Source organism: Ruditapes philippinarum, unplaced genomic scaffold (genome assembly GCF_026571515.1).
Source record: "Ruditapes philippinarum isolate M1 unplaced genomic scaffold, ASM2657151v2 ctg2888_1_1_1_1, whole genome shotgun sequence".
Lineage (NCBI taxonomy): Eukaryota > Metazoa > Mollusca > Bivalvia > Venerida > Veneridae > Ruditapes > Ruditapes philippinarum.
In genome coordinates this window covers 64,190-136,278 of record NW_026867149.1, presented here as the reverse complement: position 1 = coordinate 136,278, position 72,089 = coordinate 64,190, and the positions used below count along the sequence as shown (strand labels likewise).

General features: G+C 31.3%; 2 protein-coding genes and 1 pseudogene across 2 annotated transcripts in view; 2 read left to right on the top strand and 1 right to left on the bottom strand.

Annotated features, from left to right (window-relative positions):
- LOC132735016 (uncharacterized) overlaps positions 1-7,582 on the top strand; it is a 12,239-nt gene extending 4,657 nt beyond the window's left edge. Inside the window, exons 2-5 of the mRNA XM_060721914.1 lie at positions 4,594-5,425; positions 5,680-5,869; positions 6,196-6,593; positions 6,842-7,582. Coding sequence (XP_060577897.1) covers positions 4,610-5,425; positions 5,680-5,869; positions 6,196-6,593; positions 6,842-7,075 — 1,638 coding nt within the window. The 5' untranslated portion in view covers positions 4,594-4,609 and the 3' untranslated portion in view covers positions 7,076-7,582. The remainder of the gene's footprint in view (positions 1-4,593; positions 5,426-5,679; positions 5,870-6,195; positions 6,594-6,841) is intronic.
- A 5,699-nt stretch (positions 7,583-13,281) lies between these two features.
- On the top strand, positions 13,282-22,901 carry LOC132735012 (serine/threonine-protein kinase par-1-like; annotated as a pseudogene).
- Positions 22,902-53,498: 30,597 nt separating this feature from the next.
- LOC132735014 (uncharacterized) lies at positions 53,499-57,813 on the bottom strand. Its single transcript, XM_060721913.1, has 5 exons — positions 57,496-57,813; positions 56,942-57,018; positions 55,222-55,409; positions 54,815-54,947; positions 53,499-54,547 (listed from the first exon to the last, which is right to left on the bottom strand). Exons 1-5 carry the CDS (start codon positions 57,695-57,697, stop codon positions 54,401-54,403), a joined length of 747 nt encoding a protein of 248 aa, XP_060577896.1. The 5' UTR covers positions 57,698-57,813; the 3' UTR covers positions 53,499-54,400.
- Between the last annotated feature and the right edge of the window lie 14,276 nt (positions 57,814-72,089).

Below are 72,089 nucleotides of genomic sequence, written 5' to 3'. Positions count from 1 at the left end.
ATACATGTATTGATTGAAAATGTCCTGAAACTTGGATCAAGCAATATAATTGATAAAGCCTCAAAAAATCATGTTCTGAATAGTTATTCTAATTTTTTTCTAACATGTGCATAGTTTGAAAAGGACAACTTCTGCCTTATCTATTTGTAATGGAGGGACACCGGTCTCAATCTCCAGGTCTCCTGAGTCAACCCGACAACAGACTTTTCATAGAGTAGATTGATACTTGTCCTTAAATAAATTTGTACACTAAATTTTATAGTGGGTGATTTGTGCCACATGAAAACCAACAAAGTACAAAAAGTAACCGGGCGCCAGATGAAAACATGAAAATACAATCTACTACAAAGTGGTTCGTTTGTTGCATTTTCATGTTTTCGCCCGGTGCCCTTGATGTAAAATACAAATCAGCCTTCATAAAATTTCTTATCATAGATATTGTACATGTATTAGCACAGTTATATTCTCTTTCAAATTGACCTGTTATAAATAATGGCACAACCAATAACTGTCTAAGCCCTTTTTAGTAAAAATAATTATACAATAATAATTATATAAATTGTTATTTTAATTAAGACTATGAGTATGTAAGGTTTTTTTTCTTATTTATTAATTAAGAATTTATTATCTGTTAATTTAAAAATCTAAATATCTGTCACGGTTTAGAACTGTTCACTATTTAGGGGAGAAAATGTGTAAGCGGCCAGATAGCTCAATCGCTACAGCCGCGGTACATTATTCTGTGGGTCACAGGTTTGAGTTCTGGACAAGCTGAAAGTTTTTCTCATCCTGTTACTGCAAATAACCATGAGTTTAATTCACTATGCTCTGTAAACATCAGAAATTCAAGTACATGAATCAATATAGTGGGGAAAAAGGTTTAGGTTTAGAACTGTTTCATTATTAAAGAGAAAATGTGTAGCCGGCCGGATATAGCTCAGTTGGTCTTCTGAAAGTCATGGGTTCGAGTCATGGTCAGGCAGTTTCAGTCAGGGTTTAGAAGTGGTTTTTCAACTGACACATGTTTGATTCATTTAATAGATTGCATTTAATTTGAAATGGACAAAGGCAGTATTGCGTGATACTTTTAAATCTACAAAAAGCATTTGGTACAGTTGATCACACTAAACTGCACATGAAGAAGTTCTTTTTTCTTCTTCTTCATGTCTTCAAGCATCTGCCATATGTAATGACATTCTTGCATGGTTCAAGTCTTATCTCTGATAGCAGCTGGTGAATGTGGCTGGTACTCCTTCTCTCTGAATACCTATGGTGTCCCCCTGATGTTCATTTTAGGTCCTCTTTTATGTATGACATGTCTGCAACCCTAAGCAATAAGCTTTTATTATATGCACAGGCACAAGCATCAGACCTGGGAAGAAAAAAATATTACCAGATTGATAAAAAAACCTGTGTTCATCTTAAAAGTGTCACAAACCAAAAAAAAAATGTAAATGATGACCCCCTTTAAAAATATACTTTAAGTTAATAGTATATTTTTAAAGGGGGTCATTATTTACATTTTTTTTTGGTTTTTGACACTTTTAAGATGAACACAGATTTTTTATTAATCTGGTCATATTTTTTCTTCCCAGGTGTGATACTTGTGCCTGTCATTATATGATGATGACTCAGGTATCCTTGTATCTGGTAAAGTAAATCTTAAGATTGGTTTATTGACTATAAATTGTCTTTGCATCTTGGCAAGACAGAGTCTATTCTTTTTGGTTTAAGTTTCAACATAAACTGGGCCAAGCCTCCAGGTCACATGAAATGGTACTGCTATAACAGTGCACATCTTTTGTTAAGTATTTAGGTGCAAACCTGGATCAAATTCTTTTGGCGTCGCCCTTTGATGCTTTGCATCAATGCTTTTCTTGTTTAACCATTTGGATAATATATAAGTTCACTTCGATTATATATGAATTTAAACCACCTTCTTATTTAACCGGAATCCATTATATTAATCCACAGTTACACTATATGAAACCATACCGTCAGTGTATGAAACCGAGATAGCAATATATAAGTTGATTTTCTCAATATATGATACCAATTCTTCAATATATTGTACCACAGTAGCCATGTATGGAACCAGATGTCCTTATATGAAACCGAATTATCAATATATCAATTCATTTTTCAATAAATGAAACCAATTTATCAATTTATGAAACCAAAGTAGAAATATATATAAGTCGGTTATCACATTATATGATACCAATCAATTTTTCAATATATGGTACCAAAGCAGCCATATATGGAACCAGATATCCATATATTGAACCGAATAATCAATATATTAATTCATTTCACAATGTATGGAACCGAAGCAGCAACATATAAGTTGATTATGAAATTGTATGATACCAATTCTTCAATATATTGTACCAAAGTAGCAAAATATGGAACCAGATGTCCTGGTATGAAACCGAATTATCAATATATCAATTCATTTTTACAATTTATGACACCAATTTATCAATGTACGGAACCGAAGTATCAATATATGACTTGATTACCACATTATATGATACCAGTTCTTCAATATATGGTACCAAAGTAGCCATATATGGAACCAGATGCCCTTATATGAAACCGAATTATCAATATATTATTTAATTTTTACAATATATGAAACCATTTTATTAATGTATGGAACCAAAGTAGCAGTATATAAGTTGATGTTACATTCTATGATAGCAATTTTCATTATATGGAACCAAAATAGCCTATTTTCCAGTCAAAGGCCAAGGCCACTGGGTTCTGTAATTACAATGCATACGCTTTTTATGAAATCAATAATTATTTGACTTTTGTAGGTAGATTAATCTTAATGTGTCCTACTGGCCATGCTCATTTTTTATCAAAGGTAAAGGTCGAGATGAACTTATCTTTTAAATATGTTTTTCTTAATGGTCAGTAAGACCCAGTAGCTTAAACTTTACATACATATATAATGATAAGTTTTGCCTGCACAGCCTATTTTTGGGCCAAAGTGAATGTGACGTTAAATTCAAAATTTCCTTATTTAGAGAATGTGCAGTATGCCAACAGTAAAGCACGCTTCTACAAGGAATATTGGCGCGAAACTGTACTACCGGTGCAAGGACAGAATATAGCCTTTAAAAAAAGTCCCGTCAATATAATGACATTTTGGTTCAACGCAATGCTCATTTGCTTCCATATATTGGGAAAGTGGATTCGTATACTAGCAACCTATGTTAATATATTGAGGAATTGGTGTCATATAATGTAAAAATCAACATACACATTGATCAAATGGTTTCATATATTGTAAAAACGATTAAATATATTGATTATTCGGTTTTATATAAGGTTATCTGGTTCCATATATTGCTAATTTGGTATCATATATTGATGAACTTGTATCATATAATGTGATAATCAACTTACATATTGCTACTTCGGTTACATACATTGATAAACTGGTTTCATATATTGTAAAAATGAATTAATTATTGATACATCGGATTCATATAAGGATATTTGGTTCCATATATTGCTACTTTGGTACCATACTAGTATATCGAAGAACAGGTACCACATCAGGGCCGGCTCAACTTATAAATTGATATTTTGGATCAATACACCGATGAAATGGTTTCATATTTTGTAAAATTGAATAAATATATTGATAATTCGGCTTCATTTAAGTGCATCTGGTTCCATACATGACTTACTTGGATCCATATATTGAAGATCTGGTATCATATAATGTGATAATCAACTTATATATTGATACTTTGGTTCAACACATTGATGAAATATAATCATATATTGTAAAAAATGAATCAATATATTGATATTTCGGTTTCATAATATAAAGATATCTGGTTCCATACATGGCTACTTTGGTTCCATATAGTGAAAATTGCTATCATATAACGTGATAATCAACTGATATATTGCTACTCTGGTTCCATATATTGATTAAATGGTTTCATATATTGTAAAAAAGAATTAATATATTGATAATTCAGTTTCATATAAGGATATCTGGTTCCAAACATTGCTACTGTGGTACCATATATTGAAGATCTGGTACCATATAATGTGATAATCAACTTATATATTGATACTTCTGCTCCATACATGATAAAATGGTTTCATATATTGTAAAAATGAATTAATATATTGTTAATTCGGTTTCATATAAGGATATCTGGTTCCATACATGGCTACTTTGGTACAATATATTGAAGAATTGGTATCATATATTGATAAAATCAACTTATATATAGCTACCTTGGTTTCATACACTGACGGCATGGTTTCATATATTGTAACTGTGGATTGATATTATGGATTCCGGTTAAATAAGAAGGTGTTTTCAAATCATATATAGTCGAAGTGAACTTATATATTATCCAAATGGTTAAATAAATTGAAAAAGAACAATATCAGACAGACATGGCTTTCCATATACATTAGTTTAGTCATGTAGTTTGTTTTGTCCACACTTAAAAGGTACACGAGATTTAAACAACCTGTATCATTAAATAGTGTATCATAAATTATCGACCAGCCAGTTTGCTTTGTCGTTGATAAAGAAAAAACATGTAATTTCAGACAGTGAGTCACGATCATGTACAAGTGCAATGTATGCCATGAATCGTTTCCAACTCGCAACAGAGGAAAATCACATAGAAAACAAAGACACGGGACTTTAAGATGTAGGTGTAGGCGCATGTTTGTTTATGAAAAAGAGATGGAGCAACATAGAGCAGACATGATTAAAAATGCTAAATTCTATCGATGCCCTGATTGTTGCTTGTCTTTCCATTCTGAACTGGAAAAACAGCATCATTTACGATCGTTTAAGCATGGTTGTCCTGAAAATTACAGTTTTGAAGAACCTGCTGAGCGGACGAAACCAAAAAGGCACAGACTAAGAAGAAACAAGCCAGGTAGTGGCGACCATGCGTGCCATACTTGTGCCAGAAAATTTGCAAAATCAAATAGCTTACTGCAACATCAGAAGAGTTTGGGTCACCTCGCACAGAATAGTGGAGCAAGAGAACAAGTCAGTGTTGATTCCAACAAGGGATATATAGCAGTAAATCAAAGGGACATGACTGTTTCAAGAGATAGAGTAGACACTACAGCAAGAAAACGATACTTTGATGATTTCTATGAGAGAAATGTAAAAGTAGATAAAAGTGACATGACTATGTCAAGAAATATAGTAGATACTACACTGAACAAGTTAATGTCCAATGTAAGAGATCAACGAGGAGGCACAATGTTTAACCCGAATGTGATCAAAGCTGGTAGCGTTCCCATTAATGCTAAAATTGGTAAAGCCGATGAATTTGATACAAATATTGAGCTAAACGTTATTCCTACAGACATACGACAACACGGAACGGTGAACTTTGGCTATGTTACCAATGACGACACAGTAACATCATTTTTACTCCTTTTCAATCTAAGTAATATGCATATATTTAAGAAATTATCCGTATGTTGATACATGTATAGATAAATATACAAAAACAGCTTGTTCTGTTCTTAAATTTTTGTAAGTGAAATTTTAGATTCTTATTAAATGCATTCGTTCATCTAATCTAGATCATTCTTTTACTAAACTTTAATTGAACAACACTGAATATAATATTTGTTACTCAAGGCAAATGTCCTTCTATCTTTATTTAGGCAAGTTTGAAAGTGAAACGTGACTTATGTTCGGAAACCAAAACCATTCCAAAGGGATATGCAGCTGTAAAGGTAGAAAAAGGAAGCGTTCCAAACACTCTCCTCCATGATAATTTTATCATTCCATGGAAAGTCAAGCAAGACCTTTTCAATAAAATTGAAACTGCAAAGAAAGATCTATCATTATCAAGTAAGTGTTGGAAACTAAATAATAATAATATCTAAGTTGTTGATAAGCATAAATCCTGTTAACCGTTAATACAGTTAATTTAATAAATTGCTATTCTTTGCATTTAAAATACTAAAATATCAAATAAGTATGTTTATGACATTAATATATGCTAAAGTCCATTTGTCGACAATTGTCATCAAATTTGCAAAGTAAGTGACCGGAATTTTAAATATCAGTAAGTGGCTTTGTTCAGCAAATATCAAACGAAAAAAACCCAAAACACACTGGATTATGCATATGCTGTCATTTGTAAATTATTCATAAAATAATTGCCAAAATTTTAGATGTAGATATAAGCAGCAAAGCACATGGTCCAGCTTTGACACTGACAATTCACCCAGATAGATATAGCGGCGTAAAACATGATATAAACGTAGATATCACACTATCTATAAAATCGGATATCTCCGTCACAGACCACGGATGGCCTCGACCAGCGACTAAAAGAGCTATGGATAAAGAATTAATTGATGAGGTTATCAAAACTGGAACACACTTGGTACCGAAGAAGGATCAAATGTGGTCAATTTCTAACTCTAAAGCCGAGAGGACATTACTGTCGTCCATTGATGCCGGCAATGGTTGTAGGAAAAAAATATACAAAGTAATGAAAAAACATGTCCAAACTTGCAAATCACAGTCGTTAGGCGGACTTCCGGAAATATCTTCTCATATTTTGAAGGTATAGTATGAAAAAGTATACAATACGTGAAATGAATTAATTTATTGTCCATAAACCAGTGCACTATATCTTTTAAAAACTATTTAATATTTCTTTTCAACAGGAAACAGTTTACGATTTTCATATGGTAGAATTAGAGAATAAATGATAAACGGCCTGAATAAGGATTTTTTTAACCTTTGATACACATTGTTTAAGCTTTTAATAAATCTGAAATGTTTAAAATATTTAAATACATTAAATTTTAGACGCAAGTACTTTGGTCCAGTGAGAAACATTCGAGCAAGGAATACTGGCACGAGAATAATCGTGACACATGTCTTGTGGACACAATGAAAGAAATGGAGTTAGCACTTCTTCAAGGTCATCTTCAGGACTACTTTAATCCGGATTTGAACATTCTAGAAGGGAAAAGTATGAGCCAACTAAGAAGCGTGGCAAGTCATTTAAGAGCTGAATACGAAACATTTCTTAGAAAATAAACATATGACTTTTTTTCAAATGAGTTCTGATAGGAATGGGAGTTTCTCACAACTATAGATAAAGTTTGCATTCACCTTTAATTTTTGCAAGTGTTGTCCCATTGATTTCTTTATTTGCCGTAATCTGTTGTTAATTTAACATTATTGGTTTATTTACCTGTATGTGTTGTATATGTTTTTATCATATGTAGTTTCAGAGCTTGTGTTATCATGTGTTGTATACCTGACCTTATTATATAAGTATAGTTCTAAAACGTTTCACATTATTCTCATGTTAAAGAGATAGGACAGTCGAGTTTCATAATAGCCAATTTATTTTATGCTTTTCAGTGGATTACTGATTTATCCGTGAAAATTATGAGACTACTTTTTTAAGATTTTCCCCATGCGGTACCTCAGTTTTATTATTGTTGACAATTCTGACATTGTTAGGACTGTTTAGAGAAAAGCAAAGCTGAAATTGATAAATAACTGAAATTTCAAAAGTAATAAAAAGAAGAAAACTTACTTCAATTCATTCAAATTACCGATCACCAAATATCGTCTCTAAATTTTTGTTTCATGTTTACAGCCAGAAAAATAAAATACCTTCCACATGCAGAACTGCTCTTGATGACATTTGGGCATATTTAAGTATCCTACGAGCAATAACTTGAAAAGCAATGACAGACATCAGCCCGAAGAATAAGTAAATAACCCAGCGTTCGTAAGTTTGTAAGAGTCCATGTGTTCCAATTTCGTAGTCGCTTTTTGAATGTTTACACATCTGTCAACACTTATTAATTTTCTGTAACAATCCCCAAATAAGTTTTCTTTCTTCTTAAAAGTTGTATGACTAACAAATCCAAATGATATCCCTCTGAATCTAACACAACTATTTTCCTCCCATGAAATACACAACTTTTAAAAATGTCTGCCGCTTACATTTCACAGAGCCAAGTCTAATATAAATTCGCCGTAAGTAACAGAAATATAGATGGATGGTTTGACTTTTTCTCCTACTAAAATTGTTTGTTTTTATTACTCACTCTATTCACTCGTGTGAATACTGTTTTTAAAGCTCACGAGATGAAATAAAATTTCATCTTACACTCAAACAAACAAATATCCTCTATATATGCACTGATTACGTGTCGTATGCCGTACGTGTCGTATTCAAATCGTTTCTAATTAATCACTTAGGCCTACCGGCCTTCGTGATTATATTCCTGCGCATTTGAACTCGAACTGTGCATTATTCTACACAATGCACTCAAAATTGACATCTTTTTTCTAACGTTATACATGCCACTAATCAATAGTCATTTACATGTGTAATACTGTTACTTATATTAGATGTTATGCTTTATTATAAGGATGTTACACTGGCTGTCGGTACAGACCGGAATATTTAACTCGAGGGTAACTGTTTACTAGTACGGCGGTAAGGAGGCTCTGCACAGTTACCCGAGAGTTAGATATATTCCGTCTGTGCCGACAGTCGGTGTTTAATTAATTCTTTTTTCTTGCGTATTACATGCGAGTCATTTTTCGAAAAGAAATTATGAAAACTGATATTTTCGTTTAGCTCTTATTTTCTTATAGTAGTGTATGACTTTTTAATACACTTGTTACTATATATAGTAACAAAATTGCCTATGATTTCAACTGATTATGAGTGTCACATGACCTATTATGAGTTTGCGGCCCGGGGCCGAGAACTAGTTATCAGCCCGCAGAACATGTGCACGTGTACAAACTGAAACAATGACGTCATATTTTACGTCATGAAACAGTTAACTGTAAAAGTGAAAGTAGGTTGTCAGCACGAATCGCTTTATTTTTATTATGAGAGCTTAAAAGCGTATTTAGTACAAACACATTTTTGTTACTATTGAAATTTGAAGAAATAATACGACAAATTCATTCCAAAAAAAAAAAAATGAAAATAAAACTTGCTTCTAGATTCTACTGCTTTGAACACACAAACAGTAAACATCTCTGTACAGAACAGTAGAAGAGTAGACAAGAATTTTGAAACGAAAGAACTTTGTTGTTGTTTTTTATTTATTTTATTTTTTTTAAATGCTACTGTTAGATCTACCAAGTGTATTAAAGACATTAATACACGTCAGAGTAGGGCCGGAAGCTGATAATCGGCCCTGAATGAATATTGGCCCTCGGGCTAAAGCCCTCGGGTCCATTATTCATTTTGCGGGCCGATTATCACCTTCTGGCCCTTTCCTGCCGTGTATTAACCTCTTAATAACTTCATTTATAAAGACAAAATGGCGTCGCAATTAATTAAATAAAGGCGCGCATGGATGACATTATTTAAGGTAAGCGAATTGTCTTAAACAGAAGATAACCCTGTCTGATATGCAAGGGAATACATCTAACACGCGGCACATTATTCCCCTATAGGGAAACACGTGCATTATTGCACTATATGTATGCACAGCTGAAAAAAAACGAATGCTTACACGTCATATGACGTCAGACAGATTACGACAGGAAAATTACTTTTATGCACAATGTACGAGGGGTGTTCAAATATGAATGCAACTAGGCCAATATCTATATTAACCATGTTTTGAACGTATCGCTTAGATGGTTGTGTAAGCTCTCAATTGATACAATACATGTAAAAATCAGTTCAGTCTAGCTTTGACAATAGCTCAATCAACACTGTCTACTCGTGTATACTAAAGCTAAAATGGTTGGGAAAAGGTCTCCTTTCACTGACAAAATACGGTCCTATACCAAGAGCCGCTGTATTCTTGGTATACAGGCGAACAACATATTAATCGCATGGTTTCGAACGTTTTCTTTGTTCTTTCTAACCCATTATACTCAGTGCATTTGAAAACTGTATTGATATATAACAGTGCAGTTTTTTCATTGACTCATATAGAGAAAAAACTCAACTGCTATATAGCAGTTGAGTTTTTTTTTTTTTTTCGCACTCTGTATATATCAGTGTAGTTTTTTTTCAGAGAGGCTCCAATGGGACAGGTGTAACGAACATTCCTAGTAGCAAGTAATAAAGAATTAATAATAATAATAATAATAATATTAATAAAACGGATATAAACAAAGATAATTGATGAAATGAAATTTAAAATCAAAAGGTACATCCGCTGAATGAATTATTTTCACTGAAAAAAGCCCTTTAATCTTGAATCAAAATTACTCCTTACAATCCGTCTCTAACATTGGATGTCTTTTAAGTTTTCAAGGGTTGTATATATAGTTGTATATTTGGTTTTCTATTTTTCTTGTTGTTTTTTTTTTCGTTTTTTTTTCGCGGCAGCCGCCTTATTATAAATAATATCGGGATATTTCAGCAAAAATTGTCTCGGCCTAACGGCCTCGCCGTTTTTTATCAGAAACATCCCTTGATGTCGCCCCAGCCAGTGTTATGTCCTCGTAGCTAACTCGTTTCATATACTATAACTATTGCTTAATGAAATATGTCGTGTTTATGGGGAAAATGAACTTTCTTCTTCATCTGTCACTCAGTAAAAGACGCACCTCATGCACGCCGTCCGAAAACTGCAACTTTGCCAAAAATAGTTGAAAAAGTATAGGATTTAATTGCTCCTGATGCAAGATTAACAACTAGGTATAAAGCTAAATGTGTTGTAAGTGCCGCTCATACAATTCTCAGACGTGATTTAAAAATGAGATGGATAAGTACCAGATGGATACCCGATCTCCTTACAAAAGAGTACAAACTTGCTTGCGTTAGAATCTCCAAACAAATGTGGAAACATTTCCCTAGATAAAAGAATCGATCTTTCGCAAATATCATCACTTGCGATGAGACTTGTGTTCACTTTTATGAGACTAAGCGAAAGATACATACACATAACAAAATATGGGCAACCAAAAAAAGTCAAAGACCTTGCGTAGCAAAACGCACCATGAGCGTCAAAAAGGTCATGCATATAATTTTCTTTACCAATCAAGGTCCTGCTTATCTGTAAATGCCAAGTTTTACAAAGGCAATGTCTTTCATGAATTGAAGAAATATTAAAAAAAGCAATTAAAAAAAACAACGTCGACCGGCAACTGGTACCCGTGGTGTCGGGTTGTTGCATGACAAAGCTTCGTCACACAAAGCGGCCATTATACGAGAATAATACTGAAACAGGAAAAGGTTGTCGAGCTTCCTCACTTTCCTTATTCGCAAGATCTTGCCCCTTGTGACTTTTTCCTTTTTGCGAGACTCAAAAAACACCTTGATGAAAAAAAAAACATAAAACCCGAAATAATCTCGGTTCGGCTATTTTCCAGTGTCTGAGCAGTATACCTCGAAAAGATTATGAATACGCATTTAAAAGGTGGATTAAAACACTTAAACTTTGTATATCACATGGTGGTGAGAATTTTGAAGGATTGAGATTATTATTTTGGCACTGTTAGTTAAGTACCCAGTTGCATTAATATTTGAACACCCCTCGTAGTTGAATATAAATTTTTAATAGCATAATAGAATTGGAATAGATATTAACTTTTTTACATTACAATATAATAATGCACTGTTTATCGTTCAAATGTTTGCTAAGTGATTATATTCCTACGCAATTAAACTCGAACCGTGCATTTTTCTACAACAATGTACTCAAAATTGATATATATTTCCTAAATATGTACACTTTCTTATGTGTATGCACTTTACCGGAATTTGACAGTCAGGTCGCGAGGCATTGCCTTATATAGATCTATCATAAAGGTCGCGTAAATCAGTTTCAGTAGCGACATCTGTATGTATATATATATATGTATATATACCGATTTATCAGGTTATACAGGATAAAATACAGACGATGTTTACCGACATTAAATATATCATGTTACTGTTTAAAAAAAATCCAGTTTAAAACTAATAATACATGTGTGAAGCGTTGTATGCATCGTGTTTAAGCTTAAGAAATAAACGAAATAAACAAGTTTACTATCAAGAGATTTAGATCAAAACATTTAGGGAACACATTCATAAGCACGATTTTATGTTTTGTCCATTTAGAGAAAGTCACAAAAGGTCACACTTGTATGGATGAAGTGAAAACACAACTCTAGTATTTGAATGAAAATAGGGCATTTATTAAATGCCATAAAATATATAGCAACTAAAAAACGTTTTCACAAAAACATAACTGGGTGGAAAAAACCGCCTTAACATATAATACTGTAACATATAATGTTCATTGTTAACATATAATACTGTAACATATGTTTGAAACAAAGGCGAAATAATTCAGTAATATAAAACGTTGAACAATGCGAATGTAACAAAGGTGAAAACAATAAATTGAAAATAAACATGACAAAGTTTAGAGGAGGAGGCGATGGGAGGAGGTGGTTTTCCAAAATTATGAGACAAATTTTAGCGAGCGTTTCACGCACGCAAAGTAAACAAAGATTAATGGCTTGTTAATTTTGATTGGTTAATCAGACCAACGTGATAAAACCTGGTTTGTTGATTGGCTAAAAAGAATTCCTTAAAAAGTCTGTTCCTTAAGTCGTACTACATTCCGTAAAACAATATAGAATGAATGCACAAAGACATAAAAAACTTTATGTCACCATAAACTTCTATTTATGTTTTGTCCATTTAGAGAAAGTCACAAAAGGTCACACTTGTATGGATGAAGTGAAAACACAACTCTAGTATTTGAATGAAAATAGGGCATTTATTAAATGCCATAAAATATATAGCAACTAAAAAACGTTTTCACAAAAACATAACTGGGTGGAAAAAACCGCCACAAACCCCACCCAGAACGACCTACTGTGACTTGTCTAAGATGGACTTATGACAAAAAACCTAGTTGTACATTATATTACATTAAGGCAACCATATATACAAAGCCTAACACACAAACAATGACTGAACTGAACTGAACACAACTGATGAGGTATATTATGCATGAAAATAAAATAAAATTTGTAAATGTTGTATCCAAAAAATTATACATAACATGACTAAACTGAACACAACTGATAAGGTATAGTATGCATCAAAATAGCAATAAATTTGTAAATATTGTATCAAAAAATTATACATAAGACTAGACTGAGAAAGTCTATGTTAGACAGTCTAACATATGTAAACATTTGCAAAGCTAGAATATAGAGTTAACAACATAGTAATATGACACTGTGTAAATCACCTAATAAAAGATCTGCGGCCTTAAACCGTCAGACAAATACATAGCACGATTAAAGTTCTATAAATGCCATTCTATTCAATGAGGTAATATAATGTTAACTATTGAACTTGGCTTTTGTTCTGCCATTATTCCATCTATTTATGACATTGTATACACCACTGAACTCATAATATTCAAATTAAACGAGTGTCATTCAGAAATAAAACCATTTCATTAATTTTCCCTTTCATTTACAACATGAATATACCACTGACTCTTCACGGGGTTTGATGATTTACAATTTGTAAATATGCGATCGTCAGATTACAAATATTGCGATGTTATTTTTCTCTAATGCCTGAATTAATGACTTCATGTTAAAGGTTATGTTAGCAAATATCTTGGAAGTGGATATCATTTTTGTGTGTGTTTGAATGTTTAAAGTGTGTAATTTTCACCGCTTTTCAGACTTAAATGTTTTCATTCTTGAGTTAAACACATTTCATTTTATATTTATGTAGATCTAATTGAAAAATTATGGTTTTATTTAAATCGTAATAACTTAAACAGCATGGACAGGATTGTTTTGACTTTAAAGTTAAATATTGAAATTTTAAACTATTATTCTATTAATCGATTGATAATTGATTTTTTATACTTTTGTTTAGCAGTCTGCCCAAAATCTAATATTTAACACCGTATCATTTGTAATGCTATCAATAATAAAATCTGTATAGTTGTGAATGAAGGAACGATTGGTTGTATAGTCATCCACTTGTTAGATAAAACAAGTGGCATTGGAACACCTTGTTTGATTATTTATTGCATTGTTATAAACCATTTACCTTAGCTATAAATGTACAACAGATGATATTTTGTATGTGCCGACTGTTTGAAATAGTGTTTACCGTATTAAAATTACCGTTAAGTAGAATACCGGTTTTTACAAATTTCAATAAAGTAAGAATCAATTAACGATGTTAGGACCATATATGACTTTTTGCATGTACAGTGCTATAAAGGGCTATTAGTTTGTTCAGATGTGGATTTTTTATGTTTCCGGCAACTGTTGAAAGTATAAAAGAAATAATAAAAACATAGAAAGTGAAATCGGAGCTAACGGACATTTGTTTGTTAAGAAAAAAAGAATGATTTACTGTAGATGTTAATAAATTGTTCTGTCAATAATAACTCTTTCTGGTATGGGTTATTTAATAGAATAATAATGTAAAGTACTGGAACACATTCTTTTGTAAATAAAACTGGACATTATTAATTAAAAAAAATTATAACGGTCAATATTGAATTATTCACGTTTACGAACTTCGTGTAAATAAAGGGCGCTTAATTTGCGTTTCCTTAAGTTGCAGTTTAATCTATAACATAGATAAAAGTTATTGTTATATGATGATATTTAATGTTCGTGAACTTAAAGGGGGATTGACCAAGACTTAATTAAATTGCTACGTATATGTTATATGGAAGATAAAATTTTGTGAGAAAAAATTTATAAACATTTACAATTGACATGAATTATGTCAAAGATCACTGCTAATAAATTATAAAATGTTAGATAAATAAGATTTTGATAGTTTTGCTCCGGAAGTTTAAAAGATTGAGGCAGATCGAGCTGTCAGGAGACAAATTACTTGTAAACCATGCACGGGTTCTTTCGCACGTGAACAAATGAAATGTAAATATTTTAATTGATAGAACAAGATTTTAATGACCGAAGATACGCAAATACATATATATCCATAACTCATTATGGTGTCGGATAGAATAAAATGAAAACAACAATATGCAATTGTTAGAACAAATAGTGACGAAGAAGTAACATAAAATAGAAGGAACTAGTAATGGAGGACAAGGAAGGGACAGATGAACATGCTAAGGGACAGTTTGATCTAAATGAAAAAAAGAAGAAAGTCGGGAATTACCTGTTAGGTAAAATCATTGGTGAGGGAGCGTTTGCCAAGATACGTCAAGGTTTACATATCATAGCTCGAGAAAAGGTAAAATATCATACAGTATCAACATCATTTAAAAATGGTGTTATTTTAACAGCAATGTTACATTGTGTGATTGTATAGAAGTGTCAACTATTGTAATACATAATGTTTAGAATACAACATACTTAAGGCAACATATAATACGTTGGCACTACTGAAGAGTACTTAAAATAGCAAGAAAAATATTTAAAAAAATCACTTTGTGGCGGCTAATGAGGCGGAACATAATGCTGAAAGTGATGATGATGATTATGGTATTTATGATGATGATAATGATGGTGGTGGTGATGATGATGATTTTCATCATTGAATAGATGATGATGATGATGATGAAGGAGATGACGATGATTGTGATACAACTATGATAAGACAATGATGATGATATTTATGATGATCATGATGATTACGGTGATGATGATTGAAAAGATTAGGAAATCGTCCATCAATATGCTTATAAACTAGAATTGTTTATCATAATTTTAAAAGAATATAAAATTTAGAAAAACCCTATATTTTCACACTCGTTATTTGAATAACTTGAGTATATTTGTAAATAATGCAGAGATACGTTCAAGGTGCAGCCGATCTGAATCATAAATCAAGCTGTAAACTTTATAATCCTGTACAAGCATTATAAAAAATCCTGCGTGTTAACAGATAAATGCATTTCTATTCATAAGTTTGTAAATATTAAAATTACAGCACGTTCGATTATCCATTATGAAATAGTTTCGTTTGAAAAGTCAATATGTATGACTGAACACGATTTTTCATGTTCCCTTTGAACATTTCAAATTGAATCCTTGAACAGTCTGAACGAGAATTTCATTACAAAAATAATTTTATATCATTCCTTGGTTATATTGAATTACTTGCTAATAAAATGATATCTTCTATTATTAATAAACATATATTTATACCGATTGAATCATGCGTTTTTCTCCCTATTTGTTGACACGTCAGTATTACGTATTGTGTTTCTTTTATTCGGATACGAGGGCGTAAAATGTTAATTGTATGTAAACTTGATTAAATTACGAAAGTGGTACGCCCTTATTAAGATTAGATATGGACGTTTTAAAGTAATTTCTTTGATTTCTGATGATGAAGTTTAAATATCTGAGAAAAATATCTAAGAACATAAAACATAAATTGTGTTATTCTCTACCTTATACATTATATTAAATGATAATAAGGGTTTATTCCCCAATTACAGCCCATGTATTAATCTCTTTTTCCTGAAAACAATTCTACTTTAATTCACCTCAATCGTTATTTCCCTTGATGTTTTCAGCCCTTCAAAATGTAAAAAAAATGCTAACTTGAAAAGAAACAAACCTATTTTGGGATAAAATCGACGACTAGAAATAATTGGATCAAAATAAGGATCAATATTTTAGGATCAAGATCAATATTTAGATCAACTGTAAAATGCCCATATCTTGCAATAACAATAAATTTATTCAAAAATTTCATAAACATGTCATTTCAAGTCCAGTTTTATCAAGTTATTGTTAAATATTTAATCTATGAGGATAACAATGGAGAATATTTGATTTTTTAAAATTTGACCCTGATCTTGATCCTTAAATCTTTGTGAACACAGAGTCATGAGTTAAATTTTGAAAATTGAATACCGCTCAAACTGGTACTAGGGAGCGAGAATTATGTTTGCACGTTTACATTATTTCTCATGAACAGATTCAATCAAATCGAGTCTGCAGTCCTTATGTAATATTATTGTTTTCATAGCTTCCGAGGGATCACCCTTTCCCTGTTAGACCGGACTGCTATTTCAAAATAGAATCATTATTACTATAACTGTATATGTAAATATATTTCCATCGGCTAGGTTGCTGTGAAGATAGTTCCGAAGAAGGCGGCCTTGTTGAGAGAGTATGTGAAGAAAGGTGTTCGACGTGAAGCCATGCTGCTACAGAAACTAGAGCACCCTAACATCATCCGTCTATATGAGATCATGGAAACTGAGAATAGTTATTATCTAGTGCTAGAACTGGCGGAATCAGGCGACTTCATCAAATACCTCTCAGATAAGTACGTCACTCATAAATTAATCATATTATCTGTATCATTTTTCTAAGGAAATCTTAGATTGTGTTGAATTTTAATCAATAGATTGCAGACATTACTTTTAACACGGAAAAAAGAATATTGCTTAGATAATGTTATATTTCATTCCTCAATAATGTATTTGGTATAGCGTTGGACTTTGGTTTTCATTATAATTTCATATAAATGACTTATAAAGATACCGTCCTCAGTATTTTTCACTCAATGTTTTGTATAATAAAATTATATTAGTTTCCCCACTTAAAGATAAAATCCATGTTAAATAGCAGGCCGTTTCAATTTTGTATTCTTTATTTAAGAAAAATGTTAAGTGAGAGGGAATGCCAGAAATTCATACGTCAGATGGCTTCAGCCGTAGATCATATGCACACATCTAATATCACGCACAGGTATTTGATCTTTGACGAACGCTTAATCTTACTACCTAAACAATGTATGCATTATCTCGCACACCTTCTCAATTTTGCTTTTTACAAAATACATAGTACATACATGTATTTACATACTGTATCTAAACTCATACTAGACGTATTTTGAATTCTTCAAAAATGCACACCTTAACGAATTTATTGTACTTTTGATATCATATCTTAAAATCATTTTAAAAAAATGGCGCGAGCTTAATGCATTAATTAATTACATAAAAAATGTCCATTTAAATTGTAAAGCGTTGCGTGTCATATAGTTTTGCTTGCTTTTGTTAAATGATTTAAATGTTGAACTTTTCTAGGTTATATCGGCCTAGGGGTTTTCCAATCAGATAGAGCAATTTGTCAGGCAATTACAATATGATAAATATCTTTATACAAACATCTTAATGTCACATAAGTACCTGTAGTATTTAAGATAATCAATTATAAGTCACTTTAAGGTCAGAAAGTTTATTGTTTCTTACAGGTAGTCGTAAAACACTGTACATTAGATAAAGCAAATATAAGAACATTATAAACTAAAAAAATTAAACGCAAAGCAAGATTGGCATTCTAATTTAAAATGATTTCAGGGTCATTTAGTTAATAAATGAGATGTTTAAATTTTAGAGATCTTAAACTGGAGAATCTACTGTTAGACAAAGACTACAATATCAAGATAATTGGTATGTTTCAGAGGTTATTTTATTAAAAGAAAATAAATTAATGATAATAATAATAATAAATAGCTGAATTTTTTATAACTGTAACTGTACTATTTAGTACTATTTATATGTAAATAAATTTAGATACGGAAATTAAGACATTTGAAGTTCTATGTTATCATATACCGAACATCCTTTATATATAAAAAACAATAACATAACACACTACATCATAGGGTGACCAAATGTCTCGGTTAAAAAATGTTGATTTTGGAAAATTCTTTAAAAAAAGCAAATACCAATAATAGACAGTCAACAATCTTTTAAATCTTTTTTTTGTTGAAATTTTAAAATTTATTTTCACTTATTCAGATTTTGGTTTGAGTAATGTATTTTATGGAGATTCTAGCCTTAATACCCAGTGTGGATCACCTGTTTATGCTGCTCCAGAAATCTTCTGTAACCGGAAGTACGGACCAGCGGTCGATATATGGAGCATGTAAGGAATAACCGTAAATCAATAAATAGCATGTATCATAATGAAATTTTCTCGTTCAAACATGTCCGTATTGAACATACTTAACGATATACTTATTCTATATTAAATATATATTGCATCTATATTTTATTAAAGCTTTAAGAAATCAACAGCTTTAAAGTGCTGAATATGTAAGAACATTAATGTAACTTTCAATGCTGTATAATTTGAATAAGCCATGATTTTTACGAATCAAAATAAAACTGATTTACACAACATGACATAAACTGCTAATAATAACAGCTCCTTCCATAGGGCAAAACAAGCATTCCATAAGAGACGATAAATTGCCAATGAATGTTATATTTATATGATTTACACTGTATATATTCAGGGGTGTATGCATGTATGCAATGCTGACAGGGAAACTTCCATTTATACCAGATCCCCCAAACAACTTAACTTTACTTCACACAATGATACTCCGCGGTGCTCACATCCGGACACTATTAGCGACGGTAAGTTAAGACAAAACACTTTCAGTTTTTTTCCATGATATATATTTGAGCCGCGCCATGACAAAACCAACATAATGGGTTTGCGACCAGCATGGATCCAGACCAGCCTGCGCATCCGCGCAGTCTGAACAGGATCCATGCTGTTCGCTATCAGTTTCTCTACTTGTTATAGGGTTTGTAAGCGAACAGCATGGATCCTGATCAGACTGCGCGGATGGTCGCAAACCCATTATGCTGGTTTTGTCATGGCGCGGCTCATTTATTCTATGGTATTTTATCCCGACGGTAACTTATCAAACACTTACATATTGTAACAATAAATTCACATACATATTATACGAAATTTTATCTAACGACGGCATGTTAAAGTACACATCCATGTTATATTGACAATTTTCGTTCATATACGAGCTATTTCATGGTATATTTTTGAAATCGGCAAGTTTTAAAACACTTCCATATTGATATAATTTATAAATGTACTTACATAAACATTCAACATTGAAAATCTTTATCACACACAAAGCAATTTTATGGTCATACAATTTCAGGTTATATAACACTTTAACATTAATACATGCGATGCTCATATTATAGACACAATTAGCGACAGTCGAATAAAATATGTGTTGTATTTTTGCTCACAATACAACTACCTTGTAATCAAATCTTAGACCCTCGTAACTATGGCCTTACTGCACAGGAGTGTAATAAAGCAATTAAATGAAAACCATATTCAAACATTATTAAATAACAGTTTTATACAAAAAAGTCTTGTATCTATAATGACCTAAGTGCTTAAATCTAAAACCCTCGTTAAATAACAATCTTATATTTCGATATAATTTGAAAGTCCTTACATTTGTAATATTTTTATACTAATTTCTTTTAAATTTTATCATGCTTGTAAGTTCACATGCGTTTTAATCATAACCTAGTCTGAAACAAATGTCTATATTTGATTAATGATTTTTTGATACCCGACACTATATCAAAATTAGTTTATGACTGCCTCACTTGATACTTTAGGTTGTGCAAATCTTTTGGCAAGAATGCTCTGTGTGGACTTTCACTATCGAATCCCTATAGAAGATGTGTTATCCCATGCATGGACTATGGAGGACCACCAAACACCACTAGTTACACGGCAACCTCCCATAGGAAAACTTTATCCACATGTCCCTAAAGCTGCCGTTGTTAGTTATATGACTACAGTATTTAATTTCATTGAGGATGATATATTCTATTCAGTCATGGAACGGAAAATGAACGCAGTAGCTGCCACTTATCATTTATTAATGAAACGGTTTGATTCTGGTATTCATTTGATGGGCTTATCTATGGGTGCTTCTGGTCCATTCAAATTACACACATCAAAATTGGCAAATGATTCAATGAAAGAGTCAAATGAGAGGGTGAGTTTTCCAGCTTTATCTACAGACGAAACATTTATTAGTGAAAGTAGTTCTGGCCCTTCAAAGACAAAGTTTAAAAGTTATATTCAACTCCTGAAGGACTCTAAGATAAAGAGTGCTCAGTCTGCAAGTATTCGTTCAGGATATAGCTTGTCATCCAAACAGAAAGACTTTACTTTGAGACGATATAAAACTAGAACAGATATTGCACGCCATACCAGAACACGTGAGGAGACTGGGTTTCTACCTGATTTTATATTAACTTACACTCAAAATGATAACAATGTTTTTGAATCACAAACAAAAAAGTCAGACAAATTTGAGTGGGAACAAACGTTCATAATAAGTAAAAAAGAAACAACTAGGTTCGAACCAAGTGCAAATGTTAAAAGTAGACAAAGTGCAAATGTGCAAACGAAGTTTAATGACGTCATCAAACACACAGACGCTGACGGCAGAAACACTGCTGCAGACATTCCACTTCAAGCTCCACCCACAACTCCAACGACGCCTGCAATTCCTCGTGAACATAGTGCTTCCAAACAAATAAGCATTAAAATAGAAAATGTAGATGAACCAAAACAAAATATTGACAATGATGATGGTGTGAGGCAAATTACTGTTGAGGATCCATATCATGGTGAATCATGGAGCACATTTCACCGACAGAAAGCTCAACTAGCTCGCACTGTAAATGGCATTGACAGACATAACAGACCTAGTGCTTATCAGTTTCACAAACCTATAACAAAACCAAAGACACTCACATCAAGAGAAGCTAAATCTTACTTTGATGAGATAAACAATGCTCAAGTAGTAGGTCAAGGTAAAGAAACTTATTTTATGTTTGGTTTAAACCTATTTCATTCCATTCATTTTTCACAAGATGCACAATGCAAATATATAGGAAAAAGTATAAATAATACATTTTGAAAGAAAAAGTTTTGGACCACAAGTTCATATAACACTAGTAATTCGGTCCGTCCCTTCTAAGAAAGTATTTTAGGAACAAAAAATGTTAGATATTTTTATAAGGCCTTTTATGTCTCAAAATGTCTTACATTTTAATTCATTTAGTTCTGATTTAATGTTACAATGTCTAAAGTACTCATTGGTCATATACCTGAACAATCTATTGGTTTGTTTGCTGTATGGAATTCAATACAGTTATAGCAATTTAGTTTGCATGGAGATCAAAATGCCACATTGTTTCCATTTTGCAACGGTTATGATTAATTATTTCACTTTCATCGCTGCTTACTTCCATTGCCACTAATTGCTTCTCAAGTTGCCGTTATATGCATCTTAAATGTCGTGAATTTATAATAAAAAAACAACTTTATTATATACTCAATCACGTCTATCCTTTCTCAAGACCAAAATATATATTTATTTCTAGGTATACAGTAAGGTGCCCATAATTCTGAAATTACATACACTTTAATATTCATTACTACTTTTGTGCTCATTTATTTTTGAACGTCTACAGTAAAGTTATCATTTACCATTCTGTAGTGATTGCTTCAATGAAATGTAACACTACATTCATTACTCTGCCTGCAATATTATCATGTGTGGCAACATTATAATTATAAATCAGTAACCTACACATTTCTTATCCAGGTAGAAGACTTATTGAAAGGGAGAAAACCACTGCCAGTAAAATCGAAGAGCTTCATTCAATATGGACGAGAAAAGCTCGAACAGCGGGTGCACATCGTCAACTTGCCGAGCTTGCCCATTCCGCAAGCTCGCTCGGTCGCCCGTCCACCCATGAGGTCAACTTTAGAACGGCGGTTGACTCAAATGGGGTTTTACAGTTCCCGGACATAGTCCGCCCGCCACCGTTCTACGACGCACGTCCGGTATCTCCACCAAAACAAACGGTTGTTGATGGTGTAACCGACGTGATCAAAGTACATATCACCAGTTCAGCAAAAAATTAAACGACAAGCAGTATAATTAGAGATGTACATTTATACACATTTATTTTATGTTTTTATGATGAGTCTTTCATGTAAATAGTGTATCACTGGTATTATTGTTATATGTATTTCAGAGATTTTATAATAAAATGTTGCTTAAATAAACTAAAAAAAATGTTCTGTTACAAATGTAACTCGCCATAATAATGAACACCACTTGTACTTATAAGTAGTGTATTTACTTTATTTAGGGTGATAATACATACTTCTGAGTACCTGAAGGCCGATGATTATATTGACCGATTAATTAAACGGATCAAAAACGAGTTTTGTTCAAAGTTTGTGTTGAGACTAATTAAAGGTCTCTTTAATGCTTAGATGTCAAAAGTGTAGTTGCCATTACCAATATCTTAGATAAAATACAAGCTGCCCTCCTAGCACCGGTTCTTGCAACGTGTTAGGTGACGGATTTAACTAAGGCTTATACAAAAATTAATTGAATGTTTACCGGAACATTTAGAAAACGTAAACACTTTCCAGAAAATGATACTGTATTCATACCAGATATAACAGCATAAAAATGCGAAAAGGAGCGGTAGCGACTGAACAAATATCGTGCAGACTAAAGACAGGTGCTGATAGATGATTGACTAGCCCACGATCATAATTAACATTAAACGGGTGTTCATAAGTCAGAAATTTCAGTAAATAAAGGCATTCCAATATGCACGTAGCCAGTGATTTTAATATCAAAAACAAGCTGTATTTATAGACGTTTAACATGCCCACGTCGTGAAACTTAAATTAGAACATGTTTCTACTTTCTCAAATAAAAGACATCGGTGTCATATCATTTTAAAATTTCAAGATTAGAATACAATATCTTATTTGCATTTAATAGAAAATAAGAACTGAATGCGGATTGTTTATTATATTAATTGAGAGTAGTTGAATTAAATAGTATAAAGAGAGTCTCCGGATATTTCATAAGGTTTATTCAACTAATTCAATGAATTGAATATGGTATCTACATGATTTAATATTTTACAGTATTTATTACATACCCTAGATATACTAAGATATTTCTGCAGATGCGATGCACAAGATGTCCTCCACAAAAAAAAAATGGTGTTATAAATTCACCAAGTCGCTGACGCTATGAATCCATAAAAATATAAAAAAAGAAATGTTTTAGAAAATGGTACATACGTACAGTAGATACGGATACACGCGTATTAAAATACTAGATCGACATTTTAAGGACAAGGGACTTGGTCATGCCTTTTCATTACAGTCACTAAACTTATATAAATGTAGAATGTGAGAGAAGCGTGATGTTTCATTAAATAACACATAATAAATGCATTGAATGCCTAAACTAATTGACGCCAAGAAAACGAATAACACTATATAGGTAGGTAACTTTGATTGTATAACTCATCATTTATGGTTGGTTTGTCTCCCTTTGATTTCTATTCCCAAGGTTGTTATCACTGTACTGTTTATGATACAGATTTTGTTTATTTATTATTTGATACGTACATCTCCATACAGATACAAGAAAATAGTGCCAATGTTTCTTGTGTTTAAAATTTTGTTTAGCTTTGCTTCTAAAACAAATATCAGCATTGGCTGGTTTAAGCTACGTAAATCCAGATATTAAATCTATTATTCTTCGCATGTTGAAATGTTTATTGTCCTTTGTTTTATAAGAACTCCAAATTAAATGTGTGAATCACCATTCTCATAAGGAAATTTATTCCTTGTGCTACTACTTCAAAGTTACATTGATAGGTTAATTAATGCCTAACTCTGTGAACATATTCAGTTGATTTCCTTTCAAGAATTTCATAGAAAGCAATATGCAAGAATAAACTGCTTTAATCAACGTTTTTTTAGTCAACAGACGTAATATGAGAAACATTTTTATAAAAAAATTAGCGTCTAAATTAAAAACAGATCATTGCATTTCAGTCATGCTGAATACTGATACTTTCACATGATATGCGTTTGCTTGACACTTTCTCCTTGCAATGACAAGGCACTCCTGTCATATCATAATCCATAACTTTAATTACAGTTTATGTTTGGAAACAATTTTCTACTGTTCTTATGAGGTAGAATTTTGAATGTGATTATTACAAAAAATCAAGAGATGACTGATCTATCGAGAGCAACGAAATTTAAAAATCGCAGATTCGTTTTTACTTCTTTGGGTCGTCAGACCAAACAAATAATGGTAGCGAAATGTGAGACTCTAATTCTGTTATGTGCAAGTGCCGAAAGTAGTCCGCTTTTTTTGAAGCGGTTACTTCCCTTTATATGTAACACATAGGCCGAAAAATTTAGGGGAGATCACTGCGTAAATATGGTCACATGACAGGCGGCTGAATAGTCGAATATTTCTTGTTTTATTCTTTCTAGATATACAATTTATAGTAAGCGCCATGATTATTTACACAAGAATTAAACAAATATATTAGCGTCGTTACAAACCCTAACTAGAATAATATGGTTTTCTTCAGGCCATGAACATGTAAATTCACCCTAGCCAAGGGGTATGCGCGTTCGCTTAGGAAGCGAGAGGTCTGGAGTTCAAATCCCATTGGGGTAAAGGCATTTCATTTTTTTTTTTCAAATTTTTTAAGTCAAATTAATAAAAATCGAATATCAGTGTTGCAATTAGTCTTATAGCCAATCTACTACAATTAAAACGCTGGAAAGCATTGGTGGCACTATACAAAAACAAATTATTTTATAATCTCACAACCTTCACCTTTCTGACATTCTGAGACCCAAACAAATTCAGCGCCTTCTGTGCTTTGATTATTTAGTCTGTTCGCGATAATCTAAAAGTTGGACAACTCTCAAGCCCCATCTCCATCCCTAAGAACTGGTTTATGTGATATAAAACAATCCTCAACATTAAAAGTATGGAAAGTATTGATCCCGAGGTGTCAGAAAAATGTACCAAATACTAGGGTGTAGCACGGTGTAACCGTTTACAGCTTCAACATGACACTTTACACCTGTTATTTTGAGCACAAAAGTTATGGAAAGAAGATATAGATGTAGAGAGCATTGAAATCAATAATCAATGACGCTAAATCTAAATCTTTATAATAGCAAGTTATAGTTTATTGACATGATGGCATTAAAATATTTTTTTTCGAAATGTTTGTACCTATTGATAGAGGTCTTAACCAATAACTTGTTTTCAAATTATCAGATACTTCACTTACACCGTTTTTTCAGAATAATTATTTCATTGTGCAAAATGACCAAAAACAGAAAGCGTACTTTTAACTTAAATTGGGCAAAAAATAGCAATTAATATATTCTGAAGTATATTTCTTTACTATCTATTGCATATTTTTTACCTTTAAGTGTCCATGGTGATCTATTAAAATTTTAAATTTTTATTTATAAAGCATTTGGACATAAGTGGTGTTCCTTTAAACAGCGAGCATTCAGTCAGATCAAAAACAGCTTTGTGTTTTTATGTTTTGTAACACCGTGAATTAATGTGTTTAATATGAACGACATGTTTACAGCAAAATAGTTTTTCTTTCATCATTCAAATTTTCTTTCATCATTCAAATTATGAGCATAACGAAATATTTGTTGCTTTACTTCATTTTTATTTCAGTTGAATACTCACGTCGAATCTTTATTTCTTTTCATTCTTTTAATTGTTAACTCAATGATGGTGTCATATGCGCCATTTAAAAGCACATATTATACGCCAAATATATTTCTTTATTATTCATGTGTACAACAGCGGTAAGAGCGATTGCTTTTTAATGGTTAACCTGAAGAATACTGTGCTTTGTTTGATATCTGAAATTACTGACAGAAAAATCGAATAGCATGATTCAGTACAGACGAGAAAATCTCAGACAACAGAAACACATCCTTATCGTACCCAGCTAATCTGTTTCATAATGTTACTCTGTCGACCGGCCATTCAGGAGAACAACTTTAGAAACTGCAGTTAACTGAAACGGCGTTTTTTACGATTCCCGAATATATCTAGTTTTCCATTGAAGTACATAATTACCAGATATAGATTTAGAAAATATCTATTATTCAATATGTTTTCATGTTATAGCAAAATAAGTTCGCACGAAGATTACTTTACCGGTCATTATACGTATTTTCATAATCCTAATATTTGTAAATATCATTTGGTTCACCTACATCACCTTACACAACAAAAAGCGTTTATGAGCTCTTTGCCCGAACTCTTCTTAAATAAAACACAGATCTAGTATTTATGTAGCTGAAAGGGACTGCTGAAATACTGCTTAAAATAAGAAATTTAATTATTTCAATAAACTGCCAAGTTTACTAGAATAAAAAAAGTGAAAACACAAACGAACAAAATATTATACAATATTTGATGACGTGACATGAGCTTTTGAATGTTTAGATGTTTTAACATTGAAGTGTTCTGAAGCACTGACAAAAATGAGAACTTTGTGATAACTACAAGTTTTATATGGGATCAAGTAATATCATAAATGTCCTATGTCAAAATATCTAGTTTATTCTATAGCTTTTATACATTCATACCTTGTTTCAAGTGTCATCCAAACCGAACATGTCATACTTACAATTTTGCTGTTTTTAGCGTTCGATTTATTCTATTTATTTACTGTAAATATTAAAATTGGAACCTTAAAGAACGCCTTTGAAAATGCTGTAGACTAAATTTGACTGACTCGGTTCATGAACCAGCAAAACTGTAATCTACTGTCCATGCCTGAACCCCTTGCGCCTAACCTTTTGGAACGACTAAGTCCTGTTGTTGATTAAAATAAGACATTAAGTACAAAGCAAAGTGTAGGATCAAACAAATAGAAGTTAATGAGTCCAAAAATAAAGTTTGTCTAAAACATTACATGTGCGAAATAAACATACAATCAACTAATGAACTTTTTGTTCTACCAATAAATTGTTTGTTCTGCTATTTCCATTATATTGATATTGTTTTCAGGGATTTCAAATATACGTATAGCGGATAACAGAAGTTAAAGTTTTAAAATGTCAGTATGACACTGTTTCATAAAGCATGTTTAATCGACACCAGACGTAACAAGAGAATGTTTTAATAACAGTTTCAAAATTAGAAAAGAAAACATTTCATTTCACTTATTTGAATTCTTTGACATGTATATCATTCCTCGGCGTTGATTTCCTGTCAAGCTATCGTTTCTTTTTTTCTTTTTTATGACTTTACAACATTATAATATTGTGGAGGATGCTAAAATTGTTAGATATGAAATAATAAATTGTCAATCACAGAGTGCTAATCTTTATATCATTGAAATAAAATATTGGAACATGACTTCTTTTTCTGGTATTCCCCAACATTTAATTTTGATGACGTTAGCCGGTGATGTTACACTTTCTACTTTTTTTTACTTGGGGACCATATGCCGCTTTTCATGGAATGGCACTAACGTGTCACATTGCAGGTTCAATAATAACCGCCATATGAACACACCTGAGGATGTTTCAAAATTCAAAATTGTACCAGTTTATGTTAAATGTTGAATTCTGCTTAAGCCGGTGCTGGGGGTGCGGACGGTTGTTTGCATTTGACAGTACCGTCCATGAACAGGCTCAATCAAACCGAGCCTGCAACATTTTCAATTTTGCCGTGTTAGGCTTTCTTTAGGGATTCTTATTTTCTCTAATTTTTTCATCATCAAAAGAACGGAATATAAATATAAAAGTATCAAGATGTCAATGCACAAGAGACAATCATATAAACTAACTAGCAGACTTTATTGTCGCCTAAATAACCATATATGACAAATACTGTTGAGTCAAATTGAATTAATATTTCTTATTCTGAAAATATATTGCTTCACTTATTTTAGTGCAAAGGAGTATTTCTGGCCATTTCTTCATTTTATGATAACAATTAGTATATAGAAGTCTTATTTCGTGTGATATTTTAAACTGATTTCTTAGAATCTGATGAGGTGACAGACACTATATTTATATCTTATTTGTACTGTTAAGAATTGTAGCGGACAATATTAATGTTCATCTCTTTATTTCAACATGGACAGATAGTCAAAGGTTTTTAGTAAATTCATAAAAAACCGTATGCTTTCTTACTATATATACACTCAATACGTAAATAAATAGCATCTTTCACTCGGAATAAGAAAGAAAAATTCTAAGATAATATAAATGTGCCTTACTCCTTCTGTAAAAAAGTCATGGGTTTTACAGTCAAAAACCTGATTCCAAGTCGAAATGTTTGAAATAATAAAAAAGTAATAAAAACTTAAAGGAATGACAAATGTCTTACAATGTAATTTTTTTCTATATTCTGGTGTAAAGTTTTAGGTTAACACTTATTCAAAATCAACCTAGCTTGAAAACAAGAAGCTTCGTAAACTGGGATCAAAAGAAAGAAAAGCTAGTTCCATTGAATAAACGCTTCGAATTATGATCATAATGGCTGAGTATGGTTGATACAATTACACTCATCTATAAAGGAGTTGCAAATGGTTTCAAAGGTCCCGAAAAAGATGTGTGGTGATCTATTCTTCGATTATATCTGTTGTGAAATGTTAAAATGCCACAGTTGTCTCTTTCATGGGATTTATGATTAATCAGCGTATGAACTTCAACTGTTTAGTAATTAAATAAAGTGTGGTAGGTCTTTTTTACGCAATAAACCCACACTGATCACTGATACTCAAAAGAGTATATTGTTTAATTTTTTTTTTTTTGAATTAACATGGACACAAAGTCTATCAATCACAACATTATTTTTTCAAATTCTTTGCATGCCAAATGTACAACCTTGGATTGATATTGAAAAAAAACACTTTTAAGAATAGCAATCTGAAATAATTGTTCTTAACATTGAAAAGGTGTCAATAAGTCCCTTTTTCTTTCCTTTTTCTATTGTTTGAAATTCTTATAATTCACTTCAGATAAAAAATAATATTTTTAATATCTAAAGGTAGTACTAATTTCCAAAAACTGAACATATAGCGGGACGTGAAAGAAATTTAGTTTAGGACTGTTCAAGCTCATACAGTATAATAAAGTAATTAAACTGTTTTACAATGTGATCATTAAGTTGCCGGATTAAGAGGAAATAAGATATCATGAACAAATGAATATGTCAAAGGGACATTTATTATCTTATTTTAAATGTCACAATGTACTTATAGTTGAAATGTCAAGGTCTTTAAAATTTCATAAAACGTCGTTATTTGTCTGAAGATATATTATAACACTAAATCGGCATCTGCATGATTAATATATTAGCCTACCATGTTGTGATTATGCTTAGTTGGCATTTATGTAAAGCAATGAAATCTTGCATATCACCATTTCATTTCAAATTATTAAATAAAAGAAAAACAAAGAAAAAAACAACAACAAAACCCAAAAAACAAACAAACTGTTCGGCGCAAAATTTCAACTATCAATAAGATAATAAATTTTGTTATCAAACAACTAATTAAAGTAAAGACATAGCGTACCCTCGTTTATGTTAATATATTCAACGATCAATCAAACACATGTGACAACGATATGACGTAGCATAGCAATTACATCATTGGATAAACAATTTACATCAAGGACGAATGAGTTTAGTGTGAACGAGTAGTTCAAGGTTTCTTTTTTCATATTAACTCATGCGCAACGGTATTTTATTATTATTTTTTAGAAGTAATGAAATGCAAGTACTTTTCAAAAGTTTTTACTCTTGGTGTTCATTGTATAGCTGAACCATCTTCTGATATTGAACTGTAAGTAAAGTTATAGTGATTATTATTTCGTATAGAAGACAATATAGATCTACCACTTTGTTATTTTTTTCTACTTTTATGACAAATTTGATTAAAATGTACTGAAATTTTAAGAGAAGTAAAAGAAAATTAGGATCCAAGTAATAAGTTACGTGTTATGGACGATTAATGACTGACTTTGCAGTATTTATCACAATATTTCTACTGTGTGACTAACGCAGTAAGGGCTATTTTTGCATATTTTGTCCTATTTTTGGTAATTTTGCAATGTGTAAATTAATTTCCTTGACTTTAAAATACATTTTAAAAATCTTAATGAAAATTAGCATGAATCTAAACGCTTGCTGCTTTTATGTATTCCTAATGTCTGTTATTCCAGCTATATATCATTCAAATAAGGTATGAAATATAGAATTTAGTAACATCCGTACATGTGTTAAAATAGTAATCATCACATAGTAATATTTTTTGATAATATTTTATATTTTTTAATAATAATAATTATAATAAATATATAAATAAATAACTAAAAATAGTAATTAGTTAATGTCTTAAAAGAGGAGAGTGGAATCTTAATACTTTAATAAAGCCTGAGTATCACTGACAGTGGTCACAATACAAGTGAACATAAAAATACAAAACAATGTTCATTTAGGAAAAATGGAACCGCCTTAGTGAAATAAAATAGAAAGAACTTATGACAAAAAAAACAAAACAATAAAATTGAGAAAAAAAGAAATCATAAAGAATGCCTAAAAGGCAAAATTGAATTATTGGAGGCTCGCTTTAATTGAGCCTGTCCATGTACGGTACACAAAAGCACAGAAGCTATCGTCCATGCCCCTAGCACCGACTTTAGCAAAATTAATCATTAAAACGTAAAAATGTGACATTTTGAATTTGGAAACATGTAAGTTTATTACCCTTCCAGATTTTTTCCTCCTTTTTGATTGGATATTGGTCATCCGAAAGAAATTGATATTACCGAGCCAGACGGGTAATATACACACTAAATTACCCCAATGGGTACCCCACGTTGTACATAAACAACATGCGCTGTGGGTTTGATTTTAAGCGATGTAAATTCCGATTTACAAGCACTTTTAACTGTCAAATGATAAATATTTACCAAAATATAGTAATGATACATATTCTGATCAGTATTGAAAACAAATATGACCTTGTGAAAGCTTTATATTCATTCAAAAAAAGTGCGTTCAACAGACTACTCCTTTTCTCTTGTTTACATTCGTTAGATTCGAAAGAAAATACGTCATGTCTTTATGTGACGTCATGTTGTGGTGAAGGGGTACTTTAAAGGGAATCTTATTTCGACGTTTCATTTGAAGTAGCAATGATTTATATTAAAATCGTCTTAACTCGCCAGGGGAAGGGAAATAAAATTATTATTTTGGTTTTGGAGTGATATATTTGGATATATTACCTGCCAAGATAAAATATCACCCTCGCCTAACGGCTCGTGTGATATAAAATCTTGACAGGTAATATATCCACATATATCACTCCAAAACCAAAATAACACATAATATAATTGTTTTTACACACTTAAATTCTACACCAAAAACTATGTGCAGCCTTTTTACGCTTTTTGTGTTTCTATTTTAAATTACTCTGCTGAAGTATGGGGTTATACTTCACTTCGTACTTCACTTCAGTGTTGTTATATTTTCTGGTCCTTCGGGATCATTGATGCCAACACTATAAAGTGTTGAGAATTAAGTACCGCTTAAGCCGGTGCTAGGGGCGTGATGGATGTTGCACTTATTCATTATCCCTCATGTACAGACTCAATCAACCCGAGTCTGCAATTCTTATGTTATTTTGTTGTGTTTAATGCATCCGAGGGATCACTTTGTTTCCAGCATTTTGTACTTCACAACAGCAGGTGTCAAGTGCCGTATGGCAGCCGTAAAAAGTTGCCCCGTACTTCACTTCAGTGTTGTTATATTTTCTGGTCCTTCGGGATCATTGATGCCAAACTATAAAGTGTTGAGAATTGAGTACCGCTCAAGCCGGTGCTAGGGGACGTGAGGGATGTTGCACTTATCCATTATCTCTCATGTACAGACTCAATCAAACCGAGTCTGCAATTCTTATGTTATTTTGTTGTGATTAATGCTTCCAAGGGATCACTTTATTTCCAGAATTTTATACAAAATGTCAAGAAATTGAGAGAATACATCTTAAATTTTGCAATCATATTCTAAATGTTAAATTGTCCACTAGTAATGTAGGTGTATACGGTGAACTTGCCCGTTTTACTTTTTATTATCATTCGATATGTCAGAATTATCAAATTCTGGTTTAAAATTTTGAGTACGAAAAATTGGGTAATTAGAAAAATTTATGATTTGATGCTGGAAGATGAAAAGATAAACTGGACTTATAATTGAAAGAAAAATTGTTATATACCTATGGTTTCGGCTATATTTGGGTATCACCACAAAATGTTGATATTAACTGTTGCATTTCGTGTTTTAAGCAGCGGTTAATAGAACATTGTAGGTTCATTCTGATACAGCACGTTCGTGGACAGAGACAGTCGTTAAAGCAAGTTTTCGCCCATCCCATCTAGCTCCGGCTTAAGAGGAATGGAACGCTTATGTACGAAAATGGTAAATTGGAAATTTAGTAACATTAAATTTTATGAAAAGATATTGCTTGTATATGTAAATCAAACATATTTCTAAAAAATATATTGTTATTTTGATTAAATATAAATACATGTGAAAGCAATGTATATATTAGCAAACAAATAATATGGAATAACCAAGATATAAAACTTAGAATAAATCGTTTTCCTATAGAGATTGTATGAAAAAGTGTGAAGAATTTTGAATATTTATTTGATTACAGAACAAAATCCTTCTACCAATTTGGGGATTTCCAATTTTTGTATAACATTTAAAATAATATTTTTTTATGTTACAATCTTATTTTAAGTATACAAAACAGCATTAAAAATTCCCTGGCACAGAAGGCTTTATCTATATGTTCTTGGCAAAACAGTAAAGTCAAAAACACCAAATAAACTGCTTTATGATATGCAACTGTACAAACAACCACTTCCAAATATCAACTCGAAAAAAATGGCAGTCTATCATTTTAAATACAACAGCAGACTGGTCAGTTATATACTCCAAAATAAGAAAAGTGACAATAAATAAAAAAAACTAAAATGTTTCCATATAAATATCTGACGCGAATTCTTCCGACCAACAAGCCAGTGTTTCAATGTAAAATAGCAGAATCAAATTTGTGTTATGCTTGTAATATGCACTTTGACACTTTAGAATACACGTTCTGGGAATGTTATGTAATACAGCACTTATGGGATACACTAGATAATTATTAATTATTTGGCTGATAAGGAAACCATATCAGAAACAAATTAAGTTTAGAGGTTATCAGTTTTGGTTTCACTGGGGAAACCTTAAAAATCAGAATGTCTTAAATTTCATAATATTCCTTATGAAATCATATATTTTTCAAGTTAAGAATAGAAAACTCAGCAACTCAATTTTGAAAATTTTAAACATATCTAAATATAAAACTAGAAAAAGAAATTGCATTATTAAGTGATACACTATACGAACATAATAATAAATGATCTGTATTTAAAACTTAAACATTGCTTATTACTTGTGTCAGATTTGCGTAAGAAATGTCATATTATCAGAAACGCCAAGATCAAAATCAATTGCAAAAGCAACATTAATCTGTAACCCATGATATGTTGTGTTATCTATGATGTAATTGGAAACGATGAGAATCCCCCATTTTTTATAAATAATAAAAATCTATATTCTCTTCACAAAAAAAAACCCGCTATGTATAAAAAGAAAGTTTGTCTTTGTTTTTATGATACATGTATTATGATACTTTGTTTTTATGATATGATGTATTATGATATTGTAAATTCATTCTACTTATTTGAATTATGTGAAAAAAAAAGAAAAAAAAATAGAAAAAAAATCATGAAAAGCGGAATATGGTCCACAAGTATTATGATGTATGAGCCCGAAACTAATTAAATAAAATAGATTTTCGAGAGGAGATACAAGATTATAAAGTCTGCGTACCAGAGACAGCTATCAAAAAGACAAATTAAAAAAACTGGCAAAGGTTATTGTAATATTAAGTTTTTAACTGTAATTCTTAAAGTGAAAAAGTAATGTTAACACGTACAACAACAGCTTATTAACACGTTGTTTGAAAACAAAATTAAAAAATGCAAAAAAATGCAAAAAAAAACCCACAAAAAAACACAACAAAGAACAACAACAAAAAACAAAAAATAAACAAACAAAAAACAGCCCAACGAAATTAAACTAATCAATGTAGCCAATAAGATGTGTGCAATCACATTGTTATTAAAAATGCTTTTGCGATACGACATTTTTAATTCATATCTATTACCTGCAAATAATTTTGTTTATTTTGTAGGCTGCAAGATCTATCCTATATTTCTATTTCTCACAGATTAGTTTTCACAGTGTCATTATTGAACACACATATCTAATTCTGTTTTGTTGTTAAAAACATAAATATTTAATACGATAAGGTTGATCATATTATGTACGAATAATTTAAAGAGGGAATCGATATTTAAGATAAATCTTTAAAAAAATTTATTTAACTATATTTTATATAAACAATGTTTTCCTTAATCATGGTCAAGCGGCATGATAATACCTGTTTTTAAAAAGGGCGATTCAAGTTTACCTACACATTACAGAGGTATAACATTGATAAGTTGTTTTGCTAAATTATTTACTGTAATAATAAATGAACGTTTGAAAAATATGGGCACTTGTAAATGATATTCTCACTGACGCACAGTTTGGTTTTAAATCTAATTACAGTACAGTCGATGCTATTTTTCCTCTTATATTCTTTTATTGAAAGACAGCTTAATAAAAAAAGGAATTATATTGTTGTTTTGTGAGTTAATGAAATGCTTTGATTCAATATATAGAAATGCCCTTTGGGTCAAATTAATAAAGAATGGTGTAAATGGAAGAATTTTTAATGTTATTAGATCTTTATATAATGAAGTAAAATTATGTTTTCGACATATTGATACATTTCAGAATTCTTCAATTGTGATGTAGGCCTATTGCAAGGGGTGATAATTTCGCCCATTTTGTTCTCACTATTCGTAAATGATATAGGATGTTTTTACAAAATGACAGTAATTCATGTTGAACATTAGATCAGTTATCTATCTACTTATTACTATTTGCTGACGACGCCGTACTTTTTTTCAAAGACGGCAGACGGGCTACAACAATCATTAAATAATTTAAAAGATTATTGTCAGAAGTGGAAATTAAAAGTGAATGTTGAAAAAAAAGGTTGTTATTTTTTTAAAAAGGCGGGAGAATAAATAGAGATGAACATCTGTATTATGATGGGGAAATATTGGAAATTGTTTCATGTTTTAATTATTTAGGCATTGTTTTTTTTCAAGCGGTGGATCTTTAATGAATGCAACTAAAACATTAGCAGACAAAGCTTTAAAAGCAATGGGGTGTCTTTTTGCCATAACGAGAGATTTAGAAGTGCCTGTAAATGTTATGCTAAATCTTTTTGATTCTTATGTAGTATCTATATTGAGTTATTCGAGTGAAGTTTGAGGTTTTATTAAAGTAGAACATATTGAAAGGGTACAAAGAAAATTCATGAAATGGTTACTAAATGTTAAAATGTCTACTACAAGTTTGCTGTTTATGGTGAATTGGGTAGATTCCCTTTAGAGAAATAAGGATTGTTAAGTATTTTTTTAAGTTACATGATGAAAAAAAACAATAATTGTATCTTATCAAGTACCATAAGTAAATTAAGGCAGGATGGTTGTTTCATTCTTCAGTAAATATAGATAAGTTTACAGTAATTTTTCGTATAAGACTTCAGTATATATATGTATAAAACTGGAGACAGGACATCTCTTCCAGATCTTCACTTTTATTATTCCAAGAAATAAAACCTATTTTTGAAATATCAGAATATTTAACAAACTTTAGATAAAATGTTCAATTTCAAGATATACTCTTGCTTAATTACGATTTTCGTCTCATCAACTTTTTACTGAAACTGGAAGACATAGAAATATTGATAGAAATGATAGGAAATGCCAACTATGCCAATGTAATGATATTGAAGACGAATTTCATTTTGTATTAATTTGCTCAGCTTATACTACATTAAGGAAACAATGCATTCCTAGATATTATTATACACGCCTAAGTATGTTAAAATTTACTGAATTGTTACAGTGTACAAATGCAAACATTTTAAATAAATTAGCCAATTATTGTAAAAAAGCATTTGATTTTCGAAGGAATTCATTAAGTCTTTAAAAAAGACATAATAAATGACTCATGCACTAGAATGTACTCAAACATATATTTAAAAAAAGAAAATGAATTAGAAATTAATTACAGCAATATATATTTGTATAAAATGTATATAATAATCTATTAATATGTTATATAAAATGTCACATTACTTCATGTATGTAAACCAATGTATGTATGTATGTATGTATGTATGTATGTATGTAACGATGAACTGTAAATGTTCAAGTTAGACAAATAAATTTTCTGTTCTGTTCTGTTCTGTTAATCATAAGTAATCATATTTTTATATGTATTGAAAACGGTCCAGTTATACTATTACAAAATGCTATATATGCCACAAATATTTACATAAAAACCTTAAAACAGTAAAGGTATCTTTTTTGCTACAATGGACTTTATCAATAATGTTATTGATAGCATGTTGTTTTTATCAAGTCATAAATCTAGAGCAATGTCATCGACTTATAAAAAGATACAAACACCACTTGGTTAATAACATATGATATGAATATGATATCTGACACCTGAAAAACAAGATAAGTCAAAACTCTCAGGTGATATTTGACATTTAATCATCAGCAATTTAAGCATATAAATGTCATTTTATCGGATCACTTTACTCAACCAGTAACAGACTTATTCTCAATAAAAGCAATTAAACAAAATCATTTTTAAGCATTATTGCTTAAATCAATATTGTAGATAAAAAGGACCCACAAAGACAATATTGCCTAAATTGAAAGAAGCCACAAAGACCATACTTCATGATCTAGTGCGCTGAAAATAGTTCCATATTGCCTGATATAATAATTTAAAGAAGTCACAAAGACCATATCGAGTCACAAATACCATATGGCATGCTCTTTTAGACGTGTAAGGGTTATAAATACCATATTGCCTGTATATATACGAGCCACAAAGACCATATTGCCTGAATATAACGAGTCATAAAGATCATATTTCCTGCCCTTTTAGACGTATAGGGGTTATAATACCATATTGTCTGATATCGTATACTAGTATTGAAAGGAGTCATAAAGACAATATTGACTGATCTTGTACATTGTAAGGAGTAAAAATGACCACATGTTTCCTGATATTGTACATGGAAAGACGTCATTAAGACAAAATTAGCTGACCTTGTACATTGAAAGGAGTAACAATGACAATATTTCCTGATATTGCACATTGGAAGGAGTCATAAATTACATATTGCCTGATCTAGTACATTTAAATGAGTCATCTGAAGGAAAAGGAATCACAAAAGACCATATTGTATGATCTTTGAGACTAAAAGTGATCACAAAAACCATATTGCCTAGTCATGTTCATTGCCACATGAAGTAATTAAAAAAAGAAGTAAAAGTTCTTAACTGCATGATCTAGTAGATCTCGATTTTGTTGACTGATTTATAGACTGTAGTAAGTTAAAGGAATCATAAAGACCAGATTGGCTAATGTAGAAGCAGATGCCCAGACATGTTGTATTCTATCAAAGATCTTTATGCCCTTGGAATACTTCAGTTATACAAAGTTTGTGACACACAACACTTTTGATTTACTGGTAAGAAGTTGTTATCCAACTCTGTCTAAATAATGCTATAATCCATTGTACATTAAGGGTTCTTTACGCTCTTACCTCGAGGAAGACGTTAGAAAGTATTCATTAATTATTTAATTCATAGTTCGCTACGTGCTATTTTTGCTACGTGCATAAGTATATGATCTATGCAACGTTTCATTCATTCTTGTACTTATGTACATTTACGAAAGTTACAAATGTTTTAATAATGTTGTGTTTTACAATTAACAAATTAACATAATAACATAACATATTTATTAAGCTTTAAATGTTATTATCAAATCGCATTTTTATACAAAATATAAAGGACAAGTACATAGTTGACAAAGAATAATAAGTATTTTTGTAAAAATATCTTTAACATTTCAACATTTTCTGTAATAAGGTGAACATTAATATTAGATCATTTCTGTTAGAAATAATTATTCCATAATAATATTCAAGTCTGGAATTAATTCAAATAAGAAGCAATTGTAATAGATTAAGACCTATGTTGATTTTTTATTGGTTGAAATATTTTCATTAGGAATTAATTTTGACTTATAGACTTTTGGTTCGTATTGCTACCGACAGAAACATCATTGCAACGAAAATGATAAATTATTATACAATTAGTTCAGGTAATAATATTTGATACGCAGCACAAAGTGTTTAAAACATTTAATATACTTAAATGTTTCCATTAACAGTACTTTCTGCAAGAAATAAATGTAATATTGACGGATTTTATACCCCCCTTCTTATAAATAATAAGTTGTTTCTTTAAAAAGATTTCAATGAACTAAAATGAATTAACTATATTTATGTGAGGAGACAACTTTATATTGGCCTAAATAAGAATAATAAAATATATAATTTAACCAACAAGAAATATTTTTCCTTATTCCGTGGTTTATATTAATATATTTGTCTGCTGTCGTTTATCTAAAAGGGGTCCTTGTGATTAATTCTTGATTTCATTAAAGACAGTTTGTATAAATTAATCGTTTTTTTGTCTGATATTAAACGTTGGTTAATAGAAACCTACGCAAACTTCAAAGAGAATAGCATGTATCACATAATTTGTACTATAACGACACGTAGTACATAACATGGTTTACGAATCTAACTGAAGTGTTTAATGTACAAATGTTTCAAAATTCAAACTTTTGCTGAAGAATGCTTTAGCAGGTGTGATGGGGGGGGGGGGGGGTGTAGACAATAAATTGTACTTTTCAGTACCGTCCATGTGCAGGCTCAATCAACCGAGCCTGCAACAAGTTCAATTTAGTCGTTTTGTGTGTTCTTTAAGGGGATTCCTTTTTTATCCCCCGCCGAAAAGGCGGCGGGGGATATATAAATAGTCTCCGTCCGTCTGTTCGTCCGTCCGTCCGTCTGTCCGTCCGTCCTTTCGTCCGACATTTTTGTCCGGAGCATATCTCAAAAAGTATTTGAGGTATCAACTTCTAACTTCATAGGTGGATAGACCTCATTGAGGAGGAGTGCAGTGCACAAGAATGATAACTCTACCCTGCATATTGTTCGAATTATTGCCCTTTGTTATTTTTCAAAATTAATTTTTGTCCAGAGCATAATTCAAAAAGCCTTTGAGATATCAACATGAAACTTCATAGGTGCATAGATCTCAATCAGGAGGTGTGCAGTGCACAAGAATGATAACTCTACCTTTCATAATTTTTGAGTTATTGCCCTTTCTTATTTTTCATACTTAATTTTTCACTTGAGTGGAGCATAACTCAAAGTGTTTGAGATGTCAACATGAAATATCATAGGTGGATAGATCTTATTGAGGAGGAATGCTGTGCGCAAGAATGATAACCCTTTGCTATATAATTTTTGAGTTATTGCCTTTTGTTCTTTTTCATACTATTTTGTCCGGAGCTTATCTCAAAAAGTATTTGAGGTATCAACTTGAAACTTCATAGGTGGATGGATCTCATTAAGGAGGAGTGCAGTTTACAAGAATGATGACTCTACCCTGCATATTTTTGAGATATTGCCCTTTGTTATTTTTCAAAATTAATTTTTGTCCAAAGCATAACTCAAAAAGCCTTTGAGATATCAACATGAAACTTCATAGGTGCATAGATCTCACTCAGGAGGTGTGCAGTGCACAAGAATGATAACTCCACCTTTCATAATTTTTGAGTTATTGCCCTTTGTTATTTTTCATACTTAATTTTTCACTTGAGTGGAGCATAACTCAAAAAGTGTTTGAGATGTCAACATGAAATATCATAGGTGGATAGATCTTATTGAGGAGGAATGCTGTGCGCAAGAATAATAACTCTTTGCTATATAATTTTTGAGTTATTGCCTTTTGTTCTTTTTCATACTATTTTGTCCGGAGCTTATCTCAAAAAGTATTTGAGGTATCAACTTGAAACTTCATAGGTGGATGGATCTCATTAAGGAGGAGTGCAGTGCACAAGAATGATAACCTACCCTGCATATTTTTGAGTTATTGCCCTTTGTTATTTTTCAAAATTAATTTTTGTCCAGAGCATAACTCAAAAAGCCTTTGAGATATCAACATGGAACTTTATAGGTGCATAGATCTCACTCAGGAGGTGTGCAGTGCACAAAAATGATAACTCAACCTTTCATAATTTTTGAGTTATTGCCCTTTCTTATTTTTCATACTTAATTTTTCACTTGAGTGGAGCATAACTCAAAGTGTTTGAGATGTCAACATGAAATATCATAGGTGGATAGATCTTATTGAGGAGGAATGCTGTGCGCAAGAATGATAACTCTTTGCTATATAATTTTTTAGTTATTGCCCTTTGTTCTTTTTCATACTATTTTGTCCGGAGCTTATTTCAAAAGTATTTGAGGTATCAACTTGAAACTTCATAGGTGGATGGATCTCATTGAAGAGGAGTGCAATGCAAAAGAATGATAACTCTACCCTGCATAATTTTTGAGTTATTGCCCATTATTATTTTTCAAAATTAATTTTGTCCAGAGCATAACTCAAAAAGCCTTTGAGATATCAACATGAAACTTCATAGGTGCATAGATCTCACTCAGGAGGTGTGCAGTGCATAAGAATGATAACTCTACCTTTCATAATTTTTTAGTTTTTGCCCTTTGTTATTTTTCATACCTAATTTTTCAACTGAGTGGAGCATAATTCAAAAGTGTTTGAGATGTCAACATGAAATGTCATAGGTGGATAGATCTTATTGAGGAGGAATGCTGTGCGCAAGAAGATAACTCTTCCCTATATAATTTTTGAGTTATTGCACTTTGTTCTTTTTCATACTATTTTGTCCGGAGCTTATCTAAAAAAGTATTTGAGGTATCAAATTGAAACTTTATAGGTGGATAGATTTTACTGAGGAAGGGTGCAGCACACAAGAATGATAACCTACCTTGCATTATTTTTCAGTTTTTGCCCTTTGTTATTTTCAGATATCAGTATTCACATAGGTTTCAAATCTGTAATCACTTCAGAACAGTTTTCATTACCAAAAGACCTCTTAAAATGGAATTATTCTGCTCTACTACATATCATTCTTCCAATGAGCAAACACATTCGGCGGGGGATGGACATGTTGACATGGCTCTTGTTCTATTTTGTTATAATACGTACAGGTATCACAATCGATTTGAAGTTACATAAATAAGTGTATACATAATTACATAAATAACAAAATGGATATTTTTTGCAAAATCCACTGTGTTTTCACATCGCAGGTTGTATGACGCTGTATTACATGTATCATCCCAACCTATTCTTAATTATTATTATTATTATTATTATTATTATTATTATATCATTATAACATGTATAAAATCTTATTCGGTTTACTTTTAAACTCTGATAATAATATGTAGAAGAAGCTAGAAAGTAATCAAGAATTTCGCAAATTGATAGGCGTTGTTTCATGTTTATGAAGGTTTTAATAAATTACATCGTATTCATTTTCAGAATCCAAACAATCCGTATCAAATCCACATTGTACTTCAAATGGCCACATTTTCTTACTCTAATATCCATATCAAATCTATGTTGTTCTTAAACTCTTGTTTTAAAAATATAAAAGTACTGATTTTGTTTTCTTTATTCAATATGTTTTCTCCTAAAACAATTGGAAGTTTAAAATGAAAAATTAAGTACAAAAGTAATTTCATTTGACTTAAACATTGCAATACCGGACTTGGAAAGAAACTCATCCAATATAGATATTCAAGCTGTGTACATGTATTCATCCGATAGAATTGAAATGTTGTACTCAAATATGCATAATAGTTTCATAACACAGTTAGATTAGTAGTGCGTAGCATTACAATTATTTATTGATATTTATAAAATTTAATTCGCTAAGATACTTTTAATAGCTTTACCTTCGGCAAGAAATTAATCACGATAAATAACTATAAAAGACAGAAAAGAAAACATTTTAAAGACTTAAACGCATAACAGGCGGTTATATAAAACAAGAAGCAGACTTTATTGCAACCTATTTAAAGGATATATGAGAAATATTATGTTACCACATTTAATTTTATTTCTTATTCTGAAAATTTATAATTTTATTTAGTCGGTTTCTAATGTCTAAAAGAAGTTCTCCTGGCCACGTCTTGATTTCATAAAGGACAACCAATAAGAACACAGTGCGCCATCTTCATATGATGTTATATTATGTACTGGAACGAAAAGTAGAAAATAAGTGTAAGCAATCATATCTACGACATCATTATAACATGGACAGAAAAAGGCTTTTGGTAAATTTCAAAATGTCTTGCGAACTACATACATACTCTTCCACAATTTAAAATATTTCAAACCTGCTCCAACTGATATAGCAGGTGACGGATTTAATAATTAACATAGAAATAGAGTCTTTGTAATTTCTTTCATCTTTTTGCATGTAAAATATACAAACCTGGATAATATATATACTGCATGCCTTCCTACCCTTTAACTTAGTATGAAGCAAGTCTATTTGGATATCTATCTCGCATAGCACAGCTAACAGCGTAACAACTGACAGCTTAACTTCCAAACATCTTTCATTCCACACATCTTTAATTTAATTATGGAATTTCTTTATCAATGGCTAAGAAACTACCTTCATCAGCCTTGATTTATCAATAAAACCATTTTGAAACAAACTTTATACTTTAAATGCATGTGGAATAAATTTTACAGCTTAATATTTGTTTTCTTTCTCGCTGATTTGCAATCGAATGTCAACGCATTTGATAGAAAATAGAAGAAAAAAGAAAAGTATAAAAGTGCACATAAATAACTAGTTTATCAAAAAACAAAGAACCACAATGTATCGTATCATTAACAGTTTATACTAATAGTCTATGATAAAATTATTAAATCTTTTCCGACTTTTATTGATTAAAAAAATCATTTTGGTGGGAAATTGTCACGTTTTTATAAAAACTTTACATGACTCCGATATTGATTGCTACATTGATACAGACAGGCTTTAGGTGTTGCAATTAAATATTACCATATTTGGCAGTATTTTATAAGGAATGATGTAATTAGGGCTGGACATTGTAAAGAAATGTTCAAATGTAAACATAAAGTAGGACAACCACTTAAATTGAGAAAAAAAACAACAACAGAATTCCTAAAAAAAAAAGAAAAATTGAAATAGTTGCAGGCTCGGATTGATGGATTAAGTCAATGAGACACTATTAAGGAAATATGGAAACACACCATCTTAAACAGCTACTGTTGCACCTACTTCGTTCCTTCTGAGCTGTTTGATCGTGTTTTTTTTATCTTAATAACATCTAACATATACTTAATACATACTGAAGGTTCGGAGAAGAGAGAGAGAGAGCAAAAGGACATTCCCATTTTGACATATCCTATTTATTTGATGAATTTGATTCACACTTGGGAAAAACAACATTCAGGACACAACTATTATACTATTATACATTCAAATTTGACAATGGTCATTATGGCATTGTCATGTTTCTTGTTTCAATCTAAACAATGTGACTTTGGTCTTTGCCTTACTTTTTTCCATTGAGAAAATCCTACAGCTGCAAAATTTTTGATTGCCTATTTCGTATAAACTGATTACAATAAGATTTATTTAACCGTTCAATTAAACACGATGCATATCCATCTCACCTCTTAACCCTCTTTGCAAAATCTACTAAAACTGTACCCTCTTTGCTCATGCAAAGGTCATTCTCTGCTGAAAAAAATTAGGCGAAATTTATAAATTTCTGCTGATAAAAGGTGGTGTATCGAGTGAAAAAGAAGTATAACACGGCACATTAGAATTTTTTAACAATGGTTTTGTAAGGAATTTGTCCGTTTTTTCAATTACTGCAACTCCACAATAAGCTACAGAACGTGTTTCGCCACGCCAACCGCCAAAGCTCGTTCTTAAGACTTAAATGAACCAATGTTTTGATTATGTACACCTTATACATGCTACATGTATACGTTTCCATTTTTATATTATCTTTTGATAATAGAAATGAATAGTCAAAGCATCAGGAAATTAAGAAAATGAGATATTACGAACAAATAAGTTACAGGGACACCTACATGTACCGAATCTTTTAAAGAAACTATGTCTTATGTCTGCACATGCTCATGATTAAAATATCACAGTCTTTATTAATTTAAAAACTTGTTATTCGTCTGAAGTTGTATCTTTATTACACCAAATAGCTAGCTGCACAATAAATACTAGGGTAATATGATATATTTTGGTGTCGTTGGCATTTATATAAGAAATGCAACCTTGCATATTGTACTTTCTCTTGAAATTGTAATTAAATACAAAATGTTTATAAAGCAACACGATTTTCAATATCAAGAAAATATATATATAAATACTTAGAAATATAGCATTCAAGAAATAGGAAATGTTTATATAAATGTTAATAGTTTTAAAAAACGCTAAAAATATTGCTGTACTAAGAATTGGCATCATAAAATTTATAATGTCAGTAGATATCACCATTATAGTTATTTCAAACGTTTATTAAATTTAAAACGTTATCTTTTAATAGAAATCCCTGTAAAATATGATAGAAAAGAGCAACAAGGAAAAGTGCGTTCAATAACCGCAGCCCCACACGACCCAGCAACAAGAACCAGCGGCAAGGGGCCCAGGAGGACCCAAAACAAAAACAGGACAGAGCGCAAGGCAGAGCACGGACAGGAAAATCACTTAAATGAACCCAAAAAAGAACAACAGCAACCGACAAGAAAATTAAAGAAAACAAATAATTGATCAACCAATAGGCTCACAAAGCAAAATGGCACATATGAAAGGGACTGACCCGGGAAAGGGAGGGGAGAAAAGAAAACTAAGGGCAAAAGGGAAGATACTTACCGTAGATGAGAAAACAACAAGGGACACAAAAAACTGTCACCAAAACAGTATGAAACAACAAAGACATACATCTGAAGAACACAGAGGGAAGCCGCCTTGGAACGGTCAGCAGCATAAGCACTGCTGGGGAGTTTAAACCGGTTAATGATGCATCAAACCTCACTCTTAGCCCAACCATGTTCTTTTAAAACGAGACATTGTAAATAAAATGAATCCCCACCAAGCGAAATTCTACCGTTATGATTACAAAAGGTGAAATAAATAAAACACAGAAATGATCATGTAGAAACACAATGACCATAACAAAGGTACTCAGTCTCTTAAAGAAAGGCAGAGCAACAAGAAAATTACATACAAGGGCCCGACGAAGCAAGACAGAAAAAAAACAACAGAAAAAAGCATAATTATGCAAAATTTAGATGTTCAAATCACAAACTTTATATTGAAATCGGTAGATATTTAAATATTCCTTTTCAAGAAGCTTTTGCAACATTTGCCTCGGTAATCATTTAACATTTCACATTGACTGTGAACATGCTGTTTTGTTTTTCATTGTAGCAAATATTTAGAAATCAAAAATACCTATTTACTAAATTGGTATAGTTTCAGGCCTGAATTAGATAACTTTTATAAATTACTTTAATCAAATGATAATTTTGTAGTTAAGCAAATTCTTTCTTATATTTACCATCTCATGATCTCTACACATTTAATAATTAAATGTAATAAGAATTCTTCATGTCCTAAGAAACAACCTTAAAAATATTAAACATTACATTTGTATGATATGTTTTTTTCGGGCCGGTGCCCTTGTTTTCACTGAATAAATAATTTGCTTTGACTTGACTTGTAAATAGAGAAAATTCAGCATCAGCAATTCCCCAAGTCCCTTTCGGGTGCAGTTATTTCATGATATTGTTTGGAGTGCTGTTTTTCCTTCATGATATTTAGTCTCATATGTTTGACATGTTTATAAACACTCTCTGTTTTAATTTATGACGTGATTCAGGTTGTAAATCTAAAGATCATTCACAGATAATTTGGTTAACCATAAGTTTCTTTATAAAGGTAGTATTTATCAAATCTGCCAAGATACACGCACCGTTTTTTATCACATATCAAAAACGTACAGTTAACAAACTACATTCATATATTACTACAAGATATGATGCCGCAGCACGTCATTCATTGAGAAAACAATAAAGTTTTGAAAAAAAACTAGATATATTGATATACTAGCACACGCTAAGAAAACTAAAGAAATACAATGTACAAATTTCATAAAAAGTAAACGATGTCAATGTGACCAGATGGGCTTCTTCAGATATGAAGATAATATTGGCAAACCACACTGGCCCCAGCCAGCAGTCGATATAAGGGTTTAATACAACAAAGTCCATTTGTATATATTTTAAACCAAATTTTGGATTAGGTCTTTCATATATAATACACCTTTGTCACTCTTTGATTTTTACTGTGCTTTATTAACCTTTAATTTTTAAGAACACCAAAATAGTTAAAATTAATAAACTAAAGTTAAGCAAAGCTAGTACACTTTTTATTGCTTAGTAAAGAGAGAGCACTATGTCATATGACCACAATAATTGGTTCAAAAACAGCGGGAAATCAAATGCTTGACTAATTATTTAAATATACAATGAAAGGGAGATTATAGACAACTTTGTAAAAATAAAATACGAACAGTTTACAATAAACGAAAAGACCAAAAACACGAACTGGTTACAAAGTTTAAAATAAATGAAAATACCAAAAGCGCTTCTTATTTCTTCTTGCTAAACTGTTCAGTACCAAACAAAAAGCAGTTAACATAAAACAGTTAAGACGTGGCAAACGATCTTCAAAGATAGGAAAAAACACTATGCTAATGACTTCTTACGACCGGAGCTTTGCTAAATTGTCCTAATATAACAAACGCATATAGACTATTAAAATATAGAAATCTCGAAGACCGTCTATCACAACCAAATGGCTGGATTTAATAGAACCCGTTTATAGACGGCAATGGCTTTTGCAAAGTACCGTGACCGCGAGAACCGACTTAAGCAGAAAACGAAAATGAAAAAGTGAATTAGCAATAAGTTAACCTTTGTTATTATTTCGGTATTATTGAACGACTTATGGATGACAAGTTAAACAATGTATCCGCCCGATTAGATACACAATATACGAAACTAAATAAAATAGATTTAAGAGCATATGCATGGTAATAAAGCCTGTTTGTGACAGACACCTGTCAAAAGACAAGCTTAAAGGCAAAATGCATGTATGGACGTACGTATGTATATTGCTTATGTAAAGTTGTGTCAGACGTTCTTCACAGACTAGTAATATGAATTTCCATAAGACGTTTCAGCTTTTCTTTCCTTAAAGACCTCAGGACCTCACCGTGTACATCCAGGTACGAGCGAACTACTGACTAGATCTAATCATACAAATCCGTTTATCAAATGCCATCAACAGTTTTGTTGATATATGCTTGTGTCATAGGGAATATATATATATTTATTACATTGTACTGGCAAATGTTTATTAACCTATACTTAACCTGTACTTCCAATAAACTATCCTAGATTATATGATGTTCAATACACACACATACACACACAGAGCAAATTATATCAGTTTTAAATGATACTCTTACAGGGTGTATATGTAGTAGTTGGTATTAAAACTCCTTTTTGTTGAATTCGATTTACTTTTGCACGGGTCAGTAACCAATCATAACTCCTTCCGCCTTTCTCCGCCATTATTCAAAACAATAACAAAGCTATTTTGTGTTATAAAATATTTATCCATTTCTGTTTTTATTCATTTATATAATTACAGGTATATTATAATAATTACATAATTACAGTATGTATTTTGTATTTATTAATATATACTCTAATGAATCATGTATGTCAGTAATTGTAATATTGTGTATTTAATTAAAAAAATTACTTTTGTATATGTTCCATAAATTGCATGTTTATATAATTACAGGTATATTATAATAATTACATAATTACAGTATGTATTTTGTATTTATTAATATATACTCTAATGAATCATGTATGTCAGTAATTGTAATATTGTGTATTTAATTAAAAAAATTACTTTTGTATATGTTCCATAAATTGCATGTTTATATAATTACAGGATCGTATCTTTTGTTGCGTTTGTATTCACTTCAACCCCAAATTTCCAATTGATACTGACTACCTGGTTGAGCTGACCCGCGAAAAAATATATCATCTTAGTCAGTCATATGTTAGTTTTTACAAAGTATTATGAAATAAACACAGAGAATTCTGTTTTGTTATTATACAACTTTCTTTGTCGAATACGACAGGGTTAAATAAATATGTATGGTAAATTTCTTTTTATCGGTAAATTTAAAACTAATACAAATACTATTTGTGCTGTTAACAATACGTTCATAATCAATCGTTTTAATGTAGTCAGGAATGAAATAAACACTTGTTTAAAACGGACATTACCGACAACGACCTTGGTTACATTCTGTTTTTGTATTCAATGAACATAGGGCAAAAAAGGGCAACAAAGAGCGGCCAAGCGTTTATCAATATGTTTTCATGTCATAAGAAATGTCATTGACTTATAATAGCATGCAAAACAGCGTTTGGTTTAATCATCAAGTATGTCTGACACCAGCAAAACAAGATAGGTTGGAAGAAAATATCAAGTTGAAATTGATATTTAACCTTAAGAAGGAGCCGAAACTTTATGCCATTTTACCAAATCAACTTGCTTTTTATGTTATTGTTGGGTTTAGGCTAGATAAAACTAATATGATGAAATGAAATTAACTGAAAGAGAAACGATATTGTTGTGGAAAAACAATATGAATTTCCATGAGAACTCGTCACGGACACACCTGCCGATGTCTCTATAAATTCAAAATTTCACCATTTTACCGGACCTGCAACATTTTAAAATTTGGCGGTTTAGGCTTTCTTTATGGATTCTGTTTTTTCCTGTTTTATTTATTTAATGTATCTCAGTCGCTAGCTTAGTAGGAAAAGGGCTATTCTAGATGCAAATAATATACTACTTAAGAAGACAATATAAACTTGATTGGATTTTTATTTCATTTATTTTCAGTACTTTTACTAAATTGATTTGATAAACATACAAAAATGTTTAAATGAGCATTCCTTCAATTTAAACAAAATTGAGATGCCGGTGTTAGAGGCCGAGAGATATTATCGTCTCTTAAGAACTAAGTCAAAACGAGTCTCGTTGTCATATAATACTTTTTTTCATTGCATCTAAGGGATAACTTTTTTTAAAGATCATTAAAGAGTTCCAGATACCATATTGCCTTATTAAGTAGATTAAAAGGTGTTAGAAAGAATATTTTGCCTGATCATGTAGATTTAAAAAGTCGTAAAGACCATATCATCTGATCCAGTAGGTTAAAAGTAATCAAAAGGACTAAAATGTATTCAAAGCGGCCCTATGACCTACTCAATAGAATAAAGGTGTGATCAGGATTCTGATACCAGTAGATTTAAAAGAGTTTTAGAAGAATCATATGTCAGATATACCGTAGTTAATAACATCATTGAGCAGTGCAAGATTCAATTCATCATAGGAATTTCTACGGCCGTATTACCATATATAGCGGATTACAAGGAGTCATGTAAAAAAACTGATTATTTAGATTCAAAGAAACCCGAATTTATACAGACATATCAATAATTACTTTCATGCTATAATTGTTGCAGCTTGTTCGGATGGTAAATGCGCCGGTCTTGTAATTTTTAGAAGTGTTGTCGGCGTGGGTTTAAAAGCCTGTCAGGGGCATACCCTTGTTCACTTAAACAAGAAACATTTAACACATCACTTCAAACAAATGTGTTTCAGGAATGTTTATAAGCTCATTTCTTCTTACATCATCGGACCAAAATAAATTAAACTAAAAAATATAAATAAAATATCAAACTAATTACTGGAAGGATTTGATTCGAATTTTCCAGAGAATCTATGTTTCATTTGTCTATACAAGAATATCAAATGCCAATCAAATTGTGAAATATGTCACACTGTCCATATATCTGAAATGCCTTTTGTCATTTGTTTATTTCATAATGTATAAAAATGGTGTTCCTCCAAGGTCATTCTAGTTAGTATAGGTCGGTAGAAAACATGAAATGAATAAGATTCTTAACATAAAATAAATCTTGCATATTGTTTCTTTTTTAAGAAATATGAAAGATTGACATGGATTCAGAACAAACCCGAAACTATCTCAACTCACACAGGACCACGGAAAAGACACCAAGTGTGAACCACGACTAACAGGGTGTGTAATTGAAAGGGGACCTGCAAGTAATAATCAATTGTAGCGACTTAAGCGGACAGATCTTACACGACGAGACGTCCTCTTAAAATATAAAGACCTACGCATTGTAGTGGGAAACCTTACCTAAAATAGATTAGATCGATTAATATCTTTCCATTTAGTGAAAGTTTATTACTACAAATATATGAGTAATTTATTTTTTTTTAAATTTGAAACTCAGCTCCACAAGGCAACATATAAAGTAACATTTGTCAGACAAAAAGAATGACATTTTTATTAGAAATATCGTGACAAATATTTCTAATAATATCCAATAAAAATTTATTTCGTTTTGTTGACCTTTCATGAAAGAGGTTTTAATTTTTAAACATGTCCATTTGATTAAAATGTATAAATGTGTATTTGTTCTCTATGGTAAATTTGCTTTGCCGTTCGAACGCTAAGTTAATTGATTTCTTTTTTAGTATACCTTAAGGAGACAACATATATCTACAGTAAAAGTTTAGCAGACACATATGATTCTGCAAACAGTTTTTGATTGATTAGTGATTTCAAATCGGATGCATGAACTTTACAAACTTTGGTGCACGCCTGACGATGCATCCGTTGCCATATTATTTTTTCAGTCATCCTACTTATCTATTCAGGTCTTTCTGAAATTCTTCTATATTGATTTTTTTTAATTTTCTTTTGAAAATTTAATTCAAGTGTTTTGGACATTTTTGGAATTCACTTCTGCAAATGAAATCATCTCTTTTATCTTTGATCAATAAAATCGATAATAAATTAGAATAAATTTAAAGGTAGATTATGCCTCAGAAATGATTTTATTTTCATTTCTAAAAGGCCTTTTATGATTTTTGTCCTGTTATAGTTTCCAAAAAGTTACTTATTGGCAAATTACCTGAACCATCATTTGCTTCTATTGCTTTTAGCAATTAGTAAAATTATATTGAGTTAGTATTTGAGTATGGAAGTCAAAATACTACTTTGTTTACATTTTGTTACTTTTATGACAAATAGTTTTATATTCAGCACTACTTTTGTTAGGTGGTAAACATGTAACATGCTCTAAAATCATTAATCAATCATTACACAGCTTTCATGTCTGCCTTTTTTAAAGAAGGAAACATTAAATGAGCCGCGTCAGGACAAAACCAACATAATGGGGTTGCGACCAGCATGGATCCAGACCAGCCTGCGCATCCGCGCAGTCTTATCAGGATCCATGCTGTTCACTTACCAACCCTATAACAAGAAGAGAAACAGATAGCGAACAGCATGGATCCTGATCAGACTGCGCGGAAGCGCAGGCTGGTCTGGATCCATGCTGGTCGCAAACGCACTATGTTGGTTTTGTCCTGACGCGGCTCAATTATTCGTTTTTGAGGCTTAATGTGCCTTGAACCGTCAATTGTCACTGTCATCCATGTTTTAGTTATTTTTGTTAGAACTTGAATATGATGTTTATTTTGTGCTACAAAAAAGCCCGACATGATAAATGCGTCGCATCTAATTCATCATTAATGTCACTACACATTGGTTGATACTCTCCGTGGTTTTACCACATATATGAATTATACAAAAGGTAAAGCTCCGATGAATTTACATGTTTTGCGGCCATGTGGTTTTATGTTTTACGTATCTTATCTTTTCTATTATCATATTTTCGCAATTGGTGCTCGTACCTTTTTTGGTTAGATCTTCGTGTGGATTGAAGGAAATAAAGTATCTATCTATAATATTACAAAATTGTTTATCTCATACATCACAACATATGAAATGTGTTACTAAGAATAAATTAAATGGAATTCGCTTCAATATTTTTTACATTTTGTTATTCATTTTTTTTAAAGATGATTGCAGAAGTTTATCCGAAATTTATCTTTAGCTTTTCTTTCAATGACAAATCAAAATAATTGATTCAATGAATTGATGATACCAGTTAATTGAAACAATGCTAAACTGTTCATTTTAAGGGTCCGTCACTTTTCATTAAAAGTTGTATACTGCATATCATTCGATGGTATAATTTTTGAGGAATCGAGAATCTCACTGTTTATCTTGAACTTCAAAAACGCATGGCTACAATTTAAGTTTGCACAATTGCTAAATGCTCTATAATATTTGCTTTGTCAGTAACCTCCAAGTGTTTGTACAGTAACAATAACTACTAAAACAAGATGAGTAATTGCAGACGAGTTAGTTCATCTGACACACTATAAGGCAACATCCATCCCTCCCTCAAGCACCGTACAAAAGAGAAACACTTATTAGAAGTCTTGTTTCGGCTTTGAGTGGGAGTATAATTGAATAGAATAACTTTTGGTAAAAAAATTTGGTACGATAAGTCAAACTTTGATTTTTTTCATTTAATACGTTTACATCACTTTTAGTAAAACGGAAACAGAATAATTTGAGGTTGAAAGGTTTTGTTATGGAGCACGTTTAATCTTTAAAATACTTGGAAAATAGCGTAGATTAAAATTTGTCGCTCGTTGATAATAATAAACCTGTTAAAATGTCAGAATTTAGCTTTAATTGCTCCCACTTTGGTTCTCTATATTGCGAATATTTACAAATGAAATAATCATTTACATATTTCCCTCAGCAATATAATTTCAAAAAAGCTTTCAGAGAAGCAATTAAATTACATTGTACGAAATCACAGTTTAATTGAGATAAATTATCAAGGTGGGGAACATATAAAATAAACACCGTTATATCATTAACATTTCTAAACACATCTTTGGCATTTATCAGTTCATGAAGAATGTTATTGTTAGATAGTGGCTTCTATAAGCTCCTGCTTTCGGCTAAAATCTAGAATAATTGTTATGTTGTTACTTACACATGTACAAATATTCTAAATAAAATATGTTTAAACCAAACTCTTTTGCTAAATGTTAATGAAATAAATACAACATGAAAATTTGTGACATACATGAACTCAAAATGTTTTACTCACCTTTCAACCTAAGCTAGTTACAAAAAATGTACATTTTCATAACTAAAAAAATATAATCGTTCATGTTTCATTTTCAAAATAGTACAACAATGAGAATATATTTCGTGTGTACGTTTGAAACAAGCAGAACAATACGATTATAGCACAACTCTGCGAGTGTTTAAAACTACTGGTTTTAATGTTCCACAATGAATAAATTATGACACAAATTGTTTTCATGGCAACTCATCAGTCCTTGCAGAAACAGCAGGAAACAAACCTTTTTGTTTGTTTTATAATCCATTTTTATTTGCCATAAAGGCTAAATTTAGATTTTGGTATAGTTTTACTATGTCCGATGACACAACATGCGAGGCGTGGCCCTGCGTTCCCTGTTTTAAGACTTTCAGGATCATTTGGTTTCATGCCTAAGTCGTCTTCCCCGGCGTGTATCTGAAACAAAGATAATTTCTTAATGCATGTTGCTGCATGAGCTGATCATAAAATAAGTAATCTCCCCTTGCTATAACTATATATATTTGGTCAACGCGTTTGTTTTGTAAATGTTAACAATCACAAATGGACAATTGTTTACGTCATCAGACTGTTCGAACGTAATACATTTTTTTTGTAATTCATATACCGGTACAGTTAAAACCGCAGATTAAAATTTGAATATAGTGGAAGGATGACAATAAAGTATATAAATTGTGTACTTACCACCATTCCACGGCCGATGATAGAATACTTTCCATCAAGTCTTGCAAAGTAGTCAACATGTCGGGTCTTTATTGTTCCAAAATAACCCCTATCACTACGATAGTGATTTCCAAAATCACCAACATGACGACCACTGAAAATAAAAAATTGTCCAACGTCAAAGATAAAATATGAATAACTAAATCCTAAAAATAATCAGGTGCGTATTCTTGGTAAAGAAAAGTGATATTTTATAATGAAATTCTGGCACATTAAAGCATTCATAACTCTTATAAAAACAAGTCGGCAAGTTCATGGTAAAGAAATGCTTCAATCATTTATGAAGAGAAAACTAATCCAGGAAAATGGGTGATACTTTAATGAAAAATAACAATATTGACAATTGTAAAATGCGAGAAATTTCTTACGTTTTTGGATGCCATGGTGATCCATGGTTGACACCCATAGGATTGTAATGACCACCCATAGATTTGCATCCGTTTGTCATATCACCATATTCATGAACATGAACAGCGTTGTATTTTGATTGATTATTTTTTGGAAGATTTTCTATATTCATTTGAACGCTCAAAAAGTCGTATTCGCAGTTGGGTTTCTGAAAACATTTCACAACAAATTACCAACATCATGAAAACAATATGAAATAATAGATTCAAGGAAACAAAATTAAATATGCAAAAAGTGTATTGGTATAAGTATATGAAATTTAGTATAACACACTTTTGTGTAAGATAATGACTATGTGGTGGAAGGAAATAAAAACAATAAACAATATTAGAACTAGTCAGTCATAACAAAGCGGAAGATTCATGTGAGAACTATTAAGAAACGTTAACAATGGTTAATGTTCCATACATTGCCATTTTCTTCAATTATACAGCAAAAACGCTTTACTTAAACGTTTAATCGTTCTCAAACAATGTCATTAGTAACAACACAAGACATCAAACAACAAGAAAAGTTTGTCATTTGCATATTCAACATGGATACTATAAAAAAAGAAGTGCCATTTATCAGTTTATCTACTTTTTAAAAGTAATGAATTGTCTTATTACATGGAGGTTTTCTTACTGATTGTCGTTGTTTTTAACTTTATGACATAAATACAGGATATTGAATTGGGTGTAGTTTTAGTACTGAGTTAAATGAACGAGTTAAAAATGAATTCAGTAATCAATAGCTTAACGAATATAATATTCTGTTCATCATAGATCCAAAAATAATTGCTGTTTACAGTAAAAAAGAACTATTTCCACACTGACGCACTTTTAGTATAACGCTTACATTAAGCGTGCCTGTACGTATGAAGACTTTTTGACAGGTTATATAGTCCTATATTAACGGTTGTTTTGAAATAAGATTCTATTGCAAGCAACCGTTTATATACGGTCATATAACCTGTCAAATAATAATTATAACGAATTTACAGCAAGCATTTTGTGTTAGAGGATAAGTGAGATTTCTTCATAAAATGGCAGCAGTTGTGTATATTATTAGTTATAAAAATTGTTGACAGGTTATACGGCCCTATATTAACGGTTGTTTGTAACTATAACCCGAGCCGCCAGGCAAGGGTTATATTGCAAACAACCATTTATATTCGGCCATATAACCTGTCAACAATCTTTATAACGAATTTATAATACAGCAAACATCATTTTTAGAGGACTAAAGCGCGATTTCTTCATAAATCGACAGCAGCCGTATATATAAAACTATATAAACGTCACGATTATCCAATGAAAAGCGTCGTAAAAAACGTGCAGTATTATAAAAAAAACTATAAATCACGTTATACGTCACGTTATACGTCACGTCAAAATACTAGTATATGAGCGGCCTTGAAATACCGTTTTTACAAAAATAGCACGGGTATGTGATAAAAAATTTTATTACACTCTTAATGTCACGAAGACATTTATATCTATATATGTAGTGACTTTGAAATGTTTCAACACTTTTTTTTATTGTTTATTAAGAATTTCTATCATAGTACTTGAAAAGAAAAAGTAAAAAATAATACATGGCTTAATTCTATCACCAAAGCAACCACGAAACAATAGCCTACTTATGACCGTAAGGTGCTTACATCATTACATCATTTTTTTTTTCAACATATAAACTTACCACTTCTTGCATGAAGTAGAACATGCCTTTAATCCCACCAGGCTGCTCTGGGACCACTTTGCATTTTGCGTACAACGCTATGGAAAAAAAGAGATTTTTTTCAAAATTATAAATTGTTACTGTAGACAAAATAATTTATATTTGTTAAATATCATTATTTATATTTTTATCTTTTTTATCACTGAAATAAAAATAAAATCTTGTAAATATACTATTATACATCAATGTCTTGTCATTATTTGTAAAGGAAACCTATAAAATTATCATATGTCAAAGCATTTTAATGCAAGAAACAGAGACAGAGATTTAAGATAAACAATACAAAATGAGAGAAAATTGATGAAGTTTAATAGTTTTTGACATAAGAAAATTATTTGTTTGTTAACTAAATGAAAAGCATCATTGATCAATAATTATAAATGAAAATTTATGTCTGACACAAATTGTTTCATAAACAGAAATCAAAAATAATATAAAATGTCGATATTCAAACATCAATAATGATTCAATTTATTTATAGAAGCTACTCATTCAAAAGTGCATTTAAATCTTACGTTCTAAAGTGCATATCTTCTTTTCTGGTATTTGCAGCTCTTTCTGTACTTTAGGTATTATCTTTTCTATTGTCCCTTTTTGAACTTTAATCACTTTTTGAACTTTAGGTTCTTTATTTACTTTAGTCTCTTTAGGAGGTGCACACGAAACTAAGCAAATTAAACTTAAACAAAATCCAACAAAAATATAAAGCGCGTTCATTTTTCCAGATAACTCGTCGATTCGCACACTTTGTAAACAACTGAATCGGTACAGATTTTAGTGCATTTATAATTCAGATCGTTTCATCCCTATTTACGTTGTCATAACTGTCGTCTCTACGTTTGTCGTTTATACGTAAGTATTTATGCGCTTGGTAATTAATTAACCACGTTTTAGAATAATTAATGACAATAAAGGTAATTGTGTTTACCAGTCACGGTCTGTTGAAACGGAAATTAATCATGGACTATAAAATACTGAAAGCTAATTGCTCGATTTTCTGTTACGTAAACAATCGGCAGCTTATATAACATAAGACAGATTGCATTGAAATATTTTAAATGCAATCCTAAAGTTCACATAAAAAGTGTGCACGTTGATCAATTTTCAAGATAACTTAAATTTTAATGAATGCGCATCTTCTTTTTCAAAAAATGTCATGCATGCTATTACGTCACATATTTCCTCACACATTGTCTGTTAGATTAAAGTGGCTCCAATGAGGATTTTTAACATGAAGGGACAACATTTCTTTTCGAGATTTAACAACCATTTGAAGGTCTGTACCAATAACCAAAGTGGAATATTTCAGATTACTTTTTTCACTCCTTTTTTGCAGAATAATAATTTTATTGATTTAGTCAAATTGGGATAAAATCACACACATTCCATTTTCTATTTATTTCTGAGTATATTATTTTATTATATACCTATACATTTTTCTCCCTAAAATACATGCAAGTCATGAAGTGCTTATACGAATGTATATTAAAATCCGTCTTCTATTAGAGACAAATACGATATATGGAAGTGTCGAACTATTTTTGTCGGTTGGTTTCCATCTTAGCTGTGCATTACATAGAATCTGGAAACGGGAGCCGATGTTACTGAGGGCGCGGCCTCTTTTTAAAACATGATATATTCATCCGTCATTAATCAACATTTCTTGACTGCTATATTTTTGTTTGTGCAATAACTAATAGAAGTGCAGTTTATTGGACCTGTTTTAGTCTTAGAATTTACAGGTATATAATAAAAGGAAAATTATGTTGTAGCGTGTGAAAATTGATATCTCGCGAGACCGATTTTCAGCCGCTTCTTGTAGCAAAGTACAAAGTCACAATAAGCTACTACAACATGATATTCCGTAAATATGACTACCAATTTCCCCGGTCAAAAGAAAGTGATAATCACGAACTACGTCAGAACATTAAAAACAGTGGCGCCAAATTTAACAGTGTACTATTAGAAACCAAACGATAATGACTTTTTGGTATAAAGAGTACTGGTCGACCAATAAAAAAATTAAAAAATAACTAAAAAAAAAAAATAAAAAAAAAATATTACGTAAACAAAAGTAATGTAATTTTCAGATTCGGATAGCGTTTTTTGCGTCAAAAATTTAATGATAAAATAAGAACGTTCTGCTTCCTTTTCCTTTGAACATTTACCTGCTTAAAAAAGGATTCGAATGTCAATAATTGAAAAAAACTTCAGTCTATCCTTTCCGTCCGCTTATTCCCTGCGGTCTGAAGACCGCAGGGTATTGGTACGCGTTTAACTTTTGAGGCATGGAGGAGCACGTGACCTGTTTTCTGTACATGGAGGAGCATGTGATCTGTAAACCGTACATGATTGGTTAATTGACCTTTTCGAAAACCTAGCTAAATACTGTGTGCCGGTACGTACGGATTTACCGCTAGGGAATTAGTCCAAATTACACATAATTAAGAACAAAACTATTAAGTGACATTTCTAATTTTCTATAATTATTTTACCGTTTAAGGTGGAAAAACTTGAATGATGTGTTTGAAATTAAATTATCAATGTTTCTTTAATATCTATCTCAAATTTTACAAACAATAAATTGTTTATATTGAAAATCTACAAAATTAAAATATTCGTAGTGGCATCTGCCATAATAAATAGATATATTTTGTAAACTTGTGGGTTTACTTAATTTTTTTTGCTCGGAATTATTCATAAAATGGTAGGCCTATTTAATCATTTTCTTAAAAAGAAATAATTGTTTTATGTTCGACCTTCTTCGGTCTTTGAACAACGGTCGCCAGTCTTCTATATTGATCGATTATTGTCAACTATATTCCTGATACAAACGTTTATTTATCCCCCCAAACAATGTTGAAAATAGTTAAATGAAATTTCTTTATATCATTAAAAATGTTCCCCGCAGGAAACCATTTTACTTGTTTAGATCTTGTTTGCGTGTAAAAAGGAAATCGGACATCTTAATAAGTTTACCAAATGAAAAAAAGTAGATCTATTTTGGTTATATAATAAAACAGTTTTTGTAAGAAGATTTCGGTAAATATTTAAGAATGTGGACCTTGCCTCCGGTCTTGGTGAATATCACGTTAGCCTGCCAAGTCCATAGACTTGGATAATCACCTCATCGTCATACAAAAATTATATCACAATATTTTTACCATTTAAAAAGGGCCATTTCTGTAGCATAACATATTTAACGCTTTGTTTAAGCAATTTTACCGGCTATTTAACACCGGTTTGGAGTTTTGATACGTCGGAATTGACTACGAAGGGCGTATGCCTGTATGTTAATTTTTTCGCATCTAAATTGCAATCCGGTGTCAAATAGCCGATAAACACCACTCAAAAACATGTTATTTCGATTCTAACAAGACAAAATAATAATAAGGGAGATCATTAACGCTATTATTTCTGCCGCCTGCATGAGTTACATACTAGGAATGACGTCATTTCACTGCTTATAAATTAATATAAACATAAACATCTTTAATACAAATTTTCTCGTTTTGGTTATCATTTTAGAACATCATAATGTAAAAAATAACGATTTAATTGAGGATTCACCATAAACGCAGTATACAAAACATTACTATCAAATCGGCCTTTGCAAAAATTCATTATTCACTGTATAGCCAAATTTATGGTAGAATTTATTTTGAACAGGAACATTTAGAAACAGTACTTTCAACATGAAATATAATGAAACGCTGTAAATACACGTCTGCGGATGTTTAGCAGAACATATACGCGAACCGGCGGTCCTGAGCTAGATACTTAACAAAGGAGTGTTGCGTTGTAAATCTTTATACAAAATAAAGATATTTCAATATATTGTCATTTTTTTGTCTGTACATGCTACGGGCACTGTAGAGGATCTGTCGATGTTTTATATGTTCTGTTCACTGACCATTTAATCAGTATGCAACTGACATGTTAATAAAACCAGGAAATATTACATTTTACTCAAAGTTTTACTATTTAATGTTATTCTGACAAAATTTTATGTCAGATCAGACTATTACTTTTTTTCCTCTTGTAGAAAGTGGGTAATTTTGAAGTACATCTTTATTCTCTGTTTTATGTACAAAATCTGTATTTACGATAATAAACAAATCATATTTTGGTAATATCTGACCGTGTAATTCAAAAGAATACGTATTTTAGTAAATACGAACTTCATTCAAAGTTCCTGCATATTACGAGTGTACGGATCACGGTATATTAGTCATATACGTATTGCATTATATCCCGTACATCTAAGTATTCAGATTTCACTTATTTTTACCTGTCTATCTAAAACATACGGAATACCGTACCCTTTATTGTATCCATATATTTTCCGCAGTGGTCATAATGGCGTAAAATGTCGTCAATAGCGGGATTTAATAACATCAAAATAACAAACGCCCCGTGATAGCATGACTTTTATCCAAAGGGGTGGGGGAAATAAAGTCACGTGTACCGGAAAAATTGAGTCGGTGACCCCCTAATTTTTTTAGTTATTTTGACTAAGTATACATTTTAAAAGACGTTTAAAGAAAAAAAATCAAAAATTTATTTCAGGAATTTTTAAATAAGCCGCTTTAAAGCCGAAAAATGCGGCTAAACTGAACGTCAAATTTTACACAAAATTGACAGTTTTCTTTCCATTTTTCAAACATTTTTCGGCGTAAAACGATAAATTTTATATCAGCTTAAAGGAAAAATAATTTCCGTCGAATGTTGTAGAATTTAAGATATTTTGTCCGCAAATGGCGTTGAAATACCCGTAACAGTTGTCAAGGATACGCAACGACGTCATGTTCAAATCGGGCTTTGATGGTCAACTTTGACGCCGTGTGTTTAAAAATTGGCTGAAACTATTGAAATAAAATCAACAGAATTTAATCAGAAATATGGTCAACTTTTTGCATGCCAATTTTCAAGACGCTACTCGAAAGTTCGCAAAGTGTCGCGTTATACCTTAACATATGACGTTAGAGTGTAAGCGCGTTATTTAGCACTATATGAAAGAAAACTAATCAAGAACGGAAAAAATCTATAGAAATGCGTTTTCGTTGAATTTATCGTGACGCGGCTCATTTATACACCAAGGACATATATTGATGCTTTATCTTTGAACTACAAATTAAAAACAACTTTTATTGCTTTAAGTCGAAAGCCCTGAAACACCATTATTATGATTTCTACTGAGGAAATATCAATTTCTCGTTATTAACTGAAATTGTTAGACGCGCGATTGTTTTCTTTGAATATGACCATTGTTTTCTTTGAATATGACCTTCTATAAATAGAAAATTAATGTCTGTTGTTGTAATTGTAATTTCTTTGCTTTTAAGAAAATAAACTGGTAATAAAATATGAAACACTATATCTTTATAATTGAAAATCTGTTCATAGACAGATTTGTAAAGTATTTCCTTTTTCATGCCAAAATTGCTTATCTTTTCATAACATACTAATTACATGTTATATTGTATAGTGTACAAAATTAATTCAACTTTTGATTTATATCCACCACAGACATTATTTACGATTTAAAGTTTGAATGAATGATTTGCTTTCTTTTGTATGTTTCTATATACCGTAATTAAAAAAGAGAAAAGAATAAATAAAAGAAAGAACAAATAAAACCTTAACATGTAATGGCACAGGGTTTCATGAAATGTACATCGAATGATAACGTTCGGGTCAAAAGACGCTTCCTTTTTGAGCTTAAATAAATTAAAGTGTACAGTATGTTTGAAAGTAATAATTTTTGCTATACCATCAAACCAAAAATAACTTTAATAACTATAGTCTCAATGCATACAATTTACATAAGCTCAAAAAGGAAGCGTCTTTCATATGAAGTGATATCATTTAATATATGCTAGTTTCTGATATATGTATCGGCAAATTATAATGTTGGTAATATTTATTTTCAATGTAAGGTATATTTATCTTTTCATCAATTTCAAAACTTTTTTTAACCAAAACGAGTGGATTCTTAACATTGCATATTTTAATGTGTTGGCTGTGAAGGATATAAAGCAAAAGTTTAGTACTTGTTGTGTACTATAACATGTAATAACGCATGTTCTGAAAAGATAAACAATGTTGACATGAAAAAAAAGAAAATATTTTACAAATCTGTCCATGAAAAGATTTTCAATAATTGAAATATAGTGTTTCATATTTATAACCAGTTCATTTTCTTAAAAGCAAAGAAATGACAACAACAGTCATTAAATTTCTATTTATAGGAGCTCTTATCCACGAAACACGTTAAACAACCTGTCGTGTGGTTATTTCAGTCAAAAACGAGAAATTGATATTTGCTCAGTAGAAATAATAAAAATAATGTTGCAGGGCTCTCGGCTTAAAACATTAAAAGTTATTATACAATTATTGACTAGTGAGCCATTGAATATGATGTGATATTCACCGGCAGATGACATATTGACCGAGGCGATAGCCGAGGTCAATATGACTTTCTGCCGGTGAATATCACATCATATTCAATGGTTCACTAGTCAATAATTGTTTTATTATATGAATAGGCTAAGAAATTAAAAAAATCACAAAAGTACAACCTTATAATTATACATGTACAAAATTTGCCTCGTTGAAGCGCGGGAAGAAAGACGCACGTGTTAGGCGTGCAACGACTATACAAACGCTGCGCATACAAAAATAATTCAAGTTTATACTCATTATTGCGGTGTAACCCTTAAGTATGATAGTAAAGTATTGATATTTTAATCGAGAAATATGCCATAAAGAAAAAAAAGCAACAATTATTTTTTTAATTAACACGCGTAATTAACAGTCTACGGTGTATGATCATTGAATATGAGTCTCAATCTATTTTTAGACTGGGAAAATCCAATTCAGCCAGTGAATATGATACTACACCCAGTAAATATAAGTATTTGGTGTATTAATTGCTTTAAGCCTCATGTATAAACCAAGGCGCAGGTGTGTAATAAATAGATTTTGTACTTTCTGATTGCAGATCAGGAGATACAATGGTGACATTCAAGATCTGGCACAGCGCTACCCTGCGAAACATACAACACAAACTAGTTCTGAAAAACCCCAACAACAACAGCAAAAAAAAAACAGAATGTAAAAAAAGAACAGTTTTTAGTACAAGTGTCCAATTAATTATAACGCATACACTTTGGCTTATAGAATAGTAAATCATAACATTCAGTCACAATGAAAAATTACGAGGATGAATATTTACTGATAATGATAAATTGCTCCGCTATTTCCGGAAAACTTCGAATAATTGTGATCAGAAGCCTTAGGGGGCAGAGGACATATCCGAATGATGGCCCCGGTCAAATTGTTTAATAACTCAGACATGGTGTTTTGAAGGTACTGGAAACTTCTGATTTTTCTCTGTAATGGTAATTCTTTCTTGTTTCACCCGAAACTAAGCCCTTTGGTAGCTTTGTACATAATTGTAACTCTCCGAATGGAGGTGAAAAAGTTAAAAATCAAGCTTTGACAGTTGGCGCCAAACAAGTAAGAAATTTCGGATAAATTTTGTAAAAAAATCTAAACGTATGACAGACACTTTATTGGTCATTTTTGAAAATGCTATAGCTTGCACTGCGTGTTAGTGATATTTTTAAAGGAATCGGGCGGATTCTTGAGTATGCTGCACCTTCATGAAGATTGCCCATATTGGTATAATTATTTTAGATGTGATTTTAGCTGGGTGGGGTCATATATAAATTGCTGTCAGTCATCTTTTTAAGGAGCAATGCATGCAAACTATTATTTTCTTCAATGTATGCCATATACGTATCATTGAATAATGCTGTGCAACTGGTTATCTGCCTGTGAAACAGTTTTTGAAATATTTGGAATTGTGATTCTGGCCACACTGAAATACAAAATTGTTCATTTTTAGGTTCCCTGCACCCTTAGTTTTATCAACGCCGCCATATTGGTCAGACGCATTATTCAACGAATTCTAAACTGTTTACAAAGAAAAGGTAAGTGAACGTTCTTAGGCCACGGTTTCGACTTTTTATCATTGTACTTTCGAGTTATCACCAATTTCGTCTGCCTATTAAATTTGCGTACTGAATGACTGTATACTGTAACCATTTTTTATATAGACTGTCATTCAGTACACAAATTTAATAGGCAGATGAAACTGGTGAACTCTCGAAAGTAAGATGATAAAAAGTCGAAATCACGTTCATGAAAAGTCATAAGTACGATGGTGAATAGTCGAAATAACAAAGAAACGAAACCACGATAATGAAAGGTCGAAAGTACGACGGTGAAAACACGAAATTGTATCGAAATTGTATCGAGTAATCACCATCGTGGTTTCGTTATTTCGACTTTTCACCATCATAGTTTCGTTATATTTTTCTTTTTGTTGTTTCGAGCAAATTTTCACACGTGGTTTCGTAATTTCGACTTTTTACCTTCGTATTTTTGACTTTTCATGATCACGGTTTCTTTATTTTGACTTTCCACCATCGTAGAACAAGATTTAAAGTGTATTCTGGTGTAAGCCCATTCACCTTCTTACATTATCAGTTTTTAAATGCGTTGTCTCGTCTTTCTTCTGACCTCTCTTGCAGTTTATCGAGTGGGACTAGTTAGACAGCAGCATATCAGCACATTCATAAATAAGTTGGATGAAAGATGAGTAGATAATTTCATGAGATTTCTTAACAGAGTCATCGACTATTTGCAATTCCACGCTTTTCTTCATATACATTTGATATGCAAGTTAAGTTAATAAATTAGTATATGCTTGCAAAGTGCAGACGTTGGAAAGAATCATTTAGTCTTACAAATGTTACAGGGTAAGAAAAAAATGTGCAGCCTGACCAGAACTTGAACCAAGGACCCGTTGAATATCGTTTTGTGACTTAACTGTCCTGGCTATTAGTTATTTATGGTTGGATTATATCAAACAGTATCGCTCCTGGAAAGAAATACCTTGAAAATAATATTTAAAGATCCTGTAACACATTTTTTTCATGGCTTTATTTCATAAATATGACGCTTAAATTAAGATTTGTCAATCTTGTAAGTTCAAATAAGCATTATCTATAAAGATATTACCCAATTTAACATTTTGCGTAAATAAAGGGAGGTAATTAGAAATTTATTTTCTATAAATTCCAAGTCAAATTTTCCAATAAGAAATGAATGCATGTAACTTATTGATTAAATATAATGTGCACAAATATTTGCAGTACACATTTTACATATTCTTGGATGTTTGAAAATTGTTTTATTTGCATAATTATATACATATATAATATTTTGCAAGTGTGTGATACATACAGTAACAATATCAATCACAAAACATACAGGATCTTTAATTATTTATTTACTTATGCGTCAAATATTTCAAAACATTCTGCAACATCTTGGCCTTAAAAGACATCAAAAGTATAAAGACCAAATTACGGATAAAATCATCATAACTTTGTTTAACATTGGTACATCGTCCTAAGCACGATGACATATAAAGTTACATGTTAGGGGGTGTAGATGGGTTAATATAGCACCGGTGTAAGCACATCCAAATCCAGTCTGATACGTACAATTAAATTGTTCAAAAATAAATTTAAAAAATACTTAAAAATATGTGCGATAAAGTAATTGAAGCAGCTGTTTTTTCTTATTAATTATTTTGTTTATTACCTAAGCGAAAGAAGGAAACTGAATAGAACGAACAACTAAATATAATAATCGACGACATAAATAATTTCCTCTTAAAAAGCTTTTATAATCTTCATCTTTTGTCCGTTCATTGCCATGGTCTGTCGTAACGGTATTTATTGGACATTTACTTGTTGTTTAGATGCCTACGACCGTCGTTGTCAATTTCTAGGCATCAAAACATAAAACTGGACTTCATATTAAACAATACATTAATCGTTTGGTATGATTTGACTAGATCATGTTACTTCGGGGTATTTTTTATACAAAAACAAGAAGCGCCACAATACGACGAAAACCAGGTTTTCAACTGTGACAGCAATCAATAGGCCAAAGTGCACTGAAGTTATTGAGTAGGAGCTGAAAATTTTATTGAAGGCAAATGACCTTTACTTTGCTCCCAGATATCTAAGTGGCAATCCAAAGCTGCCACACAGCAAGTTTGGTGTCAAAAACAAACTCAAGTTATTACATGGAAACGGAATACATTAACCTTTATCACAGACACCTGGGTAGCAATCCAAAGCTGCCTCTTGATATAAACTACCCATTCACCAAGTTTGGTGTCAATAGGCCAAATCAAACTCAAGTTATTGAGCAGAAACTGAATTTCTATTTTTAGTTTCAGTGACCTTGACCTTGACCACTGACATCTGGGTAGCAATCCCAAGCTGCCTCTTGATATAACCTACCCATATACCAAGTTTGGTGTCAATAGGCCAAAGCAAACTCAAGTTATTGAGCTGAAACTGAATTTCTATTTTTAGTAACAGTGACCTTGACCTTGATAACAGACACATGGATAGCAATCCCAAGCTGTCTCTTGATATAAGATTTCTAAACACAAAGTTTGGTGTCAATAGGCCGTAGCAAACTCAAGTTATTAAGCGGAAACTGAATTTCTATTTTTAGTAACAGTGACCTTGACCTTGATCACAGACACATGGGTAGCAATCCCAAGCTGCCTCTTGATATAAGCTTTCCATACACCAAGTTTGGTGTCAATAGGCCAAGGCAAACTCAAGTTATTGAGCGTAAACCGAATTTCTATTTTAGTAACAGTGACCTTGACCTTAATCACAGACACCTTGTTAGCAATCCAAAGCTGCCTCTTGATATAAGCTACATACACACTAAGTTTGGTGTCAATAGGTCAAAGCAAACTAAAGTTATGGAGCGGAAACCAAAAGTTGACGCCCGCCCGCTCGCCGACTTCGGCATTACACTAACCCGGTTTTCGTCGAAAACCTGGTTAACAAGCACGTAAATAACATAACTGTTAACTAATTTAAAGATTTAAAAGATACCGCACTGATCAAAGAAATTATTTGCAAAGTAATTAAGCTCCGGCCTTGCAGAAATATTTGGTGATATTTTTGTTTAATAATTAGACTTAACATTTGAAATAGAGCAGAGGTTGTATATGATCTGTCACTTTTCCTTCTGTTGTATGACCTTGGCTCAGCCACAAACATATATGCAAAACAACATCTTTCATGTAACAAAATAATTACAAAATTTGACCTAAATCCGAGTTATTGGATTTAAATAGATATTTGTTTAAGGATCTAAGTGAAGCAAATCTATCTGCGTTTGATATTTGCTTGAAATCAAAAGAAGAAAAACAAAACTTGTCAAGCAATTTGCTGATAAATGTTAATACTGAGACGACACATTATCTATTATCTCATTTCTGGTGTACAAAATAGATGCTGTTTCAAATCACGACAATATATCTTTTGTCTTGATTAAAGTCACAAAAACACTTAAAGTGATTGAATATTGTTTCCAAAATTATACTTGAAGTTTTAATCAAATATGTCTCGGAATCATGAAATTGTTAAGGGACACAACAGTTTTATCATAAGTAACAGGGTTAAAATAATTCGTTTAAAATTAGATCTGAAATGAATCAGACATGCGTTAGTTTTAATATACAGTGAAAACTTTGTTGAACAACACTCTGTAGAACAAGAACCTTTTCACAACAACAGTATAATTTTCCAAAATAAAACAATTCACCATAATGATATATCTCTCTTTACAAACAAACCTTTTTGTCTCTCAAGCAGTGTTGCTCTTCTTAAGTTTAGCTATGATTATGTTGGTCAACATGAGCTTTATGGTAGAGAAATCACTCAAGATGTGTCTTCTAGTGAAAGAAATTACACGAGTTGATATTTGGTAAAATTTCTAGTAACGTCATTTTGGGGATTATCTTACCGAAATTGCATCAAAAAAATGATGTAGACGTTCTACGTGGCATAGCATACTTCGATTTTTGAAAAAAACAACAACAAAAAACAAACAAGCATGTTCTTTAAAATTTGATATTTTTAGAAACTGTATTTACTTTTTTTCAGCTTTGTTTTAGTCGATTGCTATACAACGTAAATGTCGAGGCTCTCATTTAAACAGACCACTAAAATGTGAAATAGCCACTGTTTTGTAGGAGTAATGTAGGTTCTGGTGACAATGAGTTTAATTGTTGTTTTCTTCTCTTTTTGTTGATATGTAACACATTGATATAATGTTAGCGACATGAACTTTTTAATAAATATTATTGAACCTATGACTTATTCTCGGGAATTTCTGGAGTATCCCTTGTATATATCTAATATGATTAAGATGTACCTCTGGTGTTGACAGTATCATTAAAGGCTTGTTACTGAGCTGAAACATTTTGTTTATTCATATCCATTTCGAAATGTATCTAAGCATGACATTTCTTAGTATTCATCATTATATGATTATATTATAATTTATTGACGTATATATTTAGTACATAGTCATTTCACACACATTTGTATAGTATAATTATATATATTATAACACACAATCATGGTACATGAAAAAAACTGTAACAAAAAAAACATTCAGTTTACATTCTTTAAGTACAACGATAATTTACCGAAAAATGTGTGATATAAATAATACATACCTCGCTTTTTATAACGTTAACATAACTTTAAACATGATCGAAGAGTCTAAATGAAAATTTGCTTCAATATATCCAGATTATGAAATCATATTTTTATTGGAGAACATTAACATGGCAATTGATAGGTTACAGTGACATTCAAACACGTGTTTTACCCACTGAAAAATCAAGACTGATCTAGTGTCATCGTGATATGGTGAAAATATTACAGTTCTAAAGGGAATTCAAAGCAAGCATAATATAATAAATTTATAATGAAGATGAATCCTTTGTGAAATAACATTTACATTTTAACAGATATATTATATTATTTTAAATTTCAGTAAGTGAGAAAAAGTCACTTCAAGAATTATTTGATGATACATTTTTCCTCTTGAACTTTTAACTATAACTGAATGAGTTATTGTAAAGCGTCAGGATTGTATCAACAATGCGGGAAAATAAATGTGATTTATAAAGTAACATATTGGATATTAAATTATACAGCGTTTATTAATTCGTATTATCCGCGTTTATTTAATTGGAATTTAATCGAATATAGATTTATTTAGATTAAGATCTGAAACTTATAGATTAAAAGGAAACCGATACTGCTTTAACGTGTACCTTAAGCAATTCAATGTATTCGCATTTTTGTTTTCACCAAGGAAATCATCGATTTTTTTGTTGATATCTGGCATTGTCAGACGTCGGGTTTTCATGGTACATGTATAAATGGAATTTGTAACAATTATCGGAAAAAATGGAGAAATAATTTTGCTAACGTAATTGTTATAATGGTTATTAAGAATGCAAACAGTTTGACGATGTGAAATACTATACTTAGAAAGTTTAAACGTTTTTGCTTTAAAATATGCTGAATTTATTTCTAGTGTGTTCCCATTTTTTTCTGTCAGAATAAACATCAGAAAAGACATCATTGGAAATCGCATATGTGGTTTTAGCCTTGACGTTTTGTTTTTATTAGGCAGGCAAAAAATAGAAAGTAATAAATGAAACAATATCTTCTATAAAGTATGTCAGTACAAAGCACATGAATGTGCACTGTAACAATAAGGACATCGACGTTTGAAAATGATCAGGTGTTTTTTACAGGCAAAATGATAATTTCAGGAGCAGTTAGAGGTTTAGTTAAGTTTTCAAAAAGCATTAATTTGGCTTTCGTTCATTTCGAAATATGCATGGGCATGTAATATAAATATATTACTTTTCAAATTTAAAAGTCGCACTATAATGCAAACTTATAAATTACAATTTACTTTACTTATATCACATAATCTTATTATATACGAATGAGTTGAGTGTACTTGTTTGCCAGAAATATATATTATTTCCTTGGAAATATGTCTCGTAATAACGTAGTTTCCGATATTTTCTTAGCGCAAAGGTTGCTGTGACATTAAAACATAGAGGTTACATTGACATGAAAACTGATCAGATAAAGGAAAACAAATGCTATAATTTTTTGTATATTATGTAATCACTTGAATATATTTACGGTCGCTTTAAATGTTTATTAAGAAAATATAGAGGAAATTTTCTATGTCTATAAGTACTGGATTTATTTCTTAGAGTAGTTTTAAAATAAATAATTCACGAGAGTCAGAAGATACAAATAAATACGATATTTTTCAAAATAAGTCCTGTATTTATAGGAAAGAAACTGGAATTTTCTTTTTATTATATACTTATTTTTTTAACCTTACGATTCTTAAGACTTCTTTCATTTTGTGTTTCGGCTGAATATAGAAAGAAAATAGTCCGGAAAGACACCAAAACAAGAATATATATAATTTTTTTTCAGTGAAAAAATACAGAAAATGAAAATAGGAATTATATTTCATCAATATTTCTCAATATTTATTCTAAAATTATCTAATAAATATAGATAGTAATTAATGTATCTAAATATTTAATATATGATAAAATATACAACGAAAATATCTGGCATGTGTTTACGATTCGGACCACCCAATTTAAAGCTAGAGCAACAGCAATTGAAAGACGAAAAGTTTGGTGATTGCAAAGAGAAAGATAAAATCATGGTAGGAAAATGAGACTGTTGTTGTGTAGAGGGTATTGTTCCCCCACCCTCACCCATTTTTTACCCCCCCCCCCAGGTTGGTGATTGCAAAGAGAAAGATAAAATTATGGCGATGTGTTATTTTAGGAAAATGAGACTGTTGTTGTGTAGAGGGTATTGTTCTACACAGGGCTGTTCAACAAAGATTTCACTGTATAATGAACATAATGCTTAAATTTATTTTAGAGCTAATTTAAAAAAAAACAATTATTAAAACCCTGTCTCAAATGATAAAACTGTTGTATCCCTTAACAATTTCATGATTCCGAGACATTTTTGATTAAAACTTTCAAGTATTATTTTGGAAACAATATTCAATCACTTTAAGTGTTTTTGTGACTTTTATTAAGACAAAAGATATATTTTCGTGATTTGATACAACATTTTAA

Excerpts from the sequence above, each read along its gene's own strand:
- LOC132735014 (XM_060721913.1), bottom strand. The coding sequence starts at position 57,697 with ATGAACGCGCTTTATATTTTTGTTGGATTTTGTTTAAGTTTAATTTGC. Across the intron at positions 57,019-57,495 it reads GAAGATATGCACTTTAGAAC|CGTTGTACGCAAAATGCAAA; the intron begins GTAAGATTTAAA and ends TTTTTTCCATAG. Across the intron at positions 54,548-54,814 it reads TCATCGGCCGTGGAATGGTG|ATACACGCCGGGGAAGACGA; the intron begins GTAAGTACACAA and ends TCTTTGTTTCAG.